At 45.4% G+C, this 72089-nt stretch overlaps 2 protein-coding genes and 1 pseudogene across 2 annotated transcripts in view; 2 read left to right on the plus strand and 1 right to left on the minus strand.

Moving 5' to 3' along the window:
- The first annotated feature begins 858 nt into the window (after positions 1-858).
- Positions 859-59226, plus strand: LOC144673597 (uncharacterized). The gene is made up of 3 exons (XM_078535346.1): positions 859-2311; positions 58086-58297; positions 58382-59226. Exons 1-3 carry the CDS (start codon positions 1002-1004, stop codon positions 59224-59226), a joined length of 2367 nt encoding a protein of 788 aa, XP_078391472.1. The 5' UTR covers positions 859-1001.
- Positions 8709-12413, minus strand: LOC144673588 (uncharacterized; annotated as a pseudogene).
- Positions 59227-69182: 9956 nt separating the features above from the next.
- LOC144673590 (uncharacterized) overlaps positions 69183-72089 on the plus strand; it is a 10010-nt gene continuing 7103 nt past the window's right edge. The window contains 1 exon segment of the mRNA XM_078535341.1: positions 69183-70017. Within this exon segment, the coding sequence (XP_078391467.1) occupies positions 69446-70017 (572 nt within the window). The 5' untranslated portion in view covers positions 69183-69445.

Below are 72089 nucleotides of genomic sequence, written 5' to 3' on the forward strand. Positions count from 1 at the left end.
CATCGGCGGAGAAGAGCAAAGTCGACGCTTCGAGTCCTCATGACCCTTCAGAAGGGTTTCTGTTTTTGTTGTGAATTTCTATCCTGGACTGACAGGGATGGGTTTTGGAAACTCCTTTTACAGGGGAGGATTTATACGCAGAAAACTCAAACCAAGAGGAATGTTTGTGTCCTCTGATATAGGTTGTTAAAATAAAAACAAAAATTGCTGGAAAAACTCAGCAGGTCTGACAGCATCAATGGAGAGAAAGACGGAGTTAACGTTTTGAGTCCGTATGACTTCTTCAGAACTCGAGAGTCTTACGGACTCGAAACGTTAACTCTGTCTTTCTCTCCACAGTTGCTGTCAGACCTACTGAGTTTTTTTCCAGCAATTTTTGTTTTTGTTTCAGATTTCCAGCAGCCGCAGTATTTTGCTTTTATCTAGGTATTTAAAATCCTCATTAGGATGGGCAGGTTGATGCGGACAGAATGTTTCCACTTGTTGGTCTGTCCAGTGCTGGAGGTCTTGTGTACACAATAGTTACAAATAAATCCAACAGGAAAATTGGAGATATTTCTTTCCTCAGGCAGTAATTAAAATGTGGAACTCGCTACTACAATAAGTGGCTGAGAAAAGTACCTGAGACTTTCAAAAAGAAATTAGATGAGAACATGAGAGAAAAGGGATTAGAAAGATCCGCTGAAAGGCTGAGATTATGTTGGCAGAATGGGAGGAGATTCGTGTGGAGTAGAAACTCCAGTACAGACTAGATCAACCGAATGGCCTGTTTGTGTAATGTATACAGTGTAATTCTTTGTAAACTTATTTTCCAGGGTAATAGAAGAGGAGGATCTGCAGGCAGGAATATCAAATCAAACCTCACGTCTGACAGAGTCAGCTGGGTCATTGGGATCTGAAGATTTGTATATCTGAAGGGATCTAATCGACCGTCTCAGTTGGAAACTGGTGAGAGGCTGTTCACCTGCTCTTTTGTGAAGGGATTGATACAGCTGGTAAACATGCTGACACGACAGCGAGCTCAAAATAGTGAGAGGCTGTTCACCTGCTCTGCGTGTGGGAAGAAATTCATGTGTTCATCTAACCTGCTGGCACACCAGCTCGATCACATTGATGAGAAGCCTCTTCAGTGCTCTGACTCTGGGAAAAGCTTTGAAACCTCTGAGGAACTGGTCCAACAGCAGCGAGTTCACACTGATGAGAGACCGTTCAGCTGCTCCCACTGTGGGAAGAGGTTCAGGCTGTCCTCCCGCCTCGCGGAGCACCAGCTCCTTCACACTCACGAGAGGCCATTCAGCTGCTCTCTCTGTGGGGAGTCGTTCAGTGAGTCAGTGCATCTCACTGAGCACCAGCGAGTTCACACCAAGGACAGGCCATTCAGCTGCTCCCAGTGTGGGAAGGCATTCACTCAGTTTTCAAGCTACACTAAGCACCAACTGGTTCACTCAGATGAGAGACCTTTTAAATGCTCCGAATGTGAGAAAACCTTTAAAAGAAGCATTGATCTGCTGAGGCACCAGTGCATTCACACTGGGGAGAGGCCGTTCCCCTGCTCTGTGTGTGGAAAAAGATTCATTCATTCTTTCCACCTTCTGACACATAAGCGTGGTCACACCGGGGAGAGACCATTCATCTGCTCCGTGTGTGGGAAGGGTTTCATTCGGTCATCCAGCCTTCTGATGCACCAACGGATTCACACCGGGGAGAGACCATTCACCTGCTCCATATGTGGCAAGGGATTCACTCGTTCAAACCAACTTCTGATACACAAGCGAGTTCATACTGGAGAGAGACCGTTCACCTGCTCCGTGTGTGGGAAGAGATTCACTCAGTCAGCCAACCTGCGGACACATCAGTGGGTTCACACTGGGGAGAGGCCGTTCATCTGCTCCGTGTGTGGCAAGAGTTTCTCTCGTTTGTCCTACCTTGAGGTACATGAGCGAGTTCACACCGGTGTGAGGCCGTTCACCTGCTCCACGTGTGGGAAGAGATTCGCTCATTCATCCCATCTGGTGAGACACCAGCGCAGTCACACTGGAGAGAGGCCGTTCACCTGCACAGTGTGTGGGAAGGGATTCACTTGTTCATCTTATCTGGTGAGACACCAGCGCATTCACACGAGGGAGAAGCTGTTCACCTGCTCTGTGTGTGGGAAGGGATTCACTGGTTCAACCCACCTGCTGAGACACCACCGCATTCATATGGGGTTGAGGCCGTTCTCCTGTTCTGTGTGTGAGAAGGGATTCACTAATTCATCCAACCTGCTGAGACACCAACGAATTCACACTGGGGAGAGGCCGTTCACCTGCTCCGTGTGTGAGAAGAGATTTACTCGGTCATCCGACCTGCTGAGACATAAGCGAGTTCACATGTTACCAGAAAAGTTGGATTCAGTTGTTGATGCTGAGAATCACATCCAGAACTGAACCTTTTCTCCTTTCTAACTCTAGATTATTTCAGTTTTCATACCTTCAGTTACTCTCATGGACAAGTCCCAGCTCCCCGTACCTCCCAGAGTGTCTCAACTTTTTACGATTTACATCAATGACTGAGATGAGGGGAGTGAAGACATGGTGGCTAAATTTGCAGAGGACACAAAGATAGATAGGAAAGTATGTTGTGAAGAGGGCATGAGGAGGTTGCAGGTGGATATAGGTAGGTTGAGAAAGTGGACAAAGATCTGGCAAACGGAATTTAACGTGGGAAAATGTGAAGTTCACTTTGGCATGGAGAATGAAAAAGCAGAGTATTACTTAAATGGAGAATGGCTGCATAATTCTGAGGTGCAGAGGGATCTAGGTATTCTAGTACATGAGTCACAAAAAGTTAGTATGCAGGTACAGCAAGTAATTAAGAAGGCTAATGGAATGCGATTCTTTATTACGAGAGGGATTGAACATAAATGTAAGGGTTTCACGCTTCAGTTGTACAGGGCATTGGTGAGGACCTCGAATACTGTATACAGTTTTGGTCTCCTTATTTAAGGAAGGATATAAATGCATTGGAGGCGGTTCAAAGGAGGTTTACTGGATTGATACCTGGAATGAGTGGGTTGTCATATGAATGGTTGGACAGACTGGGCTTGTTTCCACTGGAGTTTAGAAGAGTGAGGGGTGATTTGATTGAAGTATACAAGATCCTGAACGGCCTTGACAAGGTGGACGTCGAAAGGCTGTTTCCTCTTGTGGGTGAGTCCAGAACTAGGGGGCACTGTTTTAAAATCAGGGTCACCCTTTTAGGACAGAAATGAAAATTTTTTCTATCTCAGAGCGTTGTGCAACTTTGGAACTCTGCCTCAGAAGGTGGTGGAGGCGGGCTCACTGAATATTTTTAAGGCAGAGGTAAATAGATTCTTGTTAGGTAAGGGAATCAAAGGTTATCAGGATTGAAACACAAGAAGATCAGCCATGATCTTATTGAATGGTGGAACGGGCTCAAGGGGCCGAATGGTCAACTCCTGTTCCTATTTCTTATGTTATTATGTCTCTCCTAGCCTTAGCATCCAGGGAAGGATAACACACCCAGGATCATTATTGGTGAAATTTTGCTGAACATTTCTGAAAAAAGAGACATCATGTTGAAGTTTTTCATCCTGCACTCATCAGGACAGATTTGTAAGAATACCAATTGTAAATGGAACAAGATTTATACTACATGGGAAAAGGGGCTGATTGGTTGGCAAGAGGACTCTGATTGGTAGAGGTGTTACCATGGAAAATGCACCAGGCATTAGTTAACTGCCAAGCTTTTGTTGAAATTCAAACCAGGCAGGTCGACTCTGATTGGTCATGGGGAATGATTGTCCCTAAGCTTTTGTTTTGTTGAAAAAGCGCAGTGTGTGGACATGCTCTTTCTGTTTGCAAAGGATGGGACCCTGTGTGTGAATACATGAGTTTCTAGCATGTGTAAGTGAGCTATACCATGAGCATGACTGATAATTTTAAATTGTTTGTCAGTGTCATTCGTAGCACAATCAGATTTGTTTAGCAAGTGCTGTCCAATTGCAGAGTCACTTATCATGTTGGACACTTTGTTCTGAGATTTGCAAGCCTGGGCCGGTTGAGTATGGTCATTACTTTGCCTGTTGTGAACAGCCGAAGGGATGCTCTGTTTGACAAGAATGATACCAGAAATGTGTGTGTTTACATATGAGGAAAGGATTGACAGGCTGGGTCTCTTCTCTCTTGGATAAAGGAGTCTGAGAGGTGACCTAATCGAGGCCTTTAAAATGATGAAAGGTTTTGATAGAGAGGATACAGAGAGAATGCTTCCTCTTGTGGGGAAGAGAGACCATCAATATAAGATAGTCACCAAGAATCCAATAGGGAATTCAGAAGAAACTTCTTCACCCAGAGAGTGGTGAGAATGTGGAACTCACTATCACAGGGAGTGGGTGAAGTGTATAGTATGGATGTATTTAAGGGGAAACGAGATAAGCACAAGAGGGAGAAGGGAGTAGAGGGTTACAGTGATAGATTTAGATGAGGAAAGATGGGAGGAGGCTCGAGTGGATCATAAACACCAGCATGGACTGGTTAGGCTGAATGGCCTGTTTCTGTGCCTTATATCCTCTGTAATCCTATGTAATCGAGCTCTGAATCCACTGTATTATTTCTGTTTGTGTCTGGAAGCAGCATGGCATTAACCTGAAGACTAAACTCAGACTCTCCCAGGCCATTGTCCTTACCACCCTGCTGTATGGAGCAGAATCCTGGGTCTGCTATCGGAGCCACATCAAAGCTCTGGAACGCTTCCACCAAAGACACCTGAGGTCCATCATGAGGATTCGATGGCAGGACAAAATCACAAAACAACGAGGTCTCCATCGTGCTGGGCTCAACAGCACAGAGACCACCCTCCAGAAAATTCCACTTGGATGGCCAGGCCATGTCCCCCACATGGATGATGACAGAATCCCCAAGCAGATCGTCAATGGGGAACTGCCTCAGGGTAAACAACATCAAGGTGGTCAGTACAAACGGTACAAGGACACCCTTAAAAAAGAGCCTTACAAACTTGTGCATTGCAGACCACCTCTCTGGGGAAAACACTGCAGCCGACCGGCCATGTGGAGGCAAACACTGAAATTTGGTTCAGCATGTTTCAAGGACCATCTACTCCAGACTCACAACATCCGGAGCAGCTGCAGAAGTTCCCCCGGTACCAACAACGACAACATGAACTGCCAGTTCTGTGGGCGTCCATGGCAATCCCACATCAGACTCTTCAGTCATGAGAGGAGCCACAGAAAACGATGCAATCATTGACAGCTTGGACATACTCGAACAACGAGGCGTCTACCCCAACATTACCCGTGTTCCCCGGATCAGGGAACGATACTCTGTCTGTATGATTGCAGTGTTGTTAATAAAGTCAGGAAAAGACAATCTATTGTTGTGAGTTTGATTATCACAAGATTCAACAGTTAGAGTCAACAAGATGAACAAGGAAACACATCACGGCCCAATATTCCAGCTCGATATTCCCAGGAGAACGTCTTATCTAACACCTCGAGTGGACAGAACAGAGAAAGATCCCATCTGTAAGAAACCCTCGAATCATTTGTAAATATCTTTCAAATGTTGACAGGTTCCAACTGTCAGTTTCTATTACATTGAAGTCAACGGAAGGTGAGAGCGTAGTTATTCTAGAACCATAAAGAACACTAGTTCGACCACAGCTAGAGTACTGAGTACAGGTCACCACATTACAGGAAGGATGTGATTGCACTGGAGAGGGTACAGAAGAGATTTATCTGGATGTTGCCCAGATTGGGGAACTTTAACTGTGAGGAAAGATCTGATAGACTGGGATTGTTTTCTGTGGAACAGAGGTGGCTGAGGGGAGATTTAATTGAGATATATAAAATTATGAGGGGCCCAGATAGAGCGGACAGGACCTATTTCATTAACAGAGAGATCAATAACCAAGGGGCAAAGATTTAAACTAATTGATGGAGGATTAGAGAGGAGTTGAGTAATGTTTTCACCCAGAGGGTGGTTGGGGATCTGGAACTCACTGTCTGAAAGGGTGGTAGAGGCAGAAACTCTCATCACATTTAAGAAACACTCCAATATACAGCTGGAGGTGCTGTAACCTCCAGGGCTACAAGAGCTGGAAAGTGGGATTAGACTGGATAACTAATTTTCGGCCAGCACATGCATGATGGGCTCAATGGCCTCCTCTGTGCTGTAAATTTCTGTGATGACAAGTGGTCCTCGTGTTTTTATCCGAGACAGGCCTCAGCCCAGTCATTTGCTCCAAGTGTTGATGTGATGGTTGAAGCTAAGAGGTGTCAGATGTTGGGAGCAGCAGGAGCAGTAAATAAATGGAAATGTCAGAAAATACTGATGTAGCTTATCTGTATATAGTTCCATTTTAATAACTTCTGCTGAATGTGACCCTCACCCAGTGCCAGGATATCAGATCAGAGCCACCATGGAAAATGAGTTTGACACTCCTGAGACTCTGTAACTTCCTCCAGCTCCACAACCCTCTGTGTAAATACAAGGTGTTGTTGTTGGATTACACCCAGAGATAGACAATGTCAACCTGATTCTCCTCATCCACAAACACAACAACTTCTCCACAAAACACAAACAGGTTTGTAAATTGCGACCTCATTTTCCAGAAGCCGTGTTGAGGATCTCTAATGGCTCCTTCTCTTCCCCAGTGATCAGAAACAGCATCTCTTAGGATCCCTTCAAGCATCTTCCCTGTGATCGACATCACACTGATGGGCCTGGCTCTGCTTTGTCTCCAATTCAGAAAGTGGGAACTAAGTGAGCTGCCTTCCAATCTCAGGGAACAATCCCCAACTCTGTTGAGCTGTTGAAGATTCGGCCAAGGGGCTCAAAGAGCAGCCATCCCATCTCTTTAAGCTGCCTTGGGTGGGTATCATCTGGACCTGGAGCACCATCTAGTTTGAGATTTCCTATTTTATCCAGGATGACAATCACTTTCTACTTTAATATTGATGATGTTACTGTCAACAGCACATCCCACAGCTGGAATCTGAACATCATCCACAGGAGTGCAGACTGATGTGAAATAGTCATTTAACAGCTCTGTTATATCCTGGCAATCTGTTTCAATCTGTCCTGAGCTGACTTTCAAAACCATCTTTAACTATCTTCTCACTCCTGATGGAGCTGGAAAAGTTGTCACTATTATTCCTATATTGGTTCACCACCTTCCTTTCCAAAGATTGCTTCACTTCTCCAACAGCTGCTTGTGTCTCCCTCAATTGTGGGTGATATTTGTCCCTATTCTCCTGGACACTGAATCCATCTTGTTCTAAACTGGGTTCAATGTCAGACAGTTCAGGGAGTCGGGAATCATTCACCCCTAGACCTACACTGACAGGTAAAACCCCACACAGCTCCTCAGTAAGGATTCCTTGGTTTTTCACCATGTATTAGTCAGGATACTGAAACCCACCTTTCTGACAGTCCAATCCTGGAGGCCCCACTCCCCGAGCCTACAACCTTCAGCAGGGTCAGTGGTGGAGTTCCACAGCGGGAGTGATCCCAGAGTAACTGTTGGGATTGCACCACCATGGATATCCTGAGTTGTCTATTTATAGTTATCCTGGTGTCTAACACACGCACATCAATAAAACAGGGAATTCCTGGAAACACGGTGCAGATCCTTCTTTATCTGGAGATCAAATGTCTGTGGTATAATTGTCCCAGCAGTTAACAGGCTCCTGTGAACTCCACTATCTGCTCTTTCAATGCAGATTTTAACAAATGTCTTTCAAATAAATTAACATTGTCCTGAAATGGTAGCTGTCGTATAATTACCACAGTCATTTTCAGGCTGGAAACTTAAACCTGCCATTTCTCTTTCAAGACAAGAACACATCACAGTTTTACACCAATCTCTGATTTGACAGCACATTTCCAGCATTCACCGTTGAAAAACAGAAATTGCTGCAAAATCTCAGCAGGTCTGGCAGCATCTGCAGAGAGAAAAACAGAGTTAACGTTTTAAGCCCAATATGGCTCTTCTTCGGTTCCAAAACATGAACTCTGTTTCTGTCTCCACAGATCCTGCCAGACCTGCTGAGATTTTCCAGCATTTTCTGTTTTTATTTTAGACATCCACAGTATTTTGCTTTATTTCACTGTTGTTCTTCCTGATTCTAAACACAATTGTAAAGGAGCCTTTTGTCCCATCTGAACCATGGAAAAAAGCAGCTGACACAGATTTCTTCCACACTTCAGGATTAACCCACACAAAATCTCTTCAGTGTCAGTGAAGAGATGAGAAAGACAGAAGTGCCATTTGTCCCTCTCAGTGTGACCCTGAAGGACTGTGTCCAGGCTGAAGTTCTGTTCCTGCCGTATGACCCTCCCCCAGATTGTCCTTTCTGAGCTCCAGCCAGGTGATGTTAAACACTCAGGTGGGAAAGACAAAAATCTACAACAATATGTTCAAAACAAAGCTGATTTATTTGACATTTATCCAAATGTTAAACTCCAGCCCAGTTAGAGGGATAATGAACATCATCAGAAGCAAACTCCAGCTCTCAAGATGAACATGGTCCAGTCCTGGATGTGATTAACAGCTGCAAGAACAGCAGAATCCAACCCCTGCAGTCACTTGTAAACTGACTGGTGTCAGTAGGTGAGATGACCGAGTGAATCTCTTCCCACGCATGGAGCAGGTGAACCGCCTGTCACCAGTGTGAATGTGTTTGTGTGTCAGCAGGTCCACTTTGCTATTAAATCTCTGTTCACACAATTTAGAAAAGGTTTCTTATCAGTGTGAACAAGTTTATGTGTTTTAAGGTGGGATGACTGAGTGAATCTCTTCCCACACATGGAATAGGTGAACGGTGTCGCCTCAGTGCGAGTGCGCTGCTGGACACTTGAGTTCACATGATCAACAGTACCCGGTCCCAGTGAGAGCACCTGAATGATCTTGTCAGTGTGAACACGTTGTTGGTACGTGAGCTCCACAGGATTTCCATAGCACTTCCTACAATCCAGAGATTGAAAAGATCGTCCCAGTGTGAACTCACTGGTTTGTCAACAGGTTGAATGAATGAGGGAATCCTTCCCCACATGGAGCAGGTGAATGACCTCTTCCTGGTGTGAACTCGCTGGTGTTGCTGCAGGATGGACAATCGCCTGAACCTCTTCCCGTAGTGAGAGCAGATGAATGGAGCGGAACCAGAGTGAATGTTCTGGAGCATCATCAGTGAATGTAGGTTTTTAAACCTTGATCTAAGCATTTAAAGCCTCTCTCTGGGGTATGAACTTGCTGGTGTGTATGGAGGCTGGATGGAGAAAGAGGCGGACAAGGAGGAAATCCCAGTGGGGTAGTGGAAGAGAGGGAAGCAGCAGAGGCAGCTGATCGGATTGTCTCAATCTTAGTGACAAAGAAGCTCCATGAGATCCTCACACTTGTTGTTGGGGGTGAGGATGGAGGAGACAGGGGAGAGGGAGAGCACTTCAAAAGGAACTAACTTGTGTTAGAGATATTAAAAAGGCTTGACATACTGTAGGTTTAACACAAAGCTGATTTATTTGACTTTTATCCACAACATTAACCACGATAACTGGACTGGAGTTTATTAACATCAGCAGAAAAATACCCCATTGAACATGGTTCAGTCCTGGATGTGATTAACAGCAAAATCCATCACTGTAGTTATTCATGAACTCGCTGGTGTCTCACCAGGTGAGATGAGCGAGCAAATCTCTTATTACACACAAAGCAGGTGAAATGGCTTCTCCTCAGTGTGAACTCTCTGGTGTATCAGCAGGTGGGATGAGATAGTGAATCCCTGCCCGCACTCAGCAGGTGAATGGCCTCGACCCAGTGTGAACTCGCTGGTGTGTCAGCAGGTTGGTTAAGGTAGTGAATCCCTTCCCACACACAGAACAGGTGAATGGCCTCTCCTCAGTGTGAGTGCGCTGATGTATCAGCAGTTTGGATGACTGAATGAATCCTTTCCCACACTCAGTGCAGGTGAATGGCCTCTCTCCAGTGTGAATGCGCTGATGTATCAGCAGGTTGGATGAGGTAGTGAAACCCTTCCCACACTCGGGGCAGGTGAATGGTCTCTCTCCAGTGTGAACTCGCTCGTGTATCAGGAGGTTGGTTAACCGAGTGAATACCTTCCCACATTCAGTGCAAGTAAATGGCCTCTCCCCAGTGTGAATCCGCTGGTGTACAGTGAGCTGAGATGATTGTCTGAACCCCGTCTCGCAATGAGAGCACCTGAACGGTCTCTCGTCAGTGTGAACACGTTGATGGAGCATCAGTTCACTGGAACTTTTAAAGCATTTCCCACACTCTGGACAATTAAAAGGTTTCTCCCCAGTGTGAATTCGCTGGTGTCTCAGGAGGTGGGATGACCAACGGAATCCTTTGGCACACACGGAGCAGGTGAATGGCTTCTCCCCAGTGTGACTGTGTTGATGAGTTTCCAGCTCAGACGGGAATCTGAATCCCTCCTCACACTCCCCACGTTTCCACGGTTTCTCCCCAGTGTGGCTGCACTTGTGTTTCAACAGGTCAAATGATCGACTGAAGCCTCGTCCACAGACAGAACACGTGTACGGTTTCTCTCCACTGTGAACGGTGCTTTTTCCTTCCATGATCAAAATCCGATGGTATTCAGGTTATGATAAATTAGGCAACTTCATCAGATCCTGATGTGATGATTGAGTTTCCCGACAGTGAATCCTCCCCTTCTAATACCCTGTGAAATTGATTGAAAACAGAAAAAAGGGAGTGAGAGAGAACCCACAAAAACACAAAGGCAGGTTGTGAAATTGAGCTGAATGAATCTGTTAATTTGTGAGGCCAGGACTAGGAAAAAGTGAATGTGAAAGCTGCTGGACTGTCATAAAAACCCAACTGGTTCACTCATGTCCTTCAGGGAAGGGAACCTTTCTGGGCCTACACAACAATCTGTTCTCTATGGGAGGGGACAGAGAGAGGTGGGGATGTGGGAGAAGTGGGGGGGATGAGGCAAGGAAGAGGGATTTTATATATCTTCAACTCAACCAGAACTTTGACATAATCTCCCAAATCCTGACACTCTACCACCGAGAAGGATCAGGATAGCAGGTCTCTGGGAACAGTATCACCTCCAAGTCACACACTGTCCTGACTTGTCTGACATCCAGAACTGGATGAGCACAAATTTCCTTCATTTAAATATTGAGAAGACTGAAGCCATTGTCTTCAGTCCCACAACAAACTCCACTCCCTGGCCACCGACTCCATCCCTCTCCCTGGCAACTGGGTGAGGTTGGAGCAGACTCTTCACAACGTCAGAATAATATTTGACTCCAAGAAGAGTTTATGGCCAGATATCCCCATCATCACCAAGATCGCCTACTTCCACCTCAGTAACATCACCCGACTCTGCTCATCTGCTGCTGAAACCCTCATCATTCCTTTGTTACCTCTAGACTTAACAATCCTAACACACTCCCAGCCGGCCTCCCATATTAAACCACCTCCCTCCATCCGGAGGTCATCCAAAACTCTGCTGCCCGTGTGCTTACTCACACCAAGTCTTGTTCACCCATCACCCCTGTGCTCGCTGACATACAAAGGTTTCTGTTCAAGAAGCATCTAAATTTTAAACTTCCCATCCTTATTTTCAATTATATCCATGGCCCCGCCCTACCTCTGTAATCTCCTCCAGCCTCACAACCCTCTGAGATCTTTGTGCTCATCTAATTCCTCAGCATTCCTGATTTTAACTGTTCCACTATTAATTGGCTGCACCTTCAGTTTCCCAAGGCCATAAACTGTGGAATATCATCCCTGAAGCTCTCTACCTCACTTTCCTCCTCAAGATATTCCTTAAAACCTACGCCTTTGCCCAACCTTTTGGTCACCTGCCCTAATATCTCCTTATGTGGCTCATTGTCAAATGTTGTTTTGTAACATTCCTCAGAAATGCTTTGGAACGTTTTATTACATTAAGGTGTTATATAAAAACAAATTAAGTGTCATTGACTTGGACATATATCACTGTTCTGACATCATCACTGGGTGAAAATCCTGTAATTCCTTATCTAACAGCATTGTGGGAGCACCTTCACCACATGGACTGCAGCTGTTCAAGAAGGTCAAACATCATCTTCTCCACAGGTAACTGGGGATTGGCAATATATGCTACAGGTCTTGTTAATGACACCCAAATCCCAAGAATAAATTTTAAAAACTTGTATGTAAATATGGATATGTAAAATACATTAAAAACACCTACAAAAATAATTGTTCTTTAAACAATATTCTTTTACATTGTCTGGACAGTGTCCGTTTAGCAACCTGATCCCCCCTAGAATCTACCTCCCTTGACAATTTCACATTGGAAATTTCTGGGCCTGACTGGGTTCCATAGTCCTCAGGGTTAAACCCAGCAGCTTCTCCTCCATCTCCACTCCAGCTCAAACTGATGCAACAAAGGCTTCCAAAAGGGAATTGGATAAATTGCTGGGCTATGAGGAAAGGACAGGGGAGTGGGACCAGCTGATTTGCTGTTCTGGAGAGCCAGCACGAGCATGACGGTGAAATGTCACCTTCTGAATTGCAATCACTCAATGATCCTCAGATTCAATGAAAAAGGACCAACACTGGAGGCCAGGGACCAACTTCTGCAACCAACACGCAGCCCATTACAAATCAGTTATTAAATGGTCCATCTCTGTTTCTAGACTCAGTTCTGTGAGCAACAGCTGCAATAAAACAAATGCAAAATACTGCGTTTGCTGTAAATCTGAAAGAAAAAGAGCAAATGCTGGAAATGCTCCAGGTCAGACAGTAACTGTAGAAAAAGAATGAGAGTTAACATTTCAGGATGTGCAGAATCAATTACAGGGAATAAAAATTCAGCAGAATTTTATGGTCAATCTAAGCTCAGAAGCAGAAGAGAATGATCTCTAGTGCAGGAAAAACAATTCCTGATCACGGGAAGATAAAGCTGGTAAATCAGCGGTGTATAGACGGGAGACAGGCAGCAGGGGACACCTCATTTAGACACAGCTGGCAGAAATAACAGGGAAATACCAAACATGGTTAAAATACACCCATTGTTCGACAATCCGGTTAGACAATGGAAGAGAGGTGATCAGGGAGGCAGAGGTGAAACAGAGCAATGGATGGACATAGATTCAGATCCACAGTAAAGAAGCCACACCAGCCCCAAAGCTATGGAAACCAGAGCACAGCACTAAAAGCTCTAAATTGTAGATGAATGTTCAATAATACTCACCTCTGAAACAATTTCACTGTTTTCAAATTTAAAATCTTCTGCCAGAGCCTGCAGCTGGAAAGATATTACAAGCAGTGAAAGCACCTGTAAAAGGATATTACAAAAGTCATATGTGTCAGTCCAGGTTTGAAATTCAGAGGAGACAAACGTTTATCTTGGTTTGAGTTTCCTGTGTGTTGATCCTCCCCTTCTAACCCTCTGTAAAAGGAGTTTCCAAAATTCATCACTGTTTGTCCAGGATAGAAATTCACAACATTCCCTCCTCCTGGCCTAGGATTACTTAAGCAGTGACAATTTCCATTGGAAGCAGGTCAGAGAAGGTTTACTAGGCCAATTCCTGGAATGAGGGGGGTTGTCTTATGAGGAAAGGTTGAGCAGGTTGGGACTATACTCATGGGAATTTATAAGAATGAGATGTGATCTTATTGAAACATGTTAGATTCTGAGGGCTCTTGACAGATGCTGAGAGGGTGTTTCCTCTCATGGGGGAATCTAGAACAAGGGTAGGGGGCACAGTTTACAAATAAGGGGGTCTCTCATTTTACACAGAGGAGGGGAAATTTCTTATCTCAGAGGGTCATGAGTCTGTGGAATTCATTTCTCCAGAGAGCAGTGGAGTCTGGGTCATTGAATATATTCAAGGTTGAGTTAAGCAGATTTTTGATCTACAAGGGACACAAGCGTTATGTTGGGGGTGGTGGGGGGGGGGGGGGGTTGGGGGGGAGGGAGGGGGCGCAGACAGGATAGTAGAGTTAAGGCCACAAGCAGACCAGCTATGACCTTATTGAATGGCAGAACAGGCTCGATGGGCTGAATGGTCTCCTGATGTTCTTATTCCGGCGCTTGGGAAGACCACGCATGCGCCCTGCAGCAAATTGCCCCTTCGGAAGATGGCGGCCGTTAACCAGGGTCTGTTAACAGAAATAGAAACACCTGGAAAAACTCAGCAGGTCTGGCAGCATCGGCGGAGAAGAACAAAGTTGACGTTTCGAGTCCTCATGACCCTTCAACAGAACATCCTCTTCTCCGCCGATGCTGCCGGACCTGCTGAGTTTTTGCAGGTGTTTCTGTTTCTGTTTCGGTTTTGCATTTCCAGCATCCGCCGTTTTTTTGTTTTTAACCAGGGTCTGTTCCCCGGAGCTGCAAACGCCATTCCCATTCCTGCACAGTCTGATTCTGGGCTTGCGGCCTACATCGGGTGTTTATGAAGCCTCCTTTCCCTCCCCTCACCTCCCGGCTAAATTTCTCCCTCACCCATTTCCAAAAGCCTCTCCCGCACTCACTGGGCTCCGATCAAAGTGACATTGCGCATGCTCCCAACTGATCAGCACGGCGCCTGCGCACTGGGCTCCTGTACAGTGACTAGAGCACATTCACATCCGCACGGAATGTTGGGTAACAGCAGCGCCATTGACACTCGAAATACAAAATAGAAAATCTTTCTGTTAACCAATTGGGATAAATTAATTTTAAAAAAAGACACGTAAATGTTTGTGAATTTGTGTGCTGCTAGGTTCCATCTCCCAACGTGATTTAAATCTTTGCTCCATTCGGAATACACTGAGTTTTTAAAGCTTTTTCCAATGGTTCCCCTCTCTCTCCTCCCATGCAGGTGCTGACCCTGGCTGGGTTCAATCCCACAGTCACTGGTTCCTCTCTTTCTCTCTCTATCTTATGTTACTGAATATTCACTCTTTGATATAATGATACAGCACAGGTGGAAACTATTCAGCCCATCATGCCTGTGCTGACTTTTTGGACGATCTATCCAAGTAATTCCACAGCCCGGCTGGTACTGTCAAAACGATGCATATCTGCTGTAGTAATGCAGCAGGTGAATAGGAAATGATCTCCCAGACTCTGGGAAGATTGATTGACCAGTGTTTTGAGCTGAAATAAAACAGCAAGTACCACAAAAACTCAGCAGGTCTGGCAACTCATCTGGAGAGAGGAACAGTGTTAGTGTTTTGATTCCAATATGATTCTTTATTTTATTCAATCATGGGATGTAGGTGTCCTATCCCCAGTTGCCCTAGCTCAGAGGGCATTTAGAGTTAACCACATTGCTGTCACATGTAGTTACCATTTCACTAAAGGACATTTGTGAACCAGATGGGTAGTCATCATTCGACTTTTAATTCCAGATTTTTATTCGCAATGTGGTGGTATTATCCAGCGCATTGCCCTGGGTCTCTGGATTACTAGTTTAGCAACAATACCACTCTGCCGTCTACTCTCCTTCTTCGAAACTGAAATGGACAGCCATTTTTCCTGTACTCTGACATTAAAACTTACCGTGCTTTGTTTTTTTTATACTACAAACATGACCACTCCCTTTGCCTTTTGTTCAATCACATCTTTGTTTAATCTCTCCCGTCCTCCTGACCTTCTCTTTGTTGTACCTGACCTTCCCCACTTTTCAATGCCAGAAAACCCATCCTATTTCTCCATCTCTTCAGTTCTGAAGAAGAGTCACATTGCAGTCGAAACATTAAATCTGCTTCTCTTTCCACAGATGCTGTTAGACCTGCTGAATTTTTCCAACACCTTCCGATTTTTTTTCAGATCTCCAGCATCCGCAGTATATTGCTTTTATTTAAGGGTTCACTGGTTAGTTAAGTACAGAGTACTTGGTCGAGTTTAATTCGATAATTCTGCACACCCCACATACCACAGTGACATTATTCATAAAGGGCCAAGTGAAGGGAACATCCCTGATGTGATAGAGTAGATGAATTATGGAGTTACGAATCAAGGATATTAATATGTTGTAACCTCACAAATGCCAATTAGCTGGGATGTTGCAGTTTGAAAGAACCCCACATACTTGTCCAGTGAAAGAGGCCGTGTCCATTGGACATATTAGGGCCACACCACTGTCCAATTTCACTGGTGTTCATGTAGATGGATCTCAACTTTATGAACAAGGACTGTATCAGACTGGTGCTGCATCTTATGTCCCTCATGACAGCTGTAATATCCTTATTAAATACTCAACATAATATTTAACCCAGAAATCTGAGCTTATTGTGATCACAGCCCTTCAAACTGTCACTGATGGAAACTCCAACTATTCAGAAACTATCCATTGGTTGTAACTCCCTCAGGGAAAACCTACCTCTCTGGCAAAAAAAAAACACAACTTCTCCACAACAGAAAGGAAACCACTCACCCTCCACTCCAAATGCCGAATGACTTGGTATATTGCTGGTAAGTGACGGGAACAATTTTCTATTTGTAATGTGAATGTACATCAGCAGCAAGAGTTAGTGAAGAGGGTGATGTAATAACCAGGCAGACTGACTCACCAGGAAAGTTACTCCAGAGGGAATTCCATGGGATCCACCCAGAACACTGGTACTGGTACGACAGACTCCAGTTAAACGTGATTTAAAAACTTGTCAGGACCATGACCCTGATGTGACTGTGGCCAAAGAGGCCGTACACGATAGCAAAGACTTTCCCTCATCCTTTCTCAGCAAGAACTCACTCATCCAACAAGTGTGACTCTAATTTGACTTGGGTCACACTTTGATGCCTCAGAAAAGAATTATTTTTGTTCATGGATCAAATTTGGGACATGTTCCTCTTTTTCCAGTCCTCGATATGTTGCATAATTACTATTGACAACACAGGATGCACCAGGATGTCCATCACTACCTGAATCTGTGACCAAATTAACCCGGACTTGTGAACGGACATGTCACATCTGAATGACGTTCCATGGGAAACATTGCAGATTGATTATACAGGCTCACTACCCACAGTAACAGGAAGGGACCGGTATATCCTGGTAGTTATAGTTATGCTTACCTGGTGGATTGAATCTTTCCCTGCCTGTAAAAAATGATGCAGCCACTACAGCTAAAATCTTGTGGGAACAGATCTTTATCAGATGGGACTTTCTGAAAAGGATAGAGAGTGATATTGGTTCTCATTTCACAGCTGAATTAATGCAGCAGTTCCGTCATCTTGTGGGTGTGGAACAACATTTCCACATCACCTACCACCGAGCACTTAGCAGGATAGTCGAGGGCTTCACTTTTCTATAAAAACAGCACTGAGAAAAGCTGTCATGAAGGGAGCTGATGATCTGGTCAAGGTCAACTGCCTTGCCTGGTTTGTTAATGACCATTCACTCCCCTCCTGTTCACTCCTCCAATTGCAGCCCATTTCAGCTCATGACAGGGCAGAAAATGCAGATTATGCATCGTCTTGGGATCCCACTCCCCATTGCTACTCGACAGACTCAGGACCTGTTTCTCCAGAACCTCCAACAAACCTCAGCATCCTCCCTCAGTGGGACTACAGGCAGTGGAGAAGATGGCACTGCCCATCTCAACACCTCCAGGGAGAACAACCCTACCCGTTACATTAACTGTTCAATGGGAGATGAAGTCATGTTAAGAACCTTGTGAAAAGGGGTCGGGTCGGGATGTTAATTGGGAAGGTCCATATGATGTTCTAGATAGACTTGTGGGAAACAAATCTTATATTAGCGAAATGGAAATGAAGGATGGAGATGCAATATTTGTGTTATCATGAAGATCAGTGTGAACTGTATATAATGAAAATGTCAGATAACCAGATTGAGAATAAACGCTGTGTTTGATTTCATCCAACAGGGACAAGATGTGGATGGTCATCGTGCTCCTGGACTGTGTCCAGGCTGAATGTTCTGTTCCTGCCGTATGATCCTCCCCAAGATTGTCCTTTCTGAGCTCCAGCCAGGTGATGTTAAACACCCAGGTGGGAAAGACAAAAATCTACAACAATATGTTTAAAACAAAGCTGATTTATTTGCTATATAACCAGAATACTAAACTTCGGTTCAATTAGTAACATCAGCAGAAACAAACTCCAACTGTCAGAATGAACATAGTTGGGGGAATTAATTTCTGGCATGTTGAGTTGTAATCCGATTGGGTGTCTGGCTTATTGTGAGAGAACATCAAGCTGTCAGGGAGAGGGATGATGCTGAGGAGAGCAGGTTTCTGATGGTGCGTGTGTGTGTGTGTGTGTATGTGTATGTAAGGGAGAGACAGGCTGTGCTGAGAGTTCGGTACAGGCAGCACCAGTGCAGCCCTGAATGATCGAGAACATCTCTCTCTGCCGGAGTGAGACTCTCCGCTATGTGGATGCTGCAGGGAAGGAAGAGCGGAAGGAGACTCGCAAGGAGTCTCGGGACGGAGCAGAAGTGAGTGTGCTACCAAATTTTCAACACCAAATTATCAAGGGGAGCAAACAGGAATGAAACGCCCGTGGCGAAAAGTTGGTGATGCAGGTTGATAGAGACATTTAAAAGAGCAATAAGCAATTGGTTTCATTTCTAGAGGGTGAGCGTTGAAAAATAGAAGTTATGTTCTACCCTATATCGAGCAATGGGAGCACTGTGCACGGTTCTGGCCTCCGTATTATAAAAAAGGATATAGAGGCACCGGAGAAGATGCAAAACAAAAAAAGATTTACAAGGACGATTCCAGATCTGAGAGGTTATAACCATCAGGAAAGACTGAACAGGCTGGGGCTCTTTTCTCCAGAAAAGAGAAGGCTGAGAGGTTGACCTGATCGAGGTCCTTAAAATGTTGAAAGGGTTTCGAGCGGGTAGACGTAGAGAAGATGTGGAGGAGACCAGAACTGGGCGGTGGGGGTAGGGGTGGTTAGTGTTATCAATATCAGATAGTCATTAATAAATCCAATGGAGAATTCAGGAGAATTTACCCAGAGAGTGGGGAGAATGTGGAACTCGCTCCCATAGGGAGTGGTCGAGGTGAATAGCATTTAAGGGAAAGAGTTAGGGTGGGGGTTGTGGTAGTGAGACTAACCCGATCGCTCGTCAGAAGTGCTGGCACGGACTCAATGGGCTCAATGGTCTCCTTCAGTGCTGCACAAATTTGGTGAATGGGAGCAACATTTCTGCCAAGTTTTCTTTCTATATCCAAACTGGTTGGGATCAGTCCTGTCAACACATATTTGTACCGCCCTGTGGTAACCCACTCCCTCTCGAAGGTGCCGCACTGCCTCACTCGTGGGGAATGGGGGACAGCTCTGGAGCACCGGAAGTTTGTTTCTCAGGCAGTGGGTTCAACAACCTCGGTCGTTGGTAAGATTTTAGAGTCCATTATTAAGGATGAGATTTCAGAATACTAGAAAGTGCATGGTAAAATAGGGCAAAGTCAGCATGGTTTCATCAAGGGGAGGTCATGCCTGACAAATCTGTTAGAATTCTTTAAGGAGGTAACGAGTAGGTTAGACAAAGGAGAGCCAATTGATGTTATCTACTTGGACTTCCAGAAGGCCTTAGACCAGGTGCCGCACAGGAAGCTGCTCAGTAAGATAAGAGCCCATGGTGTTAGAGGCAAGGTACTAGCATGGATAGAAGATTGGCTATCTGGCAGGAGGCAGAGAGTGGGGATAAGGGAGTCTTTCTCAGAATGGCGGCCGGTGATTAGTGGAGTTCTGCAGGGGTCAGTATTTGGACCACAACTTTTCACTTTATACATTAATGATCGAGATGAAGGAACTGAGGGCATTCTGGCTAAGTTTGCAGATGATACAAAGATAGGTGGAGGGACACGTAGTATTGAGGAGGCGGGGAGGCTGCAGAAGGAGTTGGACAGGTTAGGAGAATGGGCGAATAAGTGGCAGATGGAATACAACGTGGGGAAATGTGAGGTCATGCACTTTGGTAGGAAGAATAGAGGCATAGACTATTTTCTAAATGGGGAGAGAATTCAGCAATCTGGAGTGCAAAGGGATTTGGGAGTTCTAGTCCAGGATTCTCTTAAGGTTAACTTGCAGGTTGAATCGGTAGTTAGGAAGTCAAATGCAATGTTGGCATTTATTTCGAGAGGACTAGAATATAAAAGCAGGGATGTGCTGCTGAGGCTTTACAGGGCTCTGGTCAGACCACATTTAGAATATTGTGAGCAATTTCGGGCCCCATACCTCAGGAAGAATGTTCTGGCCCTGGAGAGGTTCCAGAGGATGTTCACGAGAACGATCCAAGGAATGAAAGGCTTAACATATGAGGAACGTTTGAGGACTCTGGGTCTATACTCGATGGAGTTTAGAAGGATGAGGGGGGATTTAATTGAAACTTGCAGAATACTGAAAGGCCTGGATAGAGTGGACATGGGGAAGATGTTTCCATTAGTAAGAGAGACTAGGACCCGAGGGCACAGCCTCAGAGTAAAGGGAAGACCTTTTAGAACAGAGATGAGGAGAAACTTCTTTAGCCAGAGAGTGGTGAATCTATGGAATTCATTGCCACAGAAGGCTGTGGAGGCCAGGTCATTGAGTGTATTTAAGACCGAGATAGATAGGTTCTTGATTGGTAAGGGGATCAAAGGTTACGGGGCAAAGGCGGGAGATTGGGGTTGAGAAACTTATCAGCCATGATTGAATGGCAGAGCAGACTCGATGGGCCGAATGGCCTAATTTCTGCTCCTATGTCTTATGGTCTTATGGTCTTATGGGTTCGGCACAGCTCCGGGGAAATCAGTACGGAGCCAGGAAAAGGCTGCTGGTGCACTCCTGCCACACCTGGTAAAGCCTGGCACCTTCACAGTCAGCTATTTGAGCTGTAAATGGTAGGGCATTGATATCGTGACACCTTCCCTACGACCATCAGGGTTTTCGCTGGAGTAAACAAGGAGAAACTGTTTCCAGTGGCAGGAGGGTCGGTGAACAGAGGGACACAGATTGAAGAGAATCGGGAAAAGAACCAGAGGGGGAGATGAGGGGGATTTTTTTTTACACGGTGATTGTTGTGATCTGGGAGGCGCTGCCTGAAAGGGCGGTGGAAGCAGATTCAACAGGAACTTTCAAAAGGGGAATTGAATAAATACTTGAAGGGGAAATGTTTTCAGGGCTATGGGGGAAAGAGCAACGTGGGGGAAGTGGAACTAATTGGATAGATCTTTCAGAGAGCCGGCACAAGCACAATGGGCTGAATGGCCTCTTCCTGCGTTGTAATATTTTATGATTCATTTCTTTCTGCCCACACACTGGATTGTGCACCCTCCACAGTCACTAACTAGCACATTTGCTTGTTTTTGTCACTGTTTTATTCTGGTTCTCTGTCATGTCCGCCTTCCTCTCCCTCTTCCGTTTTCCCTCTCCTCCTCTCCCGCTCTCCCACTCTCCCCGGTCTCTCTCTCCTTCCCTCCGACTCTCCCATTCTCCCCACTCTCCCTCTCGTTCTCTCCCGCTCTCCCACTTCCCCCGGTCTTCCTCTCCTTCTCTCCCACTCTCCCACTCCTCCTGGTCTCCCTCTCCTTCCCACCCGCTCTCCCACTCTCACCAGTCTCTCTTTCTCTCCTTCTCTCCCGCTCTCCCACTCGCTGGTCTCCCTCCCTTTCTTTCCTGCTCTCCCACTCCCTCTGGTCTTCCTCTTCTCGCCTGCTCTCCCACTCCTCCCAGTTTCTGTCTCCTTCTCTCCCGCTCTCCCACTCTCCCCAGTCTCTGTCTCCTTCTCTCCCGCTCTCCCACTCTCCCCAGTCTCTGTCTCCTTCTCTCCCACTCCTCCTAGTCTCTGTCTCCTTCCCTCCTAGTCTCCCTCTCCTTCCCTCCTACTGTCCCACTCCACCAGTCTCCCTCTCCTTCTCTCCCGCTGTCCCACTCTCCCTGTTCTCTCTCTCCTTCCCTTCCACACCTCCGGTGTCTCCTTCTCTCCCGCTCTCCCATTTTCCCTGGTCTCTCTCTCCGACTCTCCCGTTCTCCCCGGTCTCTCCTTCCCTCCCACTCTCCCACACCCCGGTCTCTCCTTCTATCCCACTCTCCCACTCCCCATGGTCGCTCTCTCCTCTCCCGCTCTCCCATTCTCTCCAATCTCTCTCTCCCGCTCTCCCGTTCTCTCTGGTCTGTCTCTCCTTCTCTCCCGCTCTCCCACTCCCCCCCAGTCTCTCTCCCACCCTTCCATTCTCCCAGGTCTCTCTCTCCTTCTCTCCTGCTCTGCCATTCTCTCCGGTTTCTCTCTCCTTCTCTCCCACTCTCCCATTCTCCCCGGTCTCTCTCTCTCCTTCTCTCCTGCTCTCCCGTTCTCTCCAGCCTCTCTCTCTCCTTCTCTTCCGCTCTCCCATTTCCCAGTTAGGGGAGGGGATGGCGTAGTGGTATTGTCGCTGGACTAGTAGTCCAGAGACCCAGGGTAATGCTCTGGGGGCCTGGGTTCGAACGGTGGTGGGTTCAGATGGTGGAATTTGAATTCAGTAAAAATCTGGAATTAAAAGTCTTACGATAACCATGAAACCATTGTTGATTGTTGTGAAAACCCACCTGGTTCACTAATGCCCCTTTAGGGAGGTCATCCTTACCTGGTCTGGCCTACATATGACCCCAGACCCACAGCAATGTAGTTGACTCCTAAATGCCCTCTGAAATGGCCGAGCTGGCACTCAGTTGTATCAAAACCGCTACAAAGTCTCGAAAAAGGAACGAAACAGGATGGGCCATATGGCATTGACATAGGCACCGGAAACGACAACAGCAATCTCAGCCCCGTCGACCCTAAGTCCTCCTTACCAACACCTGGAGGAGCCATTTAAATACTGTGGCTACAAGAGCAGGTCAAAGGCTAGGAATCCTGCGACAAGTAACTCACCTCCTGACTCCCCAAAGCATGTCCACCATCTACAAGGCACAAGTCAGGAGTGTGATGGAATAATCCCCGCTTGTCTGGATGTGTGCAGCTATGGTTCCTGTTAAAGTTGCTCAACCAAGGACAGACATGTCTCCGATGTCTCTGTCGGAGTGGAAGACACTGAACTGCCTGTGCCTAATGAGGTACCTGATGTTAATGCGGTTCCAGAGAATATGGTTACTGCAAAAGAATCGGAAGTCGTGGAGCTTCGACATTCCACACAGATCAGGAAACCATCTTAAAGACTGAATTTGTAATTTCATGACCTGTGTAAACATTGTGATGGCATGAGATAAATACAAAAGGTAGAGAAAAGTTTAAGGTTGGGGGCGGGGGCGGGGGTGGGGGCGGGGTGGGGGGGTGGTGGCTGCAGTAATTATAGTTCTGATAAATGTAGGACTGTAGCTTTAAGAATACTCCCGTGTTGTAAGATCACATGATCTGTATGGACCAATGAGTTAGCAGCACGGGGACCCACGAGGAGAGAATTCTTCTCTAGATATAGAGTTAGATGCACACATGTAACTGCTGCTGCCGTCTTGTAAATAAAGTTCAACGTTTCCACCAAGCAAAGCTGCCTAGAAAATCAACTCTATCACACTTTCCTTCCCGAAAGTACATCAGTGAAACAAACAGGGTATTTATGACAATTGATGGTCACCATTACTGAGACTAGCTTTCAATTCCAGATTTATTAATTGAATTTAAATTCCACCTACCACTGTGGTGGGAATTGAACCCATGTCTCCCAGAGCATTAGCCTAGGCCTCTGGCTTAGTAGTCCAAACATTAATGCTATGCCACCATCTCACCTTTTAGTGACAATCAAATATTTATAGCCCTTAGTTCTGGTCTCACCCCACACAGATAGAAAGACTTTCTCTACCCTATCGAAAAACCCCTTTCATCGTCATAATCAGGTCACCCCTCAGCTTTCTCATTTCTAGAGAAAAGAGCCCCAGCCTGTTCAGTCTTTCCCGAGAGTTATAACCTCGCGGATTTTGGCAGTGTAGGAAATGCAGAATAGATGAAGAATAGCCTTCTTCGGTGCTGTGAAGTCCTGAGATGATCGGGAAAAGGAGTTTAATTTCACTCCACCTGGCGGAAACTGCACAGCAACAGACTTAAAATGGTAGCGGACAACTTGCTTCTCTCCAGCCCTTTTGGCACCGGGTGGCGGGGCTGTGACAGGAAGAATAAAAAATAGGCATATTATCTAAATGGTGAGAGATTGCAGAGCTCTGAGATGCAAAGGGATCTGGGTGTCCTAGTGCATGAATCACAAAAGGCTAATAGCCTTTACATCAAGTAATTAGGAAGGCTAATAGAATGTTATCGTTTATTGCGAGGAGAATTGATTGTAGGGAGGTTATGCTTCAGTTCTACGGGGCACTGGTGAGACCGTATCTGGAGTACTGTGTACAGTATTGGTCACCTTATTTAAGGAAAGGTGTCAATGCGTTAGAAGCAGTTCAGAAGATGTTTACCAGGCTAATACAAAGAATGTGTGGATTGTCTTATGAGGAAAGGTTGGACAGGTTAGGCTCGTATCCACTGGAATTTAGATGAGTAAGAGGTGACTTGATTGAAACATTTAAGATCCTGAGGGGTCTTGACAGGGTGGATGTGGAGAGGATGTTTCCTCTTGTGGGAGAATCTAGAACGAGGGGTCACTGTTTAAAAATAAGGGGTCGCTCATTTAAGACAGAGATGAGGAGAACTATTTTCTCACAGAGGGTCGTGAGTCTTTGGAACTCTCTTCCTCAAAAGGCGGTAGATGCAGAGTCTTTGAATATTTCTAAGGCAGAGCTCGATAAGTTCTTCGTTAACAAGGGGTTGAAAGGTTATCGGGGGTAGGCAGGAATGTGGGATTGAGGTTACAATCAGGTCAGCCAAGATCTTATTGAATGGCAGAACAGGCTCAAGGGGCCGAGTGGCCTACTCGTGCTCCTTATTCATAATTTGTGATGTGTCCATCTGAATTCATACACATCAGGGCTCCAGTGGGGTACAGGACACACGTGTGCCATTGTCAGTGGAGTGCCCTCTGGGCTGTACAATGGTAATTAGACTCTTCCTCCCTCTCTTCACCACCCCCCGCCCCCACCTCCCTCCTCAGGCCTTTACCCACCACCCTCCCTCCTTCCTCCATTACTTTCCCTGGGCTCCCTAGTTTTGGGAGAAGTGGGGCCAGCGAGACCCAACGGCCAGCGAGAGGCCCTTTCATTACTCCAGGTTCTCCAGATGTGCATTGACAAGGTTCGCCCCCTCCTCCCTGCAGCTCAATAGAGAATGGGACCCTCCCATGGGAGCGGCTGTCCCGCTTGTGATCCTGGTTGGAAATGGTGGGAAACTGGGAAATATTGGTGTGCAGAGGGACCTGGGTGTCCTTGTACACGAATCACAGAAAGTCAGCATGTAGGTACAGCAAGGAACTCGAAAGGTAAATGGCATGTTCGCTTTTATTGCAAACGGATTGGCATATAAAAGTAAAGAAATCTTAAAATAATTATATAGATCTTTGGTGAGACTACACCCGAATATTGTGCACAGTTCTGGATCCCTAACCCTACCCCTAACCTCAAACCCAACCCTAACTCCCTAACCCCATCCCTAACTCTCCAACCCCATCCCAACTCCCAACTCCAGCCCTAACCGCATCCCTAACTCCCCAAACCCCACGCCTAACTCATTACCCCTAACCTAACCCCATCCCTAACTCCCTACTCCTAACCCTAACTCCTTAACCCCATCCTTAACTCCCTAACCCCATCCCTAACTCTAACTAAACTCATTCCTGGGATGAGAGGGATGTCCTGTGAGGGGAGATTGAGCAGAATGGCCCTATATTCTCTGGAGTTTAGAAGAATGAGAGGTGATCTAATTGAAATGTACAAAATTCTTCAGGGGTTTAACAGGGTCGATTCTGGGAGGCTGTTAACCCCCACCCCCTCCCCTGGCTGGGTAGTCTGGAACAATGGTGGGGGTCACAGTCTTAGGTTAAGAGGTCAGCCATTTTGGACTGAGATGAGGAGAAATTTCTTCACTCAGAGGATTGGGAATCTTTGGAATTATCTACCCCAGAGAGCTATGGATGCTCCATCATTGGGTATACTCAAGACTCAGATTGATAGATTTTTGGGCACTGAGGGTGGGAAAGTGGAGTTGAAGTAGAACATCATCCATGATCTTATTGAATGGGTGGGGCAGGCTCGAGAGGCCGAATGGCCTCCTCCTGCTCCGATTTGTCTGGTTGTTTGCTAGTTCTTGGGAGTATTGTGTACCTTTTTCCGATTGGATCAATGGATCCTCATCCTCAACCTCCCTTGGTTGTCATGGCTACAGGAGTACGCCATTTGACCTATTGAACTTACTTCCCTGCTTCACTCACCACCTATTTTGGAGCTTTTTAAAGACCATCCGGTTCATTAACAGCTCTAACCTGTTTCTTGTACACCCCTTGCAGGTATACAGCGGGTGCCATGCCAATTCTCTACAATATCCAAGCGGAGAGTCACGTTGATGATAACCATGGTTTGGATGATGTCCTTCGCAATCTGATGCCCGCTTCTTTCGGGCTAAGAAAACACCCTGGTAAGCTGTGCCCATAAAGAACCCTTCTTTCATCTTTTATTCCTCTATTGTCTCCTTCTATGATAAGGGAGCGGCATGAGAATTCTCACAGCAGTCCCAAGGATTGGGGAATTCAGTTATATGGAGAGACCAGATCAGCTGGGATTATTCTCCTTAGAGCAGAGAAGGTTCAGGGGGAGATTTAATTGAGGCATGCAAAATCATGAGAGGTTTTGACAGAGTAAATAAGGAGAAAGTGTTTCCAGTGGCAGGAGGGTCGGTAACCAGAGGACCACAGATTGAAGAGAATCGGGAAAACAACCAGAGGTGGGGAGGAGGAGAATTTATACTCCACATGAGCCCACTCCCACCCCCTCTTTATCTCCCCTATCATCATTTCCTTCTATTCCTTTCTCCCTCATTTGTTTATCCAACTTCCCCATTAAATACATCGATATTATTAACCTCAACCACTCCCTGTGGGAGTGTGTTCCACATTTTCCCCACTCTCTGGGTGAAGAAGTTTCTCCTGAATTCCCCATTGGATTTACAAGTTGTTGCCCTATACTGATAGTGCTGGTATCCCACCACTGCCAACCATATTGTATTATGGTGTGCAGTGGTGTCTCAACGATGTGACCTTGAGACTTGTAGATTTAAACATGAACTCTTTATCTATTTACAGATCTCAAGTTACTGTCATGCATGGCGCTGCTACCTCCATGCAGGCTGGTTCCAGAGTGTTCTCTCTAGACTGTTCTCTCAGTCTGTTACCATGTGACTTTATACATCATACCGTGGGTGGTGCTATTCTCCAGTCCCTCTCTAACCCTTACTCTGCCGTGTACCTTTACATTACAGTGGCATGCAGGCACATACAACACTAGTGACTATCTTATATTGAGGGCCGTCTAGTTCTGGTCTCCCACCAGCCCTACCCTCCCCCACCCCACCCCAAAAATGGAAACAACTTCTCTACGTTCACCCTGTCAAAACTCTTTCATAGTTTTAAAGGCTTCTATCAGGTCACCCCTCAGCCTTCTCTTTTCTAGAGGAAAGAGTCCCAGCCTGTTCAGTCTTGCCTGATAGTTATAAGCTCGTAATTCAAGTGCCATCTTTGTGAACCTTTAGTTACACCTTCCCCAGTGCTCAATGACAGTTTTTGCAATTATGGAGACCAGGAATGTGCTCTGTCCTCTTCCAGATAAAAGGGAAGAGACCATCTGTACCATCATGAACACTTCTTTCATCTTATATTCTTCCATTGTCTCCTTCTACGTTCCCATCATCATGACGCTGTTAGTTTACGTCCAGATCTATGCCATGCTGAGACAGAGGAGGAAGCGCGTGGCAGCTAAGAGGATCAGCGTTGCCATGGAGCATGAAACCCAACCGCCCATAAAGGCCGAAAGAGTAAATAACAAGCTCAAATATTAAAATGAGGGGATGTGCGTACTGGGCGTGGTGTAAGTGACTGACCTTTAACCTCTAGACATTGCAATTAAATCCTGCCCAAGTTTGCTTTGCGTAGAGGCTGCACGGGTTCAATTCGACATGGGTTAGAGTGGCTTCGATCCATTTTGTATCAGACACGCTGTCATGATGCAGAGTTGCTTTCAACCTGCCATTTAAGGGAGGATACAGGATGACTGAGGAAGTGATGTCACCACAAGTATAGGATGTTGGTCATTTGTAAGAGGCTGCAGATTGGCAGGGATAGAGGGAAATATACATTTAACCCCATGTAGTACCTGCCCTGGGAGTGTTTGATGGGGACAGTGTAGAGTGAGCTTTACTCTGTATCTAACCCCGTGCTGTACCTGTCCTGGGAGTGTTTGGTGGGGACAGTGTGGAGGGAGCTTTACTCTGTATCTAACCCCGTGCTGTACCTGTCCTGGGAGTGTTTGAAGGGGACAGTATCTTGCTTTATTATTTAAAAAACATGCTTTTTAGAGTGAAATTTCCTTGTGCAATATTACTGTACGTTTCACACAATCATATTCCACCTGAAACATTCACTCCCTCCACCACCGACGCACAGTGGCAGCACAGAGTACCATCTACAAGACGCACTGCAGCAACTCACCAAGCCTCCTTAGACCGTACCTCCCAAACCCATGACCATGACCATCTAGAAGGACAAGGGTAGCAGATAGATGGGAACACCACCACCTGGAGGTTCCTCACCAAGTCACTCACTATCCTGACTTAGAAATACATCGGCTGTTCCTTCACTGTCACTGGGTCAAAATCCTGGAGCTCCCTCCCTAGCAGCAATGGGTGTACCTATACCACATGGACTGCAACGGTTCAAGAAGGCAGCTTACCCCCACCTTCTCAAGGGGCAATTAGGGATGGGCAACAAATGCTGGCCCAGCCGGCGAAGCCCACATCCCATGAACGAGTAATGTTTTTAAAATGCAGTACTTAAGTCAGTAATTTTGAAAGGATTTTTGCCCTATTTAATGGATAATCTCTCAATTCAAGTTGTAAACAATGGGATTTCTTTATGGCCAACATGAAGTATTTGTATCCATGTTCGTGCCTACACTGTTGCCAGGGTCGATAATTCCATTTTTTGTTTTATTTCGTTTCAGAATAAGTGCACACACCCGGAAGATGTCAAACTTTGCACTTTAATGGTCCAATCAAACGGGAGCACCAGTATGAGTAAAAAGAAATTGGTGAGGCCTCATCTGGAGACATCAGAATCCTCGGAGCTGATTGACAAATTCCCAGTTCAATTTGAGTGGCCGAAATTCCCACTTGTCACTAAGGTCACCAATCATTCCAAAGGTCATTGATCAACTCTCTTCCCATTCGCTGCCATCGCACAGAATCTCAATGGACCCAAACCTCTTCCCACTCACTCCCATTGTACACAATCCCAATGGAACAAGCCCCTTCTCCTTCAGTCCTATTGCGCAGAATGTCAATAGATGGATCCATTACCATCGCACAGAACCCCAATTCCTTTCACTTCCATGGGGAGATTGGAGAAGTTGGGATTGTTCTCCTTAGAGCAGAGAATGTTAAAAGAGAGATTTAATCGAGATGGGTGAAATCATGAGGGGTTCGGATAGAGTAAATAAGGAGAAACTGATTCCTGTGTCAGGAGGGTCGGTAACCAGAGGGACACAGATTGAAGAGAATCAGTGAAAGAAAGAGGGGGAGATGAAGAGATTTTTTTTTTCTTTTTGCACAGTGAGTTTCTGTGATCTGGAAGGCACTGCCTGAAAGGGCGGTGGAAGCAGATTCAGTAGGAACTTTCAAAAGGGGAACTGGATAAATAGTTGAAGGGGAAAAATTTGCTGGGCTGTTAGGCTAAGAGCGGGCGGAAGTGTGGGACTAATTGGAAAGCTCTTTCAAAGAGCCAGCAAAGGTTCGATGGGCTTAATGGCCTTCTCCTGTGCAGTATGATTCTGTGAACAAGTTGACTGCCCACACCCCATGTACAAAATGGTGACTTGGAGACAAGGGCCCTTTGTCATTCCCTTCCTTGTCCTCTCCTGTGATTTGTGTGTGCTCTGGTCTGTGCTATTGGCTGTTGGTAACACCCATTTTCTCTTCTTTTTGGCATCCTAGACACTGGTGCGAGAAGCAATCCCTTACTCCGAAGAATCTGAGAGAGCCCGCTTTGTGGGGCCTCCAGAGAGGTCAAGGCCAATAGGAACTCCGCTGCCTTTCCAGCTCGGGACCACTTCCAGATCGTGCCTGATGGCTGCTAAATGGAAGGCCCCTTCCCCCATCGAGGTATCCGCGGACCCCGAGTGCGATGGCCAAGCAAGGTTCTTCAGGCGGAGCGCTTTTGTGGTGTGGATGGTGTCAGATGAGAAACAGGTGCCAGTGGCCAAATCAGCAGCGAAAGCAAACTGTCCCACCAGAGGGAGAAGAAAGCAACAAATGTTGGTGGTTGTCTTAGGTGAGTCGAGAACAAACTAGAACAATAGACTATGTTCCACCGAGTCACAATGCTCTAGAACAATAGCCCAAGATCCACCGTCTCGGTGGTCTAGAACAATTGGTTAGGTGCTGTTGTGTCACAATGATCGAGAATAGGCAAACGTCTACCGGTTCTTACAATGGTCTAGAACAACAGACCGAGTTCTATGTAGTTACAACTATCTAGAACAATAGACGAGGTTCCATTGTGTCTCAATGATTTCGACGAACAGGATACATTCCTTGGATCTTGCAATGATCTTGGACTGTAGGCTAAATTACATGCTCTTTAACTGTGGACTAACTTCCATAGTCTTGAAATGATCTAGAAAAATAGGCAAAGTTTCGTTGTGGCACAGTGATCTAGAACCATAGGTTAAGTTGCATTGTAGCACAATGATTTAGATCAACAGTCCAAGTTCATGGGTTTTGCTGTGATCTAGAACAATAGGCTGCGTTCCACCAGACCGCAAAGTTCTAGAGCAATAGGCCAAGCTGCACGGAAATGTAATTATCTAGATTAATTGGCTGTGTATAGTGTTACCATACTCCCAGTAGATTAGTCTGAGTCCTATAGTGTCACAATGATCTAGAACAATAGGCTAAGTTGTATGAAATCGCTATGTTCTAGGATTGGATTCTATACTGATGATACCAAATTTGTAAGCTTGTGTGCCAGAGATGTAATGTGAATTTTAGCAAAGAACTAACAACTATAAGTAATTAATGGATGCCCTGTTGCCATATGGTTGAGGAGTTGAGTGGGGTAGGAACCCTTTCGCGAGTCACTGTGTTGCGATGACAAATGGCCCACACGTGCATTGACGACTCTTTTCCTTTCTCTCTCTCTCTCTCTGTGGGATTGGCAGGCGTCTTCATCATCTGCTGGCTGCCGTTTTTCATTACTCACATCCTGAACGTCCACTGCCAGAGGTGCTACACCCCGCCGGCGCTCTACAGCGCCTGCGCCTGGCTGGGTTACGTCATCAATCCCATCATCTACACGACCTTCAACGTGGCGTTCCGCAAAGCCTTCATGAAGACCTTGCATTGCTGACTCTGGAACAGGGACTGACTCTGGAACAGGGACTGCTGAAGCACAGTCGCTGGCAACTGAGAGCCAAGCGGACCAGACCATGAAACTTTCAACTGATGTCTCCACATGAGAGACACAGGCTTTTAAGGATCCCAGACTATAAACACCTTGTCTCTGCTGTCTTCACCACACCATAACAGGAAGCCAGAATGATCCCTTCCTGCCAAAGATGGAGGAACATGAGTGCACCACACACTGGCACCTTCTGAACACGACAAGAAAAGGATGAGTGCTCACAACACAATGTTAAGTAGTTTACATACAGTCTCTCTACACCTAAACACCTTCCATCGCCACCTACTCTGAGTTTAGTTGTTGTGTTCCTTACTGAAGTTCCCACTTCCTCGCACCCAAGCTAGTATCCTCAGAATGAAATGCAACCCTTGATCATTGTGCCACCACGAAATGTAACGTATGGGTCATGTGGAGATGAGCAGAGAGGCATTGGGCCAAACCTAAAGGTGGCAGGTCCCTTATTTTGTTCATTCATGGCTGGCATTTATTGCCCCTCCCTCATTTCCCCTTGAGAAGATGATGGGGATTTGCCTTCTTGAATTCCACTGAGTGGCTTGCTGGGCCATTGCAGAGGGCAGCTAGGAGTCAACCACATTGCTGTGGTTCTGGAATCTCATGCAGGCCAGACCGGGTCAGGATGACAGATTTCCTTCCCTAAAGGACATTAATGAACCAGATGGTTTTTTACAACAATAATTATAGTATCATGATCACTGTTACTCACTTTTAATTCCAGATTCATTTAATGAACCTAATTTAAATTCCTTCTGGCCATGGTGGGATTTGAACTCACGTTTCGAGATTATTAGTCCAGTAACATGACCACAAGGCTACTGTTCAACTCAACAGAGTTGATAAGGTGGTAATAAAAGCAAATGGGTTCCTTGAGTTTATAAATGGAGGCACAGAATATAAAAGCAATGTGATTGTACCAGAACTTGCATGACTGTTCTTTCAGAGAGCCAGCAGTCACAATGGGCCAAATAGCCATCTTCTGTGCTGTAACTTAATGGCAACGCAAGCCTTTTCTTCTCCTTAATCCACTCTTGGACAGAGATAATGCCTCGAAGCAGTGAATATACTGAGAAATATACGCAATTATCCTGATTCCCGTTTGGGTAGAGATGTGACCTCTGTCCTTGTCTCACTTTACAGATTGTGATGGAAAGCTCAAATCTTTATCGATCTCTAGTCATGCACATTGTGCTAGATGATTCAGCAAAGCTGTCCCAGAAACGAGATGGTGCCTGAAAAAAATACCATATGCCAATCTGTCCACCATCAAGTTAGAATTTGAGACAATAAGCGATCACTTTATTTTAAAAAACCATTCACAGGATGTGGGCTTCGTTGGCTGGGCCAACATTTATTGTCCATCCCTAATCGCCCCTTGAGAAGGTGGTGTTGAGCTGCCTATTTGAACCGCTGCGGTCCATGTGGTGTAGGTACACCCACGGTGCTGTTAGAGAGGGAGTTCCAAGATTTTGACCCAGCGACAGTGAAGGAACGGCGATATATTTCCAAGTCCGGATTTCCACCTTGGCTGGAGAGGCATAACGGGGGCGGGGGCGGGGGTGGGGTGGCGGGGTGGTGGGTGGGCGGGCCGGCGCAGCCTCAGGATAAAGGGTTGGCAATTTCGGACTGAGATGAGGAGAAAGTTCTTCGCTCAGTGCATTGTGAACCTTTGGAATTCCCTGCCCTAAAAAATTGTGGATGCTCAGTCGTTGAGTATATTCAAGACTGAGATTGATACGTTTTTGGATATTAAGGGATATGGGGATATGTCAGGCGAGGAAGTGGAGTGAGGTAGAAGATCAGCTACGATCTTATTGAATGGCGGAGCAGGCCCTTCTGCTCCATGATGGCCCCTTCTTGCCTAATAATCTATTGTCTGACTGATTAAACTTCGCCATTCAGTATAACCTTAGCAGTGCACTCAACTAAATTGTACAGTGACACACTAAACTCAGGAGCATCTTGGGGGATGAACAATTTGAACCATTTCTTTAAGTAACATTCGTGAATCGTTAAGTGCCAGGCAATGACAATTGCCAACAAGAGAGAATCTAACCATCTCCCCTTGATGTTCAATGACACTACCATCACTGAAACCCCCACTATCAACACCTTGGGAGGGCACCATTGGCCAGAAACTGAACTGGACGAGCCATATAAAATACTATAGCTACAAGAGCTACAGACTGGGAATTCTGAGGTGAGTAACTCACCTCCTGACTTCCCAAAGCCTGTCCACCATCTGCAAGGCACAAGTCAGGAGTGTGATGGAATACTCTTCACTTGCCTATATGAGTGTAGCTCCCACAACACACAAGAAGCTCGACACAATCCAGTACAAAGCAGCCCGCTTGATTGGCACCACATCCACAAACATTCACTCCCTCCACCACCGACGCACAATGGCAGCAGTGTGCCCCATCTACAAGATACACTGCAGCAACTCACCAAGGATCCTTTGACAGTACGTCCCAAACCTGCAACCTGCATCGCCTTGAAGGACAAGGGCAGCAGATAAATGGGAACACCACCACCTGGAAGTTCTCCTCCACGTCACATACTATCCTGACTTGGAAGTATATCGCCATTCCTTCACTATCGCTGGAACTCCCTCCCTAACAGCACTGTGGGTGTACCTACAACACAGGGACTGCAGCTGTTCAAACTCTTTCGAGTTATCAACAGTCACAACTCTTTCGAGTACAATCACAGTTCTTGGTTTTCCGGGAGTGGGACATGAACCCACAACCCTCTGATTCAAAGGCGAGGGTGCTATGAACTGAGACACAGCTGACACCTCCCTGCAGCTGTTCAAACTCTTTCGAGTTATCAACAGTCACAGATTGCAACTCTTTCGAGTACAATCACAGTTCTTGGTTTTCTGGGAGTGGGACATGAACCCACAACCCTCTGATTCAAAGGCGAGGGTGCTATGAACTGAGCCACAGCTGACACCTCCCTGCAGCTGTTCAAGAAGGCAGCTCACCACCACCTTCTCAAGAGGCAATTAGGAATGGGCAATAAATGAAAGAATGAAAAAGCAATTTTACAACAGGACAAACTATCTTTAAGTTTTAAAAAAAAGTTTTTAATTTTAACCATACCAATTCCTAGCCCTGTGTAAGCACGTCTAGAGGATTGGGTATTAAATGTCATACATTGATAGAGACAACAAGAAGATGGCCAGTAATCATTGATCATCCCAATAATTTCTTAGTTCCACAGGAAGGTGGGGTGCATGGAGCACATCAACGGTAACAAGCAATTCAGTTGAAGAGAATTAGCTGCTAAATGCCAACTGGAGAAGACAGGGCCTCAGTTTAATGTGTCATCCGAATGTCATCCCTCCGACAGTGCAGCATTCCCTCAGGACTCATCCTCTGACAGTGCAGCACTCCCTCAATACTGATCCTCCGTCAGTGCAGTGCTCCCTCAATACTGACCCTCTGACAGGGCAGCGCTCCCTCAGTACTGACCCTCCGACAGGGCAGCGCTCCCTCAGTACTGACCCTCCGACAGGGCAACACTCATCCTCTGACAGTGCACCACTCCCTCAGCACTGACCCTCCAACAGGCCTGCACTCCCTCAGTACTGACCCTCCGACAGGGCAACACTCATCCTCTGACAGTGCACCACTCCCTCAGCACTGACCCTCCAACAGGCCTGCACTCCCTCAGTACTGACCCAACCCACTCCCTCAACAGTGCAGCACTCCCTCTGCACTGACCCTCCAACAGTGCAGCGCTCCCTTAGTACTCACCCTCTGACAGGGTAGTGCTCCCTGAGTACTGACCCTTCGACAGGGCAGCGTTCCCTCAGTACTGACCCTCCGACAGAGCTGCACTCCCTCAGTACTCACCCTCCAACATTGCAGCATTCCCTCAGTACTCACCCTCCAACATTGCAGCATTCCCTCAGTACTCACCCTCCAACATTGCAGCATTCCCTCAGTACTCACCCTCTGTCAGTGCAGCACTCCCTCAGCACTGACTCTCCAACTGTGCAGCACTGCCTCAGTCCTCACCCTCTGACAGTGTTTCACTCCCTCAGTACTGAATCTCCAACAGTGCCAAACTCCCTCAGTATTCACCCTCTGACAGTGCAGCACTCCCTCAATACTGACCCTCCGTCAGTGCAGCGCTCCCTCAGTACTGACCCTCTGACCGGGCATCACTCCCTCAGTACTGACCCTCCGACAGGGCGGCGCTCCCTCAGTACTCACCCTCCCCACCCCTAACAGTGCAGCACACCCTCAGTACATCTTGCCTTCAGTGCTGACCCTCTAAGAGGCAGCACTCCCTCTGTTCTGACCCCCGCTCCAACACTGCAGCACTCTCTCAGTACTGACCCTCCAACAATACAGTGCTCCTCATTTCTGACCCTCTGACAGTGCAGATCATCCTCAGTGCTGACCCTCTGACAGAGCAGCACTCTCTCAATACTGGCCCTCTGACAGGGCAGCACACCCTCAGTACTGGCACTGAGGAGTGTGAGACTTGATGTTCTGCTCATGTCTTTGGAATGGGACTACAAATCTACAACCTTTTGATTCGGGGGCGAGATTGCTACCCCTTGCACCCTGACTACTATTTAACTGTCGTGTCCCAAGGGGGTGGCCTTTTCACTTGACCATGATCATGTCTAAGTGGATGCAACATTTCACAGCTGGTTTCTGAGTCAAGTTAGTCACTTTGGATGCCCCTTTGCTTCCATTAACCAATAATTGGCTCAATGAGATGGTGGAGATGTTACATAATAAATATTCTGAGAGGCGACAATGAGTCAATGGAAACTGGGCTGCACCATTTTCAAATTGACATAGGTGCTTCAGTTAAGTAGTCAGAAGAGATCAATTAGCATTATATAAAAGCTGTGGGAGCATTTAGCAGAGTTTAATGATTGGGTGGTTAGTGAAGGATATTCATCCAGGTAAGTGGATGATGGACCTTCAGTTGCAGGCAAACCGGAAATGTTGGGAGCAATCAGCAGGTTGGGCACTATCTGTGGGGAGAAAGGAGAAAAACAAGTAGAGTTAATGTTTCAGGTTGATGACCTTTTATCAGAACTGAGTAAAGATAGAAATGGAATAGATTTTCAGCAAGTGGAGAGGATTGTTTTCAAAATTGAAATGTAAGTGATTGATGGATGAGAGGTTTTATGGTGTGGTGTCAAGGGAATTAGTTTTAGGATAAGTAAAGAAACAAAATGTGTCTATAGGTGTGAAGGGCAGAATGTTTAAAGCCGCTGTTGTCTGAATGCTTTTTTTTAAAAAAAAAAGTAAAAGTGAAACTGGCAAAAGAAACAAAATGGGGGCAGAGATTAGTCTGAAATTGTTGAACTTTGAAGGCTGTAGGCAGTGTCTGATTTGAGATGAAGTGCTGTTCCTTGGGCTTCACTGGAATAGTGGAGTAGGCTGAGGACAGGTTGGAGTGAGAGTAAGGTAGAGAATTAAAATGGCTGGCAACAGTTTTTGTGAACTATTGAGGAAAAAACTCATTGTTCCCCTCATCTCTTGGTCATGGCACTACTATCGTTTTTAGCATGCTTGTTACTTTGGTGAGTGAGGAACCTAAAGGTCTTGAAGTAACGTTCCCTTTGCGTTTTTGACAATTTGAATTGCTGAGCAGCTCCTTGTCTGTCCTTCCACTAAACAAATTAGGGAGGCTCTGATTGTTTCCAGTGAGCTCAGACTTTTCCAAAACCATTAAAGTTTCTTAGTGAATGAAATGGAATAACATGTCTAAGAGGAAGAAGGCTATTTGTGTTGGATTATTTGAAAGAGCTACCTCTTTGTCCTGTGATAGTGACTGGTAGCGCAGAGCCGATCCTCCTTTAATAAGGCTAATGTTCGTTGGAGCTGTTGGCCTCCAGCCTAAACCAGAAAACAGATTTGAAATTGAGATAGAAATGGTTATTGGGAGAAGGAAGGTGATGTTGGGTCTGTAATTAATTCCCAGTACCTTTTTTATCACGATATAATCTCTCAGTTGAATAATGCTGTCTTGGTGGAGATATATGTTAAATCTAAATGTGCTAAACACTGCAGTGATAGATTAATCAGGCCATTGAGCAGCTTTTCACAATTAATTTGATTTGAAATCCTATTGATTTTTCCTGACAAATAATGATGCTCATTAATTTGAGTTACTAGTATAAAGTTCTGACTGAGTTTTAATGTTACATTATTTTGCAATGAAAAATCTGACTTTGTTCTAAATTGGATATTCTGGCTTGTTTTTTTTTGAGAATCATCCAATCACGTTCCCTAGTACTTAGCTTTTAGATGCTGTCTGGGGCCTTTTAAAACATATAAATGTGATTATAATAGGTTTCCACTTGTGGGGGAGACCAGATTTAGGGATCCTCAGTGCGGGAGAGTGTGGAACTCGCTCCCACAGGGAGTGGTTGAGGTGAATAGTGTAGATGTATTTATCCATCTTCCCCCTTTAAATACATTAGGGAAATGGGAATAGAGAGGTATACTGAGTTAGGTGGGAGGAGGCTTGACTGGAGCATTACCACTCGTGTGATCAGGAGGGGTTGTATTAGGTTTCCCTATGTTCCAAAGAAAATATTGATTGATATATTCTCTAGATTCACAATGATTCCTGGGATGAAGAACTGTAGCTATAAGGATAGGCTGGGACTCTTTTGGAGAAAATAAGGCTGAGAAGAGACTAAATAAGAGAGATTCAAGATCCTGAGGGGTATGGACAGGGTAAATAGTGAGAAACTGTTACCACTCAAGAGAACATCAAGAACTAGAGGGTACAGATTCAAAATAATTGTGGGAAAAGGAGTAAATGTGATGTGAGGAAAATTATTTCACCCAGAGGGTGGTTGGAGTCTTGAACTAACTTCCTGAAAGGTTGGTGGAGGCAGGTTCAACCGCGCTATTCAAAGGGAAATTGGATTGCTCCCTGAAAAGTGTGCGAGGTTACAGGGATAAGGCAGAGGAGTGGGACTATGCAGAATGCTCGTTCAGAGAGACAGTGCAGACACAACGGGCCAAGTGTTGTCCTCTTGCACTGTAAAGATACTTTTGGCATTGTATCATAGTATTTCTTGGATTGATGTGCAAATCAAAGGTTGAATTTGAGTGGTTTGTTTAGTTCTATGCTGTCAGAATTGACTTCCCCTGGTCAGTGACCCTGATAGCCTGCTTGAGATCTTTTGAAGAAATGATTTACCCGCACACTAACATAGACAACTGGTCATAGAGGGCCCTGTGCCTTGCGGTTGTCCTCTCTACATCTGAGTAGAGTTTGGTTGACTTCTTACATATGGGACTTGCCTCCATCAGATGTAATTAATCCTGCATTTATTTACACTGCCGTCCAGCTGAATGCTAGACCATCACGGTTGACCATCTGCAGGCTAAACAGTTTCTGCATTTGTACAGCACGGGGAGGCCATTCAGCCCACCCTGCATGTACTGACTCTTATCTGATTAGTTCCGCTCTTGCGGTGTTCCCTGTAGCCTTAAAGTTCCACAAATAGGAATATTCATTTTAGAATCTGCTACTGCCATCATTTCACAACCGTTTTTTAAAAAAAACTTTCTCGTGTTGCCACGGTATTTTCAGCAATCCCCCGTTTAAAATCTAACTCTGCTGCCATTGAACGGTTTGTGATATTTTTTTCAGAACCTCAATATCCTCTTAAGCTTCTCCATGCTCAAGAGAGCAATCCCAGCTTCTCCACGTTTTTCCTGTACGAGTAAAAGCTGATGATACCAAGGACTAGGAACAGATTTTAGTTGAGGCGGGGGGAGGGGTTGGAGGAGAAGTGTGAAGAACATTTTTATTTTTTAACACTGCGAGTGTGGTGCCCGTGAGGGGTGGTGGAAGTGGGGGGGGAATGAGTGATTTCAAAAGTGATGGCATTTTTTTTCCCCCAAGCCTCAGTTTTGATGTGATCCAATTTTTGTTAACCACTCCACGGCAAACTCGAGGGTAGAATCGGAGGAGTTTATTTTACACGTACAAAGCAGGAAGGAGGGTTTGCCACAACACCCACCCACCCGCCCCCCCACCCCCCCACCCCCCCACCCCCCTTTTACATTCATACAAAAGAGGGATAAAGGAAGAATTACAGGGCAAAGACCACAGAAAATAAAAATTTCACTGGACTCCAGAATCAAAGGTCCAATGATGTATTCCTTTCAGAGTCGGCAGGTTGAAGACTAATCCTGGATAATTCGCTTTTCCAGTGCGCAGAACTTCTATGATGAGATGAATTAGTCTTGTAGGCGCTGGTGCAGTAAGTTCCGGTAGAAACAGTGTAGATGGGGGGGCTAGGGCCATTTAAACTTGGACAGAGTCCTGGCTCTGCTGCCACTTGCTCTATGGAAGATAGCAATCTGCTTCGCAGTTCCACAAGGCAGGGTAACTGGTTCTCCCAGCTAGGATGCTGGGGAAATCATGTGATATTACTCCCACTTCTCCACTTTGGTTCGGACAAAGGATTTATTTATATTCCTTAGTCTGCATTCTTGATGGTTAATGTTTCAACCATTAATCATTCCAAGAGGTTTTGGGGTCCTTTGAACTATCAGACTGGTCTTCTCTGTTGGCCAGGCCTTGGCCTCAGAAATGTAATTGGTCTTTGTACAATTCCCTTGGATTTGATCTTTGCAGTCGCAACAATCATTGGCATCTCTTCAGAGATAACGAGGTTGCAGCTGTTCTGAGTGCCAGGAAGTTACTTTTGTTTGAGTCAGCCAGCAATGGCTCCAGTCATTTGAAAGCTTTTATCCAGTTTTTTTAAGTATGTAACTTAGCCATTTAAGTTTTATAAAAATAGTGATCTTGGCTACAGGACAGCAGAATATGCAGGACTACAGGGGAATGGCACTAGTTGAATTGCTCAGTTGACAGATCGAATGGCCTCCTTGCGTGCTAGTCTGCTAGATACAACAACAAGATTTGTCACACAAGAGATTAAAATCAGGCCTCCATCTATACAAAGTGATCTGTCTGTTTCCTCAAGGCCTGAGAAAAAGGTGACTTCCCTCAGTTGGCATTGATTTAAATTTTCTTCTTCATTCATGGGGCGTGGGTGTCAGAATTACCGGCATGTAGGCCAGACCAGGTAAGGACAGCGGCAGATTTCCTTCCCGAAAGGGCATTAGTGAACCAGATCGATTCGTGGCCGTCAATAGATTTTTAGTTCCAGATTTTTATGGAATTCTAATTCCACCAATCCGGGCCCATACAGCATTGCCCTGTGTCTCTGGATTACTAGTGCCATCCATTATGTGGCACCTCCACTCCCTCTCTCCTCCCACGTGTTGTTTGTGGGTCTAAGAAACGGAAGGAGGACTCTTGGAGATCATCGGTGTGTTCATTCTTTGTTCTACGCTGTAGATTAGATTATAACTCTGGTTTATTTTTCTCTCAGTTTACGAGCATGGATTTGGAAATTGAGGGGATAATAGGAAGATTTTCAGATGCCATGAGCCGTGGCGGGATATCCGAAGTGGCATCTTTGGTGAAAGCTGAGAGGAGCAGATTGGAAAGCGTGACGGTTCATGTGGCTGTCACCGGGACCCCGAGAGCGGGGAAGTCTGCTTTCATTAATTCAGTCATGGGTTTCAAGGATGGCGAAGATGGCGCGGCACCCACCGGCCCCGCCCAACAGGTGACCAAGCCGGTGCCTTACAGCCGGCTGGGGAACCCCAGCTCCGTGTTTTGGGAGCTGCCCAGCGTTCGGGGACCCGGCTTCTCGTCGGGCAACTACCTGAAGGCGGTGGAGGTCGACAAGTACGTCGGCTTCTTCATCCTGTCATCGACGTGGTTCACGTGGGAGGTCGCAGCCCTTGCCAGCGAGCTCAGGCGGGTTGGCAAGCAGTTCTACCTCATCCGCACCAAGATTGACTTGGGCCCTCCTGGCTACAGGGAGAAGGAGTTCGTTGAGGACGTCCTGAATGTTTTCACCGTCGACTACTTTGCAAACCTGGACATTGAATACGCGATTGCTCACTTCTTCTGTGTCTCCTCCCACCAGGTTGACCGGTTCGACTTTCTGGAGTGCGTCCAGGCTCTGCAGAGAAATTCCTCGCCTCCACTCCAGAAACACGCCCTGCTGCTCTCCCTGCACTACCTGGCCAACAAGATGGAGCTGAAGGACTCTCTGAGGGAGTTCATTCCGGTGTCGGCGATCTACAGCTGCCTCATCAACCCCATCCCGGTCGAGCAGCTGCCTTACCAGGCCAATGTCCACTTTCTGTACAACGAGATCCGGCTTTACCGCGTCCTGTTAGGGCTGGACTACCCGGCCTTGAGCAAAAGGGCCAAGCTGATTCGCCAGCCGACCTTTGTCCTCTCGGATGAGATCCAGACCACGATGGCGAAGATGCTGACGGAGAAGGGCGTTTCGGAGGAGCTGCTGAAGTGGACGGAGATAAACGTGTCGGTCCCCAACAGCTACGTGAAGTGGATTCCCTTCCTCGAGACGCTGCCTGGAGGGAAGCTGCCTGGGGCTTCCACCATCCGCTTGTTGGATACCATGCTGCAGAAGTTTACGGACGATGCCTGCCGTGTTCAGAGGAAAATGGAGGATGTACTGAAGGGTGAATAACATTGTTTGAGGCCCAACAATCTAATGGTGTTAGGTACAAATGAAGGGAGAGGAAACCTCAACTTCAGTATCAAAGGCATCCTCTGGTGGGTGACGTGGCTTAATTCCCTATTCTTTTCCTCCATAGTCTGCAATGTAACCTTGTTGCAGAGGCATTCCATGCTCTGCCAGTCCAAGATTGTTAATGCACAATGCCTTCTATTCAAGTACAAAACATAGCCATTTCATCCCAAGACCTTCACCTGTCACAACTAACTAAATGAGATTGGCTTGCAGATGAAATTCTACTTGGCAGTCTACATGGGCATGGGCCAAAATTGAAGGCTAGGCACTACAAGACTCGTATTTCACTGCAGCTGGTAGCTACCATGCTAGCTGGGTGTGAGGTTTCGCTTAAGCACATTACTGCAACCCTCCAGCTGCTGTCAATGCAACATATTGACTGACCCTCTTTGTCTGAATGAGCAACATAATCCAGATGTGTTTTCTTTTGTAAGTTTAAGCTGTATTGTACATCCAAGTGTTGATGCAATATTGGGGATCATTTCTTCTATCCTTCCCATATTAAAAGTAGCAATAGCTCTTGTAGCTGTTGTAATAGTAAACACCATCATTAAACAGCTGATGACGGTCTTTGGAAACCCTAGTGTAGATTGAATTGCTGACTCTCCACTTCTAAAGGTGATGGGCATGATAATTTTGACTTAAACCGGAGTCCAGTGTGGTTGTCGAGCAACACTTCAATTTTAAATAAAATTTGAACCTTTGTTTCACGCACATCAACACTAATTGAGCCCAATATTTTGGCAGAATGGCTGACTATTGACGGCACTGCTTTGTTTTCCTCTCCTCCCAACAGGAGGAGATATTAGAAACTTGTCACTGCAGGGGGGAGTTGGTGGGTGAAAGGCCAGGATTCAAAAAGGAAATGCCAAGTGTGTGCAAAAGAAATGGAAGATGTGATTTCTGAGCAATGCAAGTAAACTCACTTTTTTTGCTGAAAATGTAAACAAAGCTGTTTCTTGTACAGATTACAGCTGAGTGAGTCTCATTTTATTTCACGAAAGGAATGCTATTGGGAGTGTCAAAATTCGCACAACTTAACGTTTCAGTCTATTTCCAATTGATAACTGAACTCACTACGGTTATTTGAGAAACTTCAGAATTTAAATAAAATTATTAATGTGTACAGTGACTGTTATCTGACTTTTCAAAGTAGCTTTAGTGAAGGGTTTAACTGCAGTTGACTTTTAAAAAAAAAAAATTTTTAAAAAGCTTCAACATTTTGTTAACTGCTGCATGTAACCTGTTTGTCGTCCAGTTTTTCATTTTCCAGTTTTGTTCAAGAATTTCCTCTAAATACTGTTTTCATAAATGCAGGTTTGTATGTGGGTCATCAAAGACTTTTGTATTGGAGCTGTCTGTCACCCGTGAGGAATTGATTTATTAAAATGAATAACTTATGCAATTTATCCTGGAGTCAGCTACCTTGGAATTTTTTTCTCTATGATAACTGTGTAGTTATGTTTCTGTAAAACTGGATTAGGTATACACAGGTTCCCAAACCCTGGATAACTTTAAAAGCAATTTTTGTTTTGATTTGCAGCATAGTGAAGCTATTTGGCCCATGTCTGTGCCAACTGGGTTTGGTCCCTAGCCTTGTGGGTTACAGCATGACACGCAGATTTCCAAGTGTACTTTTTGGGGAAGTGGTGGTGTAGTGGTATTGTCACCAGGCTGGTATTCCAGAGACTTAGGGTAATGCTCTGGGGCCCTAGGTTCAAATCCCAATGGTGAAATTTGAAGTCAATTTATAAAATAAAATAGACTCCATGTCTGACCATTTTTCTTGTTGTAAAATCCCATCTGGTTCTCTGACCTTCAGATGTCCTTATCTGGCCTACATGTGACGCCAGATCCACAGCAACGTGGTTGACTCTTCATGTCTGAACAAGGTCAGTTAGGGATGGGCAATAAATGCTGACCAGGCCAGCGATGTCCACATCCAATAAATGTGTATAAGGTTGCTGCCTGTACCCCATCACATGAATTTCTAAAAATTCATTCATGAGATGTGGGCTATGCTGGCTGGGCCAGCATTTATTGCCCATCCCTAGTCGCCCTTCAGGGTGGTAGTGAGCTGCCTTGTGGTACAGATACACTCAGTGCTGTTAGGGAGGGAGTTCCAGGAGTTTGACCCAATGACAGTGAAGGAATGGCTGATATATTTCCAACTCGGGATGGTGAGTGACAATGATGGGCACTTCCAGGTGGTGGTATTCCCATGTCTGCTGCCCTTGTCCTTCGAGGTAGTGGTGGTTGTGGGTTTGGAAGGTGCTTTGAAGGGGATTTGGTGAATTCCTGCAGTGCGTCTTGTAGATGGTACATATTGCTGCTACTGTCGGTGGTGGAGGGAGTGAATGTTTGTGGATGGGGTGCCAATCAAGCGGGGCTGCTTTGTCCTGGATGGTGTCGAGCTTCTTGAGTGTTGTGGGAGCTGCACTCATCCAGACAATTGGAGTATTCCATCACACTCCTGACTTGTGCCTTGCAGATGGTGGACAAGCTTTGGAGTCAGGATATGAGTTACTTGTCACATGATACCTGGCCTCTGACCTCTCGTAGCCACAATATTTATATGGATAGTTCCGTTTCTATGCCCATCTAATCCTTCTGCCAATGACATTAAATTTGTCTCCTGGTTGTTGAAGGACACCAACATTCCCCTTGGTGAGGTCAATCTGTGGGCAATGGTGGGAAGGTAGCAAATGATCCATTCAGAGGGGTGTCTTCACTTGGCCTTCAAAGAGAAAGGTACACCAAGTGACAGGTTCTGTCTCAGGCATTGCACCATGAAGCTGCCAAGTGACATTGGGGATTGTTGCCACTGGCCATTTGTGGCATAGCATACCAACCTAAAATAATTGACTTCCATGTGCAATTGTCGATGGTTAGGGCCTTCGTGTCATGGCTACAATTATCCCTGAACCATAGCTTTTGCTGTCCACTAGTAATTTGGGTCCATGTACCTTGCTACACGGAAGGTCCTTGGGAGTGTGGCCATCTTCCATTGTTATAACCACAGCCGGTGTTAATTGCTGAGCAAACCAAATCTCAGGGAAACTTGTCTTATGGACTATACCCTTTGTTTTGTATTCTGAAAACAAGGCGATGTACCGATCTTAGTAAGAAGTCCAGTAATGCTTTTACTTTTATTTCTTAAAATCCCAAAAGTTTTATTAGCAACAATAAAAGGAAACACAAGATTAGTTACACCATTAATGTTAGTTTTTAAAAAACATTCCCCAAAAAAAAGCAAAATTCTACTTGGTCAATCCCACAAGTAAACACCTCCCAGGCAACACCTCCCAGGCAACAGTCCCTTTATAGATGGTTAACTATAAAATCCAGTAATATTACACAAGGCGAAGTGTTGTAGCTTTAATAAAGGCATAGCACATGACCTCTAACCTCTTCCACTCTACGTTGGAATCCACTTCAGAATAAAACTGCTTGTTGCAGCCCAGGACTTTTCTGTTGACTGAATGGCCGGTTCAAATGGCAAGCTCTCCGGGCCCAGAGCTCCAGCTATCTCTAATCCTAAACTCTTTCCCCTTCCATCCCAGTTCCACTGTTCTCACACCTTTGAAACTCAAATCCTTCCACACAAAATCTTTTTATGTTTCTGTCTTGTCTGCTTTTTGGGTCAATAAAATATCGTCACCCCACTACTCTACCTATGGAACTCCCTGCGAAATGTAAAGATGTTTTTTGGTACCTCTGACTCCCCTTTGATATTCAAACAAACTCTCAACTTCTCTAAAAATGCAAATTTTAGATCTAACCTAGTTACTTGTACCTCAAGCTTAACACCCCTATCCTTTCCATCTTTCAAAACCTAAAGACAACCTGACTCCAATTAATCTCCTGCACGCGCACGTATCAACGCAATTAGGCAGTCCTCTCAAATACAGAGGTCCTTGAGGAAATGGGTACTTCATATCCACTCTGCATCATGGCCCTTTCCATTATAGATAAAATGCTTAACTTTGTACATCACTTACATTCTATTCCTTGGTCTCCTCTGTTCCAAATAAAGCGAAACAGCGAACATTTCCTTTGGGGAAGCCCCTTTGGAAGGGCCAGATTTAAGGTGAGATCGCAGCCAATAAATTGGGTTCCGTTTTAGATAGGAAGCCTGCGAGTTTGAAGTGGGCGTGGAGGATTCTGACGACTAAACCTCAAAGTTTTGCATTTTGGCGAACAAAGAATATCATTACCACGTTGATGAGTTCCTCTGGGTAGCGTCTATGCTAGCAGAATGATTTAATATGCTACAACATCAGCACATTTGGCATCTGGACTTCCCAATGTATGGTGTGTTTGGGGGGAAAAAATCTGAAAAATGAGTCTCAAATGTCCAACCACCTCTATGCAGAATCCCTCAAAAGCATAATTATGCGTAATCATTCCTGCAGTTTATTTTCTTAAACTAGAAAGGCCATCCAACACCAGCTTCCTCTTCCCAAGCCAATATGCCCAGTGGTGAGGCGCAAATCACTCCAAACCCACTCTGGTGCGCAGGACAGTTCTTTGAAATGCCTGATACCAGACTCTGGAAGCAACTGCTGTACTCAGAACTCAGTGGAGGCAGGAGACACTTCAGTGACGCTTCTCCTCCCCACCCCACCGCCCCCCCCACACCCCCCCCCCCCCCACCTCCCCCGCCCCAAGTAACACCGACTCATGGGAGTCCCTGGCTTGTGACCGACCAAAATGGATGGAGGAGGTTCTTTTGTGAAGGTGAAGCCCAGGCGTCCGAAAGAGCGCGCAAACCCACAGGGGAGCCATCTGCCCCACCCTTCAATCGCCAGCCGCCTCTGCATGTGGCACAGTCTGCAGATCGTACGCTGGGCTTCTCAGCCATCTTAGACCCCATTGGACTGGAGTGGAGCAAGTCATCCTCGACACTGAAGGGCTGCCCAAGTAGGAGATGTTAAATCACTACACAAATAATCACCTCCTTTCAAAATATTAAACAGGAATTTTATCCAAATAAACATTTTAAAGTTTTCCCCTCTAGCATTTCATGTAAATAGTTTTTAAAAGTAATGCACGCACTGATGAGGGTTGAACCAGAACATTCAGTGACTCGTCTGTCTCAGTGCCATTATATTCCAGCTACCAAGGAGCCTTTGATATCTATTTAGACAGTGAAAATACAGCTGTAAGTGAATGGATATTGAGTCTTAAACCCAAAAATGCTGGAAGAGGTTGAGACATTTTGAATGGAAACTCCGATGGGGAATTCGGGAGAAACTTCCTTTCCCAGCGAGTGGTAAGAATGTGGAAATCGCTACCACCGGGAGGAGTTGAGGTGGACAGCATAGATATGTTTAAAGGGAAGTTGGAGAGACATTAGAGAGAAAGAAACAGAAGGATGTGGTATGCGGGTGGGAGGAGACTCATGTGGAGCAGAAATACTGGCATGCAGCAGATGGGCCGAATGGTCTGTTTCTGTGCTGCTGTCGTGTAGAAAAGTCGTCCCTTTCAAATAAAAACCCTATGGATAAATTTAATCATGTGAAATGTGTAATTGTTTAAAGCATCGATTTGCTTGCTAGAAGTTTCAATGAGTTGAAAAAGCAAATGGAAATTTGTGTGGAAAGTTTTTGGATATATGTAGGAAAAGAGACTTTAACATTTTGTTCAATAGTAGGGTATAAGGCCACAAATGATAGTCAATGAGCCATTACCGCTTAGAAGGGAGGCCATTTGGCCTATCGAGTCCATGCTGGTCCTCTGTAGAGCAATCCAGTCATTCCCATTCCCCCGACTCTATCACCGCACCCCTGCAAGTTTATTTCCATCAGGTTCCCACCCAATTTCCTTTTGAAATCATTCATCGTCTCTGCTTCCACTACCCTCGTGGGCAGCGAGTTCATTACCACTCGCTGTGCAAAAAAGTTCTTCCTCACATCTCCCCCGCATCCCCTGTGCAAAACCTCAAGTCTATGTCTCCTGTACCTCGCTCATGGGAACAGCTTTACTTTGTCTGCTTTATCTAAACCTGCCCTAATCTTATTCACCTCTAATAGTGGTGATTTTAACATTTTTTCCCCATAGGAAATATTGACATGATTGGAACATTAGAACATAACAAATAGGAACAGGAGTGGACCATTCAGCCCCTCGAGCCTGCTCCGCCATTCAATAAGATCATGACTGATCCTCTTGTGTTTCAATTTCCACATCCCCATCTAACCCCGGCAACCTTTGATTCCCTTGCCTCACAAGAATCTGTCCACCTCTGCCTTAAAAATATTCAATTACTCCGGCTCCACCATCTTCTGAGGCAGAGAATTCGAAAGTCGCACAACCCTCTGAGAGAAAAAAAATTCTCCTCATCTCTGTCCTAAAAGGGCGACCTCTAATTTTAAAACAGTGCCCCCTAGTTCTGGACTCACCCATAAGAGGAAACATCCTTTCGACATCCACCTTGTCAAGGCCGTTCGGGATCTTGTATACACTTCAATCAAGTCACCCTGATTTTTGAAAACAAAACCTGACTGTATACCCAGCATGGCTTGTTGGCTAGCAGCCTGGCCACAGGGTCAGAGGTTGTGGATTCAAGGCCCAGTCCAGTGACTCGAGCCCATAAGCTGGGCTGACACTCCTGATGCAGTGCTGAGGGAATGCTGCACTCCCGTATGAGGCTTTCAACCGAGGGCCCCCCATCTGCCCTCTCGGCTGGATGTAAAGGATTGCAAGGGTACTATTCCGAAGAAGAACAGGGGAATTATCCCTACTGTGCCATGAGCATTTATCTCTTGGCCAATGACACTGAAAAAAGCAGTAATCACATTGGTAATGCGACAGTGCTTACACTTCAAAAGTACTTCAATGACTTGTAAAGTACTTTGGGATGTCATGAAAGGTGCTTTATAAAGGCATCATATCTACCAAATTGTTTAGAATAGATAAGAGTTGTGTATTGCTGAGGAGACATGCTGCGAAGATTTTCGTCTTGCACTTAGCAGATTGGTCAAGGTGTTACTTTGGACAATGCACCAAGGGAACTGTTTCCCCCCAGGCTTTTGTTTAATTCAAAAAAAGGCGTAATGTCTGGACATGTTCCTTTTGCCTGCAGAGGACAGGTTCCTGTTTCTGAATATATGTCGCTTCTGCTAAATCTTCTTGATCGGAACTCGTGTCCCCTGAGCGTTAACCTGGACCGCTGGATTACTAGCCCAGTGACAGTACCACTACACTGCCATCTCCCCCGAAACTCTTTGGGCTACATTTAAGTTTTTGGTGGGTGGTTGCACCTCAAGAAATTTTAGTGACTCTTGATGGCCTGTGTTGACAACTCTTGTTTGGACATGGAGGTAATTATTTGGCCTTGATCAACCATCCTGGCGTTGACCGTTGATTAACTTGCCTTCGATATTTCCCCCCAATTTTTCAGAAATAAGATGAGGTTATGTTCTTTTTTAGCCAGCTTAATGCCTTTTAAGGAAATGTGTCCTCTTTTTCAATCCTCTTAATGCTTCTTAGGAAGATATTTTCCCTTTTTCCATATCTTAATGCCTTTTAAAGAAGATATTTTCCTTTGTTCAATTATCTTAATGCCTTTTGAGAAATGCTCTCTTTTTCAGTCATGTTAATGCCTTATAATATGCCGCCTCCATGCATTTGAGGAGATATTTGATCATCTTAATCCTTGTTAAGAAGCTTTTCACAATTCTCCAGATTTTGGGAAGGTTCCATTAGATAGGCATATAGCAAATGTGATTCCTTTATTCAAGAAGGGAGGGAGACAGGAAGCAGGAAACTACAGGCTCGTTAGCTTAACATCTGTCATAGGAAAATGTTAGAAGCTATTATTAAAGATGTTATAGCAAGGCATTTAGAAAAACTCAAAGCAATCAGGCAGAGTCAACATGGTGTTTTGAAAGGGGAATCATGTTTAACCAATTTATTGGCGTTCTTTGAAGGAGCCACATGTGCTATGGATAAAGGGGAACCGGTAGATGTACTGTACTTAGATTTTCAGATGGCATTTGATAAAGTGCCACACAAACGCTATTGTGGAAAATAAAAGCTCGTGGGTGTAGGGATGTATTGACATGGATAGAAGATTGGCTGGCTAACAGGAAACAGAGGGTAGCCATAAGTGGATTTTCTCTGGTTGGCAGCATGTGACGAGTGTTCTGCCGCAGGGATCAATGCTGGGACCTCAACTTTTTACAAATTATGTAAATGACTTGGATGAAGGGGCAGATGGTTTGGTGGCTACATTTGCTGCCGACACAAAGATAGGTAAGAAAGTAAGCTGTGAAGAGGACATAAAGAGGGAGACATAGATAGGTTAAGTGAGTGGACAAAGACCAGGCAAATGGAGTACAATGTGGGCAAATGTAAAATTGTTCATTTTGGCAGGAAGAATAAAAAAGAAGCATATTATCTAAATGGTGAGAGATTGCAGAGATCTAAGATTCTGGATGATCTGGGTGTCCTAGTGCATGAATCACAAAAGGTTAGTATGCAGATACAACAAGTGATTAGGAAAGCTAATAGAATGTAATAGTTTATGAGAGGTGAATTGAATACAAAAGTAGGGAGGTTATACTTCAGTTGTACAGGGCACTGGTGAGACCACGCCTGGAGAACTGTGTACAGTATTGGTCACCTTATTTAAGGAAGGTTGTAAGTGCATTGGAAGCAGTTCAGTGAAGGTTTACTAGACTAATACCAAGAATGGGTGGGTGTCTTATGAGGAAACATTGGACAGCTTAGGTTTGTATCCGCTGGAGTTTAGAAGAGTAAGAGGTGACTTGATAGAAACATTTATGATCCTGAGGGGTCAGTGGATGTGGAAAGGATGTTTTCTCGTGGGAGAATCTAGAACTAGGGGTCACTATTTAAAAATAAGGGGTCGCTCATTTAAGACAGAGATGAGGAGAAATTTTTTCCCTCGGAGGGTGGTGGGTCATGAAACTCTCTTATTTGAAAAGCGGTGGAAGCAAGGTTTTTTTAATATTTTTAAGGCAGAGCTACATAGATTCTTGATTGACAAGGGGGTGACAGGTTATCAGGGGTAGGAGGAGGTTACAGTCAGATCAGCCATGATTTTATTGAATGGCGGAGCAGACTTGAAGGGTCTTGTGGCCTACTCCTGCTCCTAGTTCATATGTTTGTATATGTCCTCATTTTGGTTATCTTAATGCATTTAAGAAGATATGTTCCCTTTTTCAGTCATCTCAATGCCTTCTGAGAAAATATGTTCTGTATCTTAATGCATTTTAGAACATTTGTCCTCTTTTCCAGTCATTTGGGAAGATGTGTTCTATTTATCAATCATCTTAATGCCGTTTGAGAAAATATGTCCTTTTTAGTCATCTCATGGCCTTTTAAGAAGATGTGCTCTCCTTTTGCGAATGCCTTTTAAGATGTTCTCTTTTTCAGTCATCTTAATGTCTTCATCTTCATGTCTTTTGAGAAGATAGGTCCCCATATCCTTCAACATGTTAATGCCTTTTTGCGACGCATTTTTGGGGAAAGGGGCTTGTAATGGCTGGAGGGGCCGAATAACCACCCCAACCACGTGGTCCATATTTTGAATTCCGACCGTTGGCGGGAAAGCTCGAGCCGCCCGCCGCCCGCGCGGGGTCTGGAGGTGGTGGGAAGCTGATTGGACGGCGGGCCGCCGCCGCGCGATGGACGAAGCAGAAACGCCCGCCGTGATTGGTCACGGGGGCGTGGCGATGGCTGTCCGCGCCCCCTCCCTGCGGCCGCCCCGGTATTTAAGCCGTTATATGGAGGGGGAAGCGACGCCATTTGAGGATGTGAGGGGCTGGTCATGGAATAAAGTAGAAATAAAACATTATAAGAGGGAACACTGTTTTTGAAATAAGGTTACTCTAATCAGGAGAGGCTCCCCTTTGTTTTAAAAAGTGAAATAAAAGGCAGCCAGGACCTCGTTGGGATGCCAGTTTAGGCAGGGTCAAAGGTCACCCAAACATTGGCCAACTAATGTGGCTCTGACTGCATGTCAGAACTGTTGGACTTAAATGAAAAGTTTCCCTCTTAAGAGGAAAGATAGGCTTTAAGAGATAGGAGAGGTTGCGACGTAGTGGTAGAGCAAGTCAGTGAAGCGTGTCAGGTTGGAGGTAGGCAAGTGACCAGTGGTAGGCTGAAGAGTTGAAATAAGGCAGTAAAGGGTCTCAGAGCACCAAAGGTCCAGGTAAGACGAAATGGCAGGAGTTACGTGCACGCACACACACCATCATCATCATCATCACACCATCATCATTGCATGTGGGGCAAAAGGGAGAACGGCGCCAATTTCACTTGGGATTCGCCGAGTGCCCCTCACTCAAAGGGAGCCAGGGCGACGCCCTGGAGTGAATTGCTTTGGCGTTGCACCCTTCAGCCACCTTGCGGAGCCCTGGCCAACGTTGGCGCGTGGGAGATTTGGGTGCCCCACACCCGAAACGCGGCAAGCTGCCCCGCTGGCAGCAGCAAGCAATAAAGGGCAGCGAATGGCATGTCGGCTCTTCCCTTGCGAGGGAGGTGCTGTTTTAAGAGTAAGGAAGTTTTGCCCCCATTATACAAAGCCTCGGCGAGACCACGCCTGGAGCACATGTGCACAAGTTTCAGTCTCCTTAGCTAAGGAGACTTGCCTTTGGTGGGGATGCAGTGAGGGTTCACGAGATTGATCCCTGGGATGCTGGCATGGGGGTGAAGCGCAGAATGGCCTCCTTTCTCATTCCGTGAATCCCTACGAGAGGGCCGTCCTACAAGGTGAGACTGAAGTAGGGGAGCCTGTTAACGCTGGAGTTTGGAAGAATGGGAGGTGATCTGATTGAAACTTTGAAGATTCTTCGAGGGTTTGACGGGGTCGGTGCCGACAGACTGTTTCCCTCCTGCGGCTGTAAAGTCTAGAATGGGGGGGGGGGGGGGGGGGGGCGGGGGCGTCAGAGTCTCAGGGTGAGGGGTCGTTCATTTTGGACTGAGATGAGGGCAAATTCCTTCACTCGGAGGATTGTGAATCTTTGGAATTCTAAACCTCCTCCCCAAGAGCTGTGGATGCTCCGTCGCTAAGTCTATTCAAGTCTGAGACCGATAGGAATTTGGGCGCGAAGGGATAGGGCGGGAAGGTGGAGTCGAGGCAGAAGATCAGCCACCATCCTATTGAATGGGGGAGGGGGGCAGGCCCGAGGAGCTAAATAGCCTCTCCCTGTTCCCTGTGCTGCCGAATGGCCTGTTTCTGTGCCCTATGTCCTGTGTGGTTTCCGACAAGTGCCCCAGTTCCTTCTGCTAACGTCCCTCATGCGAAAAACCGACAGATTTGTAATAGCAGGCAGACCTTTAAACAGTGAATAAAAACGGGGCTCATGAAATAATTCATTATTTAGGAAGTAAATAGGAAGGGAAACCCCCGTTTAAAAATCGTACCATTGTAACTTATATTGACTTTCATCAATCTCTCAACCAAAATACAGCCGCTGACTCCCTCCCAAACCGGAGCTCAAATTCAGTGGTATTGTGGTCACCCTTTGCAATGCAGTCATTGACTGTTGGATGATTAACAAACCCCCCCGGTTGTCCCTCCTCTCTAACTCTCGCCTGGCCTGTTCCCGAGCCAGTTTGAAAGTATACTGTTCTAGAAAAACTGTCCTGACTGTGTTCTAGAAATTTGAGACCGGGAGTAGAGTGCTGGTGTAGTGTTGTGGGTTTAAACTGCCCACCCGTGTACGTGACGGTGATGAGGAACGCTCGCATGTGGCTCCTGAATGATTTCACGAGCCCCATTTTTATTCACTACTGTTTAAATCTCTGCCTATTATTACAAATGTGTTGGTTTTTGGCAGGAAGGATGTTAGCAGAAGGAATTGAGACACTGGTCGGAAACTACACAGGATTATACAGCACAGAAACAGACCAGTCGGCCCAACCAGCCCATGCTGCTGTTTATGCTCGACTCGAACCTCCTCCGATATTCCTCATCCAAACCTCTCATTGTAACCCCTCTATTCCTTTCTCCCTCATGTGTTCATCCAGCTTCCCCCTTAAATACATCTACACTATTCACCTCAACCACTCCCTGTGGGAGCGAGTCCCACATTCTCTCCCACTCTCTGGGTAAAGGAGTTTCTCCTGAATTCCCCATTGGATTTCGTGGTGACTGTCTTATATTGACAGTCTCTGGTTCTGCACTTCCCCACAAGAGGAAACGTTCTCTCTGTATCCACTCTTATCGAAACCTTTCATCATTTTAAAGACTTCTACTAGGTCACCCCTCAGCCTTCCATTTTTTCCAAAAGAGACCCACCCTGCCAACCCTTGCCTGATATATATAACCACGCATTTCTGGGATCATCCTTATAAATCTTCCCTGCGCCCTCTCCAGTGCCCCTGTATCCTTTTTATAATATGGTGAACAGTTCTGCACACAGTACCATAAATCTGGTCTAATCTCGGTTTGGTGCTGGTTTAGCAGAACTTCCCTACTTTTCAATTCTAGCCCTCTAGAGATAAAGCCTGGTGTTTGTTTGCTTATTTTTATGGCCTCGCTAACCTGTGGCACGGTTTTCAATGATTGACATATTCGTAACCGAGACCCCTTTGTTCCTCTACTACACCTAGTCTACCATCTTCCAAGTAATTTGTGACCTCTCTGTTCTTCCTACCGAAATGAACTACCTCACATTTATCTGTGCTGAACTTTATTTGCCAATTATTTTCCCATCCTGCAGGTTTGTTGCTGTCCTCCTGTAATTTGTTGCAGCCCTTCTCAGTACTGACTCTTTCCCCCAGCACCCCCCTGCCAATTTGCCGTCAGAGGCAAATTTAGAGAATGCATTGTGAAACTATTCCGATACTCCCGAGACTGATATAGTGCCGGATATAGCAGAATACATATATTTCTTCTATTCCCCAAGACTTGCCCCAGTTTCAGTAGTATAATGCAGTCTTCCCTAGTTGAATATCTGATGAGAGATTAATCGCCTCCAAGCTTTTATTCTCATTCACGGGACTTGGGCACCGCTGGCAAAGTCAGGATTTAATGCCTTCCCCTAAATTGCTCCTTGAGAAAGTGGTGGCGAGCTGCTGCCTTGAGTATAACTGAGAGGCTTGCTAGGCCATTTCAGAAGGCAGTTAGGAGTCAACCATATTGTTGGGGCCTGGATTTACACGTGGGCCAGACCAGGTAAGGTTGGCAGATTTCCTTCCCTGAAGGACAGTAGTGACCCAGATAGGTTTTTACAACAATCAGATAGTTTCATGGTCACCGTCACTGAGACTAGCTTTCAATTCCAGATTTATTTAATGAACTGAATTTAAATTCCCTCCTGCCAGGTTAGGATCCAAACACACATCCAGGCCTCTGGATTATTAGCCTAATAACATAACCGCCCAAGCAATCCCGTTTTATAAAAGTCTGAAGGAGTTCTTCCAAAAACACCCTTATGACACCAGTTGTTGAACCGCACGTTGAACATTTTGATCTTGTCTACTCTATGTCAAGTTACAGATGGATGAAATAGTAATCTAGAGGTTATTACTTTTGTTTTTGCTTTTTAATTTAGGCCCTAGCTGCTCATGCTCCCTGAGCAGAACCTCTTACACCATAATACCTATTTAGCTGGTACCTACATGAACCACGATAACTGGGCCCTCTCCCTCCCTCTCCACGTTACTCTGCAGCCCGAGGAGATGTCCTTAAATCCATTACTGAGCACAGAATGCACAACATTCGGAACTCACACCCTTGGCTACTGTCCCCGACTATTCCTACATTTTGTTCTCTCCGCCACCTCCCACCACCAACCTGAATGGTCCCCTGTAACTCGGTACCATGGTCACTTTGCTCATACATCATGCAGCTGTCCTCATGGCTCCAAGAACTTTGAATTTATTGGACAAGTGCAAAGGCTAATGCGCTTCCAGTGCTACCTTCTTGATACCCATACCTGTATCACCAGTAGTCACACCGTCCCACGCCTGACCACAGACTAAATCTCAGACTAAAATTATGTAACTTAAGGTGAGTGGCTGCTTGCTGAATCAAATTGTCCAGGCAACTTTCTCCCCATTGTCCAAAGTTCAGGCTCCAGCTGAACAACTCTGAACTGAAGTTCCATGAACTGCACTTACTGCAGCTGTGGTTGCTGTGGATCACATTGGTGCCAACCAACTTCCAAATGCTACGGCTGCAACACATCATATCAAGTCAATTCTGATCTGGAAGTTGCTCAATATCAGAGTATTTCCATCATTTTCTATTTTTATTGCATATTTTCAGCATCCACAGTATTTTTGCTTTTCTTTGACCAGGGAAATGTAAGAATATGGAAATCGTTATATTAAGAGTTTGCGAAGCATGTCTGAGCTGGGAACTCATGGGTACAATCACACCACAAAAACACCGTCTACCAGCTGTATGTAGACACGGATTCACTTGGTCATCCCATTTACTGACACAAGAACACAGTCACGTCAGAGGGAGACCATTCAGATACTTTATATGCGCAGAGGGATCTATTCAGTATTTCCACTATTCAGCTTTAAAAGTTCAAAGCAATTGGTATACAATCAATTGGTGATGAGGAGCTGTTTAAATGTCTGTTTGCGAGAAAAGACACACTCGTTCACACCGCCTGCTAATAATCCAGTGAGTTCACATTTGACATTGAGGGTTTTTTCCTGCTGTTAATCAAATCCAGGATAGAACTATGGATGCTGTGTCAACTGACTTAACCATTTTATATCCAGGGTTCAAATCGTAATCGGACCACGAAAGATGATGTTGTATTCGATGAAACAGGTTGTCGATGGCGGTGGTGGTTACCCAGCATTCACCGTGAGACAAAATGTGCCCTATCTGTACAACAGGCGATTGTTGCGCAGGCGCAGTGCTGCTCTGACTAGAGCATGCGCAGTGCGGGTGTTGGGTCTGGTCGGCCGGGCTGGTGTCGGAGCCGCAGGGAGACAGAAACTGACTGGAGGCGGCGGGTGAGTGAGGCCGAATGGAGCCGGCGGGTCGGGGTGGAGAGGCTTCAGAAACACCCGGTGTAGGCCGCAATCCTGGATCACAGCCTCCATGACCCGTGTTTGCAGCCCCGGGGCTTCTTCCCGGTGACAGAGCCGGGTTCAGGGGAAGAGGCTCCGGAGCGGGAGATTCAGAAACTGCGGGGAGTCCGCGGGCCGCCCGGGGGCTCAGAAACTGGGGGGACAGACTCAGGGTCCGGGTAAGACCCACCCGGGAGGGTCCCCCCTCCTGTGTCCCGCCCGACGGCAGCTGGGGTCCTGCCTGAGACCCTGAATCAGAGACACAGGAGCTGGAGAACTGAACCCAGGCAGAGGAGAGGGAGGGAGAAAACTGGGAGTGGAGGAAAGAAATGGTGGAGATGGTGAGATGGGTTTGGATTTCAGCCCAGGTAGGAGGGAGAGTGTGTGGGACGGGGATTTACAGCTTTGGGGGAACAAGAGAGGAATAAATGTTCCATAGAAACTACAATTGTCTATTCTGAATTTCAGTCCTGGATTTAAAGCGATGACTTTTGTAAACTCGTTTTACAGGGTATTAAACGGAGGTGACTGGCAGACAGAAAACGCAAAGCAAACATCACATCAAGATCTGTCAGAGGCACTGAATTCATCAGGACCTGAGTATCATCAACTTTTGAATGTGGAAGGAGAAATGTTTGTCTATTCTGTCTTTGGGAAAGGATTTCAAACATCGGTGTGACTGGAAAAGCCTCAACACACACACACCCGAGTGAGAGTGTTCCAGTGAACTGACTTTGGAAAAAACTTTAAGCAGTTACACAGTCTGCAAAAATATCGCACCATTCACAGCGGGGAGAAACTGTACATGTGTTGTGTGTGGACAAGGCTTCAACTAATCGTCCAACCTGGAGAGAGACAAGGACCCCCACACCATGGAAAAACCATGGAAATGTATGGACTGTGGGAAGGGATTCAATTTCCCATCCCAACTGGAAGTTCATCGGCGCAGTCATACTGGGGAGAGACCGTTCACCTGCTCCATCTGTGGGAAGGGATTCACCCATTTGTATAACCTTCGGACACACCAGCGAGTTCACACTGAGGAGAGGCCATTCACCTGCCCTGTGTGTGGGAAGGACTTCGCTCGGTCATCCCACATTGTGACACATCAACTTGTTCACACTGATAAGAGACCGTTTACATGTTCTGACTGTGAGAAGAGTTTTAAATGCAGAAAAGATCTGCTGATACATCAACGTATTCACACTGGGGAGAGGCCGTTCATCTGCTCCGTGTGTGGAAAGGGATTCATTCAGTCATCCCACCTTCTGACACATCAACTTGTTCACTCTGATAACAAATTTTTTAATTGTACTGACTGTGACAAGAGCTTTAAAAGCAAAAAGGATCTGCTAACACATCAATATACTCACACTGGAGAGAGGCCATTCACCTGTACTAACTGTGGGAAGGGATTCAGCCATCCGTCTGCCCTACTGAATCACCAGCGAATTCACACTGGGGAGAGGCCGTTCACCTGCTCTGACTGTGGGAAGGGATTCATTAATTCATCCAACCTTCTGATACACCAGCAACTTCAGACGGGGGATAGACCGTTCACCTGCTCTGACTGTGGGAAGGGATTCACCCGTTCATCTAACCTTCTGACACATCAGCAGGTTCACACTGAGGAGAGACCGTTCACTTGCTCCGTGTGTGGGAAGGGATTCACTCGGTCATCCAACCTATTGAATCACCAGCGAGTACACAGTGGAGAGAGGCCGTTCACCTGCTCTGTGTGTGGGAAGGGATTCACTCAGTTATCCAACCTGCTGACACACCAGAGCATTCACAGTGGGGAGAGGCCATTTACCTGCTCTGTGTGTGGGAAGAGATTTTCTCATTCATCCTATCTGCTGAAACACCAGCGAGTTCACAGTGGGGAGAGGCCGTTCACCTGTAATGCCTGCGGAAAGGCATTCACTCAGTCATCACCCCTGCGAACACACCAGTGGATTCACAAGCGATTGCAAGGTTTGGATTCTACTCCTGTTGATGCTGTTAATCATACCAGGACTGAACCATGTTCATTCTGACTGTCCTGATCTGTTGATGAGGTTCAATATTCTGAATAAATGTGAAATAAATCAGCTTTGTTTGTATATTTTTGTTTTTCCCCACCTGAGTGTTTAACATCACCTGGCTGGAATCAGAAAGGACAATCTGGGGGAGGATCTTACGGTAGGAACAGAACTTCAGCCTGGACACAGTCCATCAGGGTCACACTAAGGGAGCCCTAAACAACACTTTGGTCTTTCTTATCTTTCTTCACTGACGGCACAATCCCCATGTGGGTGAATCCTGAGGTGTGTAAGAAATGTGTCTCAGTTGCTCTCTTCCATGGTTCAGAGCTCCTAGACACAGAACAGAAGGCTCTTTTACAACTGGAATTAGAGTCAGGAAGAACAACGGTGAATGCTGGAAACGTGCTGTCAAATCAAAGGTTGGTGTAAAATTGTGATCTGTTCCTGACTGAAAGTGAAACAGCAGGTTTAAGTTTCCAGACGGAAAATGGTTCTTAATAAGTCTAAAATGGTTCAACGTGTTTGTGTGTCAGTCCCGAGTCACTGAATCGAAACATGCTGAAACTTATTGGGTTAAAATCTGCATTAAACTAGAAGCTGGAGGAGTTCACAGGAGGCTGTTAACTGCTGGGACAATAATACAACAGTTTGATTCCCAGATAAAGAACGACCTGCAGCGTGTGTCCAAGAATTCCCGGTTTTATTGATGTGTGCTTCCCACACACTGTCCTTTTAAATATACCTCACTCCTACCAGCCTTTAACTATCAGAAAGGTAACAGAGAGAAGGATGTAGCTGTGTCTGCCCCTTTAACTTCACAGTGTCAGGACCCCTTCGGTCCCTTTAAGAATGAGTGATGTGTTCAGCTGAAGATTCCTATTGGTAGTTTTCTGGGCGGTTTCCTTATTCTGATCATTCCCGGTGAGCCTTGGGTGTGTGAACCCGCCCCACCCCCAGGCGCGGCAACCCACCCCGTCCCTGGGTGTGTGAACCTACTCTATGTGGTCCTCGCCTTTGGGCTCTCGTGTTTCTCTCCATCTCGTTTATTCTGCTCCTTCTGCTTGAAGTTGCTGTTTGTGATTTTATTATCTGGAAGTTCAACAGTAACGGTATTAAACAATGTTATGGTCAAACTGTAGATGTAAAATGTCAACTTAGCTCCTTAAACATTTTAGTAGCAGTTTGGTTACAGTTACAACACTGATTTTAGAATCTCTAAATTGTGGATTTCACCTTCAGAACTTGAGTATATTGACCAGGCTTCTAACCTCATCATGATATTCAAAATTTGCAATTGAAATCTGGTCTCAGTGATGGTGTCCATGAAACTATCATTGATTGTTGTAAAAACCCATCTGCTTCACTAATGTCCTTTATGGAAGGAAATCTGCTATCCTCACCTGGTCTGGCCTACATGTGAGGCCAGACCCACAGCAATGTGGTTAACCCTTAACTGCCCTCTGAAATAACCGGGGAAGCCACTCTGTTCAAGGGCAGTTAAGGTTGGGCAAAAAATGTTGGCCTTGCCAGTGACACCCACATCCCATCAAAGAATAAAACAAAATATATTTTGCATGTGAAGATTTAATCATTTCAAGCATAAATTTAATCTCATTGACAGCTATCAGCAGCTATTAACCCTGTTATGTTTTTGATAGTTAAAGGCTGGTAGGAGTGAAGTATATTTAAAAGGACAGTGTGTGGGAAGTACACATCAATTTCTAATGACTCTAGTGTTATGTGGGTAATATTTGTGTCGAAAGGATGGGGTGAATCTTATAACAATCTCCCAGAGATTAACTGGGATTGAGGGGCAAGACTAAAGGTGAGCATTAGTGCACTGTACTTTACACTACTTAGTGACAAACCCTGTTGTGTTAAAGTTTACTAATTCACACTGGTGTAGTACTGAATCAATTGCTCAGATAGATTTTTAATGTTAAGGATTATTTTTCTTGCAGGATTTTCTATTTAGCTTCCACCTGACCCACTGGTGGTGTCAGACAGAATCTAGAACTGTCTCCTCAGTCGAATGGACTGCTGCAGGATCCTAATGGTATCCAATTAAAACTCTGTCTTCTGGTTAACAGGCATAACTGAAACAAGCTCAACACAAAATGGTGTGTGTGCGCGCACACACTCGAGGGTAGCAGTGGAAGGGTGCTTTTCTGAATGGAGAGCTGTGACTAGTGGTGTTCCGCAGGGATCAGTGCTGGGACCTTTGCTGTTTGTAGTATACGTAAATGATTTGGAGGAAAATGTAACTGGGCTAATTAGTCAGTTTACAGACGACACTAAGGTTGGAGGAGATGCAGATAGTGAAGAGGATTGTCAAAAGATACAACGGGATATACATCGGTTAGAGACTTGGGCGGAGAAATGGCAGATGGAGTTTAATGCGGACAAATGCGAGGTAATGCATTTTGGAAGGTCTAATACAGGCAGGAATTATACAGTAAAAGGCAGAACCCTTAAGTGCATCGACGGGCAGAGGGATCTGGGTGTAAGGTCCACAGGTCACTGAAAGTGGCAACGCAGGTGGATAAGGTCGTCAGGAAGGCATGTGGCATGCTTGCCTTCATCAGCAGGGGTATTGAATATAAAAGCTGGGAAGTCATTATGCAACTGTATAGAACCTTGGTTAGGCCACACTTGGAATATTGCGTGCAATTCTGGTCGCCACATTACCAGAAGGATATGGAGGCATTGGAGAGGGTTCAAAGGAGGTTTACCAGGATGCTGCCTGGTCTGGAGGTTATCCCTCCAGGTTATCCAGGGTGGAAGAGTCAATTACTAGGGGACATAGATTTAAGTTGAGAGGAGAAAACTTTAGAGGAGATGTGCAGGGCAAGTCTTTTACGCAGAGGGTAGTGAGTGTCTGGAATTCGCTGTCAGAGGTGGTGGTGGAAGTGGTGTTTAAGAGGCAACTTGACAAGTACATGAATAGGATGGGAATAGAGGGATACGGACCCCGGAAGTGCAAAATGTTTTAGTTTGACAGGCAATATGATCGGCGCAGGCTTGGAGGGCCGAAGGGCCTGTTGCTGTGCTGTACTTTTCTTCTTTCTTCTTTCTTCTTTCTTCTTGTGTCTATGTGTCTGATTGTGAACGCATCATTCTTCACGTTTGCAATGTATTTCCTGAAGTAATTATCTCCAGCAAGTATTTTAGTCCTTTATTTCCATTTATTCCAAATGTAATATCTTTGCAAATCTTTTCATAGCACTGACAGTTATCTGGAACCCATTCTCTTGGGTGCTGCTGTTTATAAAACAATCTCACACTGACCATTCAATTACCAAAATGAGCACATCTGTCCCCAAACTCACTTCACCTATCGATTCCGTATGACTCTTCTTCAGAGCATATGGTCGTCTTCAGTCATATGGACTCGAAACGTTAATTGTTTCTCTCTCCACAGATGCTGTTAGACCTGCTGAGTTTTTCCAACATTTTCTGTTTTTATTTCAGATTTTCAGCATCCACAATATTTTGCTTTTATTTCACTTAACCTCTCTCCTCTCTCTCTCAGATACTGAGTCACTTAATCTCTCTGTTTCAGAGAGCACCTAAACTCATTTAACTTTTTTCTCTCTCTCTGAGAAAGAACCTAACACACTTAACCTCACTTAGCCTCTCTTCTTTGTCTGAGGCAGTGTTCAACGTACAGAGAGTCATTCCCCTCTCTCTCTGTTTCACTCTCTCACTCTCAGACAGGCCTCAATTCACTTTAACTCTATTTTCTGATAACTGTTTTTGGGCAAAATTATTTATTTTATATAATTTCCCCTTATTTCTCCCAAGGATAACCATCAGCTCGTTTCCCCCTTCAGTGAATATAGTAAAACCCCAAATAAGCTCATGTGTTTAAATCTTTAAATTGGGAATGGAGGTGAATGTAATGCTGAGACTGGCAGCAATCTGTGTGGTTGTTCTTGATGCTGTTAGAGTGAGTTCACCCTCACAGGCAGGAAGACTGTTCACGGTGATAACATGAAACTGACACCTGCTGTTTCATTCTCAGAAAACACAACTTCCTGTTTCTCTGCTGCTGGTTCCTAACCACACATCTCACTTCTGAGCAGAAAATAAATCCAGAGGCCATGGTCGGGTGAGAACATCTGTCAAGGCAGCCTATATCTGGCCACAGAGTCAGAGCAGAGTCACACAGATCACATTGCGGTGACATTTACAAATGAGCCTGTTGTTTCTGTTCAGAGTCTCCATTCCCGGACATATGTGGCCGTGTCTGTGGGTCAGTCACTGAGTTCCCTCTGCTCTCCATAGCCAGGAACTGATAGCCTGCTCCTTTCCATTTTATATCATTCTCTCACATCATTCTGTATTACTTGCTTCCTCTATTTTTCAGCTTTATCTTTCACCACCTCATCTTTCTGTTTTTCTAAGTGTCTCAGTTTTTCTCTGTCTTTGTCTCTCCTTTCCTCTATATCTCTCTTGATGTCATTGTGTTCCTGTTTAATTGAGATGTTCAATATCATGAAGGGTTTTTGATTGATTAAAGAAGGAAAAGTGGCTAAAGGCAGAAAATGCTGCAAAAACTCAGCAGGTCTGGCAGCATCTGTGGACAGAGAAACAGATTTAAGGTTTCGAGTCCAATCTGACGTTTCTTTTGAGCGGGAAAAACAGGGGCTGTCCTTCTTAGATCAGACAAGTTTAGGGGGAAATTTAATGGAGGTGTTCAAAATGAGGAAGGATTTGTGATAGTGTCGATAGGGAGAAACTGTTTCCAGGAGCAGGAGGGTTTGTAACCAGAGGACTCAGAGATTTAAGATATTTGACAACAGAACCGGAAGGAGTGATAAGGAGAACATTTTTACGCAGTGATTTGATGTGACCTGGAATGCACATACTGACAGGGGGTTGGAAGCAGATATAAGAGCAACTTTCAAAGAGAATTGGATCAGTACTTGAAGAGGGAATAATTTGCAGAGTTATAGTGAATGGGACTAATTGGACGGTTCACTCATCTTTGTGACATTCTGAATTTTCCTCTCCTGAGGTTTTAACATTTGATCTTTTCAATCATAATGTGTCTCAAACAGAAGATTTAAAACATTAGTTTCTACGAGCTGTCAGATCTGTTTCCTGTGTGTCTGTGTAACTCGGGAACTACAGGCAAGGGTGAGAAGGAACCGATTCTTTTCAGTTCCTCTAACAGATGCACCATTGTCACCTCAGATACCAGAAATCTCTGGAGTTCCCCATGTCGTCATTGCCCTCCCCTTGGGTATAACAACTCTCAGTCAGGTGGAGTCAGTCACACGTGTCTCTGTCATGATATTTCCACTCCTATTTTATCATACACCTCCCTGTGACACTCACCATAACACAGACACCCAAATATCATTGCTTCCTTACACCTTGTTCTCCTATTACAATCGAATCTTTACTCGGCCTCTTGTCTCCCTTAATGTAAGATTACCTGTAGTTAAAGCCACCTCTGTTATTAAGAACTGGAATTGGCCTTTGTGATTATTTTTACACCAGGCTCTAGTCGGCCTCGCGTGCTGCAGTCATAACTCCCTTCACAAACCCAAAGAGGAAGAGGTTGTTTTTTAATGAGTGGGCGGACACCTCAAACCTGCAATCATGTCCCAGAAATCCCTGCCTTGCTGGATGGAGCAACTGCCCAGGATTGTCCCGTCTGTCATTCCCTTCACTCCTTCTGAGTCTAAGAAAATAGTCAGCAAAAGAACAGAGACTCCCATTTATAATGACACCAGGCGCATCAGTTTAGATGATGTGGTTGGGTCTCTGGAGAGGGCTTGAACCCACATCCTTCTGACTCGGGGTGAGTGCGCCACCAATTAGTCAATGTTGACGTCAGTTCATATTCCACTAGACCGTGTCTGTGTTATTACACTCAACCCCATCCCATTCACATTGCATTGATCCTTGGCTCTGTTATTAGGGATTAGGCAACACATTGATATCATATTATATCAATGGACCATGACTCACTCACTCACTGCTATATGAGACCTAATCTTTAGTTTTGGTGCACTAGATACTGACTGTATTATCATCACATTGGATCCAACGATTAATTCACTAAAACACGGCAACCTGACTCTTATTATTGCAACAAACACTGTATTTGTTACACTCAAAGTGTGCCAAACCTTTGCTGTTCTTCCTTCGGGTCCCATCTGCACTCTTACTGTATCAGACTGTGTGTCATTGTTACACTTATACTCTGCCACTGTTATTATCAGAAAATAACCTGCCTTTTATTTCAGTTCTGGTGTCCGATTTTATTATTATCATTGGAAATATTTTTCCTGCCAGTTTTCAACTGGAACCTGTTTCTGGTATTTGATTGTCACATTTCCATGTTTTTAACTTGATTATTTAGTCTCTATGTGAATTTCCTCATATAAGTCACACTGCAATTCAGCCTTTGGTCTGAAAACTTGTTTCTTGAATAAAATACCATTATTATAGCTCACAGTATAGGATCATAAGCTCAGAATGACCACTTGGCAGGGTACTGGAGGGTAAACAGTGACTGGGATTGAACCCCACCATCACACAGCACCTTCACGAAAGAAAGGGAGAAAAATCTGAGTGTTGCATCCCTGTTGATGTTGATGGGCCATATTCTACCACCTGAAGCATTCTGGGTAGCATCATCTGCCACTGTCTTCAGATGGTACAGGGGCTAAAGGAAGGTGTTCCGCTCATCATGTTTGTATCAGCTCATTAGTGTAGCTATCGAATTAGTCCCACTCCCCTGCTCTTTACTCCTAGACTTGGATATTTCTTCTCTTCAAGTATTTATTCAATTCTCCCAAGAATGTTGCTATTGAATCTGCTTGCAGCACCATTTCAGACAGTGCATTCCAGATCACAAAAACACACTGCTTAAAAAAAGATGTTCTGAAATCTGTGTCCTCTGATTAGCTATTTTTCTGCTACTGGAGACCCTTCCTGTTTATTTAGTTTGTCAAAGCCGTTCATGATTTTGAAAACTGCTATTGCATCTTTTTACTTTCAGACTGCTGCAGTCCATGTGGTGTCAGTTCTGGGCATTTTAAGAGTCAACCATATTGCTGTGGGCCTGGAGTCATATGCAGGCCAGACCAGGAGAGGATGGCAGATTTTCTTCTCTAAAGGACATTAGTGAACCAGATGGGTTTCTAGGACATTTGATAAGGACTTCGTGGTCATCATGAGATTTGGTGGGATTCGAACCCAGTCTCCAGAGCATTTCCCTGGGTCTTTGGATTACTAGTCCAATGACAATACCACGATGCCACCACCTCCATTTTTGACCCTTTGCTCCAAGGAAAACAATCCCAGTTTTTCCATATAACTGAAGCCTCTTATCCTTGGTACCATTCTAGTAAATCACCTTCTCTAAGGCTTTGAAATCCTGTTTAAAGTGTGATGCCCAGAAATGAATATAGCACTCTAACTGAGGCCTAACAATTGGTTTATAAAATCAGTATTAACTAATTTAACATAAACACTCTCAAAATAAATTGTTGAAAATCTGCACTAAGATATCGCATGGAGGAGTTCACAGGAGGCTGTTAACTGCTGCTGCAATTGTGTAACCCACATTTGATCCGCAGATAAAGAAGATAACATTGTGGTTATCCATTGACAATCCCTCATGTCAGGGATGATTCTTTCTTGTCAATGACTGGGTGAAAGTGAGATGTCAGTGTTAGCTGTGGGTTCACAAATGACTAATGAGCACTATTTTAGCCTTGCAGGCTCTCCCAAAAGTGAGGACATGGGGGTTGTCAGCGAGTGGAGTTGGTGGTGGATTGTTGACACAAGCAGCTGCCCTCTCTGTTTGTCTCTCTCAGTGGCTGCTCTTGTTGACTGAAACGTTTTTGGATGATGAATCACCATTTTGGAGGCAATTGGGAATCTGCTTCCCAAGTGTTTATGTTGATAGAGCAGAATGTCACAGAGGCCTTGAGATTGTCTTTGAAAAGTTTCCTTTGGCCCCATGTGAAGGGCCTCCCTGGTGTAGCTCTGAGTACAGCACCTGTTTGTCAATCTGAATTCAAGCATTCTGATGACATGCCCAGACATAGTGGTTACATTATTGGATTAGTAATCGAGAGGGAATAATGATCTGGAGATGTGAGTTCAAAACCCATCACAACAGTTAGAGATTTTAAATTCAGTTAATTCAATAAATCTGGAATAAAAATCTACTATAAAAGCTGTTAACAGTGATTATGAAATGAATGCATTGTTACAAAAGTCCAACTGGTCCCCTGACATCCTCGAGGAGCGGAAATCTGCCATCGCAGCCTTATCTGGTCTTCAGGTGACTCCAGACCAACAGCAATGTGCTTGACCCTTTGAAATGGTGCATAAGCCACTTGGTCATATCAAAACTGCTCAGAGAAAGTAAAATTCGATTGGATTGCAGCGGTTTGGGAAGGCAGGTCACCATCACATTCTCAAGGGCAATTAAGGATGGTAATAAATGCCTGCATTTCCAGTGACACCCACATCCTATGATGAATGAAAAAAAAGGAGCTGCAGCCTGTTTCTAGGTTTCTCTGTGTTTTTGGTGTGTGATAGCATAACTAAAAATACACAACCAGGAATATCCACGAGACAACAATCCTGACAGTTACTCACTGAAAGGATTCACTCAGTCAACCCATCTGCTGACTTCGCATTTGACTGGAGGGATTGGATTCCGCGTTATTGCTGCTGTTTCGGTAAAACTTTGGGGGATTTGCAATTCACCATCAATTCCCTTCTTTCTGGTGGATAATGGAGGTTCTGTGCACTTGGGCTTCTGTATAATTTGGTTGCTAATTTTATTTACTGCCCAACACTCGCCGCAATCCCCACATCGTTGCAAATAAAGGATTCACGATTCACCAATTAGGCCACCCGATGGCGAGGACTTTACCCAGCATCCCCCGCTGTTGGGAATGTCCCCTATCACCACCACAGGAGAGCACTGCGCACGTGCAGTCCCGTCCAGTGTTTGGATCATGCGCCGTAATTGCGATGCTGAGACTTTTGTCTGTCTTATCTTCAAACTGGTAAGGAAATGAAAACACGGAGGGAGCGATGGAAGCGGCGGGAGGATGGGGAGGGTTTCTAAACACCTCGTAAAGGTTCCAAACCTCGAATAAGACCCTGAGATACTCCCGTTTGCAGCCCGGTTCTTTTTTCCAAACAAGCTCAAGTTAACGGTCGTCATTTTGGTTGAGCGGGGAGCAGAGCGCATGCGCAGACTTCCTGGTGACACCATAGGGAGTGGGCGGGGCTTCAAGGGGAATCTGTTCCCAACTGGGTCCCAGTGCCCGGGATTTGCTGATAACAGGGCAACACATTTTTAAACAGCTTCACCCACTCCCAGGCTGCAGGTGATGTTTGCAACCTACAGGAGTCCATGGGCCATGTATATATTCATTGTGAGAGGTTGCAGCCCCTGTATAATTACCTGAAGGTCTGCTCCTCAATGTCTGGTCACACTTCAGACCCAGGCTCCTAATCTTTGTCTGCCCAGTGTGGAGGGGACTGGGTACATCAGAGGATCTTGTCCTGGAGCTGCTCTTCAGCGTGGTTACAACTTGTAGATCTAGGGTGGGTGGGACCCTCTGGCTGCGGGTCAGTCTTCTATGGTCTTGCCTGTGCTCTGGTGGCCAGGGCCAGAGAGGATGCAGTGTCCATCCATATGGTTGATGCCTTCCACAAACAGTGGGCACCTCGGAGTGCAGAGTATCTCATAGTCACTGGAATTAACATTGTGGTTTAATTGTGAAAATTCCAATTGCTTTTTTTGCCTTTTGTGGCTTCTTTTAGTTTGATTTAGATCACATGTTTGGAAGAACAGAGAGAGAAAAATATTGCATAGAAACTAGAATTATCTGTTTTGAATTTCTAACATGGACTGATAGCGATACTGACACTGTCAACTCTTTCTGCAGGATATTAGAAGGAGATGATTTGCACAGGAAACTAAACAAACATCACATCAAGTCCTCTCAGAGTCAGTCGATTCATCAGGACCTGAATATCATCAGCCTTTGAATGTGGAAGGAGAAATGTTTCTCTAATCTGTCTGTGGGAAAAGATTACAAACATCAGTGTGAACAGAAAAGCACCGAGACACACACACACCCGAGTAACAGTGTTCCAGTGCACTGACTGTGGAAAGAGCTTTAACCAGTTACACAGCCTGAAAAAACATCACACCATTCACAGCGGGGAGAAACTGTACATGTGTTCTGTGTGTGGACAAGTTTGCAACAGATCTTCCAACCTGGAGAGACACAAGGACACCCACGCCATTGAGAAACCGTGGAAATGTGGGGATTGTGGGAAGGGATTCAGTTTCCCATCCCAGCTGGAAACTCACCGACGCAGTCACACAGGGGAGAAACCGTTCACCTGCTCTGTGTGTGGAAAGGAATTCACTAAGTCATCCAGCCTGGGGTCACACCAGAGAGTTCACAGTGATGAGAGGCCTTTTAAATGCTTTTACTGTGGAGATTGCTTTAAAACCTCTCCTGATCTAATTAAACACCAGCTTGTTCACACTGACAAGAGACCATTCAGTTGCTCTCACTGTGAGAAGAGATTCAGACAATCATCTCACCTTATTCAACATCAGCGAGTTCACACTGGGGAAAGGATATTCACCTGCTCCGTGTGTGGGAAACGATTCGCTCAGTCATCCAATCTCCAGACATACCAACGCACTCACAGTGGGGAGAGGCCATTCATCTGCTCCGAGTGTGGGAAGGGATTCAATCGACCATCCAACTTGTTGAGACACCAGCGGGTTCATGTGTGACTGCAGGGGTTGGATGCTGCTGTTAATCACATGCTTTATTTATTTCTGCAGAAGGTAATAACTCCTATCACTGGGCCAGAGTTTAAAGTTCTTTGCAGGGCAGGTGCTGTGTCGGGACTGCAGCAAGTAGGAGTTTCTGGAGAATATTGCGATCCTGGACCATCATATCTGCGGTGAGTGTCTGCAGCTCAGGAAACCTGGGCTCAGGGTTATTGAGCTGCAGTCTGAGCTGCAGACACCAGGGCCATCAGGGAGGGGAAGAGTCAGCTCGACACTTTCTTTCAGGAAGCAGTCACAACCCCAAGGTTCAGGAGAAATTTACAGTTAGTGAATGGTCAGGATATATCAGAATATGTCAAGAAAATCAGTTTTAGCATCTGTAGTCTTAATTTCTCTGGGTTAAGAGGAGAAAAACTGACATCTGGACTTAGTGTGTGTCAGTCAAGGCACCTTTCCCTTCCTTAAGACGCTGGAACATTGATTCTGATGTTATCAGTGAAGTTAACTGATCTGAGACATTGAAAGGATTCTCGTTGCAGCACATCAGGGAATTCAACCTAATTTCAACTTTGGGACAATCAGAACACTTGGTAACAGACAAGACACTGAAAGGCTTGAAGGGATGACTCTGAAGAAGAATCATATGGACTCAAAATGTTAACTTTTTTTTTACTCTCCACGGATGCTGTTAGACCTGCTGAGTTTTTCCAACATTTTATGGTTTTGTTGCCCTTGAACTGAGTCGCTTGTCACACCATTTCATAAGAAGTTAAGAGTCAACCATATTGCTGTGGGTCTGGAATCACATGTAGGCCAGGTCAGGTAAGGACAGCAGGTTTCCTTCCCTAAAGGGCACTGGTGAACCAGATGGGTTTTTACAACAATGGTTTCATGGTCATCATTATTGAGATTAGCTTTTCAATTCCAGATTATTACTTGAATTCAAATTCCACTGGGATTTGAACCTTGTTCCCCAGATCATTAGGTTGGGATTCTGGATTACTAGTTTGGTGATATTCCCACTATGCCACCATATCCCCCTCCCTGCCCCAAGCCACACACAAATGGATTATTGATTAATTTATTTCAAGTTTAATGAGAAAATGATTAGACCTACCCTGTACCTATATCTAACCCATTGGAAATCTGTGAAGTTATTGGATTCAAACAAACCCATTCGCTCCTCCTCAGCTCCACAGTGAGTGAGACCGGGAAAAGCAGAAAAGCAGCAATATTCCGCCCCACACTCTCCAATCGCCTGCTGCCAGCAGAAAGCGGCGACTGCAGCTTCAATCAGTGGGTTAGTGCCCATCCCTGGGACGAAAGATACTCCAACCCAGGTCAAACCTCCCGATACACCGAGCACCGGCTCAGGAAAATACAGGTAGATTATATCCCGGTCACTGAACCTCCAAGCAGCATTTACAGAATACCCGAGTGAGTGTGTCACAAATAAAAACAACTTTCTAAATATTTTCACTGCAAAATTCCTTCCTTTTATTTAAAAATTGACTGTTGTGAATCTGTAAATGAGCACCATGGGATTTGTGTTACTGACTGACTTGTTTTCCATTGTTTGTCTGACAGGTTTGCAACTCAATTTGTGTTGGAGATCGAAGAGAATCTGATCTCAAAATGAGGTCACAAAGCAGGTAAATATTAAATCCAGGAAGAAATCCTGAAGAAAATGGATCACAGTGTTTGGAAGGAGGTGCAACAAAGAAAGGGAAGCTGTGAATGATTGAATGGAAAGCATCAGTCCCTTGAGATTCTGGCTAGCACAGTCAGTAGTGCATGAGGCCTGCAACCTCAGGTTTGTGGGTTCAAGCCCCACTTTGGGTGCTGTTGCTTTTTTAAAAAACTTTGCTGCTTTCATGGGTGAACCTCAGCTCTCCATTCATCCACTGCGTCACTGTGCTCCAAATGAGTCTTTCTCCATCCTGCTTTGTCTTTATCACAGTTGCTGGTTTATGAAAGCAAACTTCCTCCACTTCACTGGAAATGTGAGAAATCAGTTTGTAGGTGTGGCCTAATGTACAATGAATGATGACGCTTTAAAAGTGGCAAG

Source organism: Cetorhinus maximus, unplaced genomic scaffold (assembly GCF_964194155.1).
Source record: "Cetorhinus maximus unplaced genomic scaffold, sCetMax3.hap1.1 HAP1_SCAFFOLD_392, whole genome shotgun sequence".
NCBI classification, from domain to species: Eukaryota; Metazoa; Chordata; class Chondrichthyes; order Lamniformes; family Cetorhinidae; genus Cetorhinus; species Cetorhinus maximus.

Excerpts from the sequence above, each read along its gene's own strand:
- LOC144673597 (XM_078535346.1), top strand. The coding sequence starts at position 1,002 with ATGCTGACACGACAGCGAGCTCAAAATAGTGAGAGGCTGTTCACCTGC. Across the intron at positions 2,312-58,085 it reads GAGAGGCCGTTCACCTGCTC|GGACTGTGGGAAGGGATTCA; the intron begins CGTGTGTGAGAA and ends ATGGAAATGTAT. Across the intron at positions 58,298-58,381 it reads GTCATCCCACATTGTGACAC|ATCAACGTATTCACACTGGG; the intron begins ATCAACTTGTTC and ends ATCTGCTGATAC.